Source organism: Saimiri boliviensis, chromosome 3 (genome assembly GCF_048565385.1).
Source record: "Saimiri boliviensis isolate mSaiBol1 chromosome 3, mSaiBol1.pri, whole genome shotgun sequence".
Lineage (NCBI taxonomy): Eukaryota > Metazoa > Chordata > Mammalia > Primates > Cebidae > Saimiri > Saimiri boliviensis.
The window spans coordinates 9,009,899-9,080,606 of NC_133451.1; the positions used below are offsets into that span (position 1 = coordinate 9,009,899).

General features: G+C 51.9%; 1 protein-coding gene across 2 annotated transcripts; it reads right to left on the reverse strand.

Moving 5' to 3' along the window:
* Nucleotides 1-4,353: 4,353 nt before the first annotated feature.
* On the reverse strand, nucleotides 4,354-47,328 carry WDR1 (WD repeat domain 1). 2 transcript variants are annotated; one of them, XM_074395892.1, is made up of 15 exons: nucleotides 47,109-47,328; nucleotides 46,559-46,680; nucleotides 34,406-34,496; nucleotides 28,953-29,100; nucleotides 27,696-27,876; nucleotides 18,336-18,413; nucleotides 17,997-18,077; nucleotides 17,408-17,641; nucleotides 14,233-14,325; nucleotides 12,836-12,987; nucleotides 11,216-11,303; nucleotides 8,070-8,180; nucleotides 6,936-7,109; nucleotides 6,492-6,636; nucleotides 4,354-4,689 (listed from the first exon to the last, which is right to left on the reverse strand). In XM_074395892.1, the coding sequence occupies exons 1-15, from the start codon at nucleotides 47,122-47,124 to the stop codon at nucleotides 4,583-4,585; spliced, it is 1,821 nt and encodes a 606-aa protein (XP_074251993.1). In that variant the 5' UTR covers nucleotides 47,125-47,328; the 3' UTR covers nucleotides 4,354-4,582. The 2 variants fall into 2 exon arrangements, with proteins under 2 accessions (XP_074251993.1, XP_074251992.1); XM_074395891.1 differs by having other exon boundaries at nucleotides 12,836-12,990; nucleotides 14,236-14,325; nucleotides 47,109-47,327.
* Between the last annotated feature and the right edge of the window lie 23,380 nt (nucleotides 47,329-70,708).

Consider the following 70,708-nt stretch of genomic DNA (forward strand, 5'->3'; position numbering starts at 1 on the left):
GCGCCAGAAACAAAGTGAAGGGAACTGCCAGAAGAGGCAGGTGACCCAGACATGGCACCGGGTGGCTCCCCAAAGTTGCTGAAAACACCTTTTATCTTTTATCCATTGCAATAATCACGTCCTTATTTTTAAGTAAGTTTAAATTACAGATCGGGACTGAAGCTTCATATCATGTTTATATCATGGACATTTGCAGTTTTATATCAGTCTCAGCAATTTCATGTCAATCTCAGTAATCAAACATTTCTCCACTTTGTTTTCGCTGCAGAGTAACTGTATTGAGAAAATCTTGGTTCAGGCACATGAACACTTAAAATTGATGAAGTATTTTTTAAAATTCACCTTGCAATCCAAGAATACTGTTAGTAGAGATGTCAGGAAAAATTATATTCCCAGATCTGCTCCAAAGCAACTCAGGCTTAGCAAGGCAAATTAATGTGCCAAGGACGTATTATATTAGAATTTGGCTCATGAACAGTGGGCTGGCTCTCTTCTGTCCCCTGGAGCAATGGAGACATGGCTGGGCCTGGGGCCCCCTAACCAGGAGCTGCTAGCCTCCTACCCCAGCCATCTGCCCCTCCAAGGTAGATGTGCTCACATGACTAAGAGTTCCTCATAAAATAGGAGTTGATATGGTGAGTGTGCGGCCCTCAAGACTGCACGTGTGCCTCTGCCATGCTTTCTGCCTCTTCCCAAACCAAAATGTAGATGCAACGTGGACTCACCCTGGCAAACAAGACAGATGTGGGAAAGCATAAGGACAGACACACCCAGGACCTGGAATGTTCATTTGGAACTGCAAGTTCTGTGAGCCCTATGGGTCCCCAACAGTTAAACAATGTTTCTGTCGACACTGGTGGTAACCTGGAGAAATATGGTTTTTGAAAATACTTCCTGAAACTTGTCCACATTTGAAAGATCAGCAAAACTCAATGAATCACCTTTTTTCAAATAATCAAAGAATTGTACAAAATTGTGCATAGATAAAAGATGTGTTCAAAGTGGATTTTGACAGAGGGCAAAAGATTCATTGATAGGGTTTCAGATTTCACATTGCATGAACCTTTAAGAACTTTTCACTTGTTGGATTTTGGTATAGTGCCAAGGATGAAAATCCAGTTCTCTGAAAATGCTACTCAAGTTCTTATCCCTTTTCCAACTGTGAATCTGTGGGAAACCAGATTTTCTTCATGTATTTCAACTAAAACAATGTAGTGCACACATGGAATGGAGAAGCCAGGCATGAGATTTTCCAAGCTGTAAAACAATGCTACTCTTCTACTATTGTTTTGAAGATTTTTCTTTAAAGTTTGCTATGGTAACATGTAATGGGTTTACAAGTCGTAGAGACATTAATAAATGTTTAAAATTGTTTTGAGTTTCCATTTTTTGGTACAGTACATCTCCACATAACCAAAAGTTCTTTGGGCATTCAATAATTTCCTAGTGTCAAGAGTACCACACTGTACTAGTTTACAGCACAAAGGGATTCCCAGCTCTGCGAGGTCCAGATATGATGCATTGTTCTCACAGGCCTGGGGTCAAACACTGGGCAAATTTTCCGTAAGGTTGAACCCAAGAGATTCTTTTGCCAACATAGTAATCATTAGAAGAAAAATTGTTATGCTAAACAATTTGTCAGTTTGGTGATCAATACATTTTTGTTAATGCAGTAATTAGCAGTAAATGTAAATTCCCCTTTGCAGCAGGGATTCAATTCCACCATATCCCGTCAGTTTGCACAGGTCAACACAAACATCACTTTTCAACAACTGATCAAATTGTTCAAATGCATGTTATCTACATGCTCATTTCACAAGGGCGTTGCCCTAATGGAAACAGACTTTGCTATATATCCTCAGGAGGCCCTTAGGAGCTAAGTCTTTAGTTGAGCTGCTTCTGACCAAGAGGTCAGCGTGTCAGAGCTGGAAACAGAATCCCCTAGTCTGGCTTTCTTCTCACTACACTGCTTCCTCGAGGGCGAGTGTCGGGTCTCCAAGGCCCTAAGCTGGCCGATGAGTATGGGAGATGCCTGCACCCTACCTTCCCTCTCCACCCACAAGTGTTGATCCTTGCTGATCATTGCTAATTGACCTCAGTTCTATGTCTAGTTCCAGTGCACTCTAGGGTCTTGGAATCCTGAAGTGCTCCAGGTAGCCAAAGCTGGTCTGCAGAATGCAGCTGGTATGCACGAAGGTATCACCCTGCCTTGAATGGAGCTGTGGAGGATTGGGTCCATCTGGGTCATGCCTGGGGTCCAGCTTCTCTCCTCTCCCAAAACTCCAATTGGTGCTCAGGCTTATGATCATGGATTGCCAATAAACAATTAGCTTGAAAATGATGCCTGCATTCTTTTCTCTCCAGGAATAAAAAAAGTGGCTTTTAATTTTTCTCTTCGAAAGATTACTTGTGAGTATACAGATCTTCCTCCTTGAAACTGCTGGAGATCCTGGGTAGAGATATTTTAAGCCTTTAATTTCACTACATGAAAGAACAGGTACTCTCCCCTCTGCAATGGACCTTATAAGGTCCTCAGGGCCTTCTTTGTTTGTACCTTGAGTCTGTGGCTTTGTTTTCACAAATGGAACCATTCTTTACCATTTTTGTCCTTCTTAGAAACACTCCTGCTTCAGTATTTTCTTGAATTCTTATGGTTTTATTGTCTAAAGTTAAAACTTTAAATCTTTTTAGTCTGCTATAAGGATAAGGTAAAGAAGACTCTTGTCACCCAGTTTTATCATCACCATTTACTGAATGATTCACCACTCCCATTGATGTGAAAAGCAGAGGTCGCAGTGAGCATAGATTGTGCCATTGCACCCCAGCCTGGGCAACAAGGGCGAAAAGCTCTCAAAAAAAAAAAAAAAAAAAAAAAAAGTTACCTTGCTCCTAACCCAAAATACACATAGGAACAAAGTACACTTGTAGACTTTAAGAGGCAGCCCCGGCTTCAGATGTTATAGACTAACATTTTATTCCCTGACTTTTCTAAGAAGCAGTATAATTAGATTCTTCAAAGCATTTTTTAAAACTGGGATTGCAAATTTAGACAACTTAACAATTGTTACAAAAGAAGTACAAAAGGCACTTTCAAAGAACAGTGCCTTTCACTTTGCAATTAATGTGGATGTTTGGGAACTTAGTTTTTAACATCTAAATGCATGCTATTCCTGATGTGAAAGCTATACAGGCTGCTAAGACTTTGGGAAGCAGATGGCATGCGGACATCATCTGGTCCAGTGCTGTCAGTTGACAAAGAAATTTAGGCCCAGAGAAGGAAAGGGATGTGACCTAGGTCACAGGGTGACCGGTGGTACTGCTGGGAACAGGAACCAAGGGTTCCAGCCCCTTCTCTGGGGATTCCCTTCCCCCACACAATGGGTCTGACAATCGTGGACTCTAAACATTTCCTGCCTGAGGCTGTGGGCTGGTGAGACCCCTAAAGCTATGAGAATCCCACAGAGGTTCCTCCCCACCCAGCCGCCCCAAGTACCCCCATCACACAAAGTCAGTGATCCACAATGAAGAGAAAAGATATTTAATTATTTCTCAGGCTAATCTCTTAAAGCGCTCAGTGTTTTCACAAGTGCAAGGGAGGGATTGTTCTCAGCCAATATTTACCAGTGATTCCGACACACGCAAAAACACTCCCAATCATGGTGCTTTATACTTACTTTTAATTTCTGCACTGAAAAAAAAAAAAAAGATAAAAACGATGACAGATTAGTTTTACAGTGACTTCATCTTTGCCCTTAAATTAACCTTTGCTCCTGGGAGCAGAAGAGGGAGACAGGAGAACATCAAAGCATGATGGTGAAACAGTGACCAGGACACCTCAGTCTGGCTAACAAGGGTTCTCAAAACCTGAACACGGTGCCGTCAACGCACTAGTTTGTAAACACTGACAGGCAACAGTTAAAATACATTTAGAAAAAAAAACAAAAAAAAAAAACAAAAAAAAACCCCAATTCCATTCTTAAAATCAAGCACAAAATCTGACAATGAAACATATCCAGGGCTCGTGTGTCCCCATCTGATCTGGAGGTGGCTCTCTGAAGGCAGCCACACGGTGCGAGTCACACGCTAGGAAGAGACAGACATCTGCTCAACACAGAATTCCGGCTTTGCTGAACTGCAACGCATATTCCCTCTTCTCACTAGTACAGAAATGTTCTGCAGGTAGGAACGTGAGAGCCCCAGCGCATTCACCTGTACAACCTCCCATGACCAACAGTGAGAGAGAGAGCCCACGCCGGGGCCGGGGGCTCTGTGTGCTTTGGAGGCTACTGCCTCTGGAATGTTCTGCATTCTCAAGGTTTGGTTGGGCTGTGGGTTTTAGTTATGCTCCACACATTGTTTAAGTGCTCGCTTTATTTTTCATGTGCAAACTGTTCCTGTCTAAAGCTTTCAGAAGAACGTGTACAGACACCCTGCAGAGACGAGGGTCATGACGGGGCCCTACTGCCTCTTGCGGTGGGGCAGGGGCAAGGGGGCACGTCACAGAAATAGAGAAATGACATGTTCCACTGCAGTTAAACTCTAGTCCCTGATTAGGTCCGTCCAGAGGCGGGGGTGGGGCTCCTCAGTAGGTGATTGTCCACTCCTTGACAGAGGCATCGTGGGAGGTGGTGACCAACGTGTGCTCATCCAGCCAGGCCAGGCTGCTGACGTGGTGCAGCCGGTGTGCATCTGAGAAGAAAGGGTGCAATTTAACAAAAAGCCAAACTTCTCCACATCTATGTACATCTTAGACTAGGAAGATGGAATGACCTGTGCCTAAATCATCACAGGGCCCCCAAGAAAATGGCCCTGAATCGTTATAACTCAAGAGTCTGGTAGGGTGGCAGTGGGGCCGAATTCTCTGCCTGGCACTCCTGATCCCCAAGGCCAGGCACCTCTTTTTGTGCTGCAGGGTAATTAGCAGCATCCCTGGCTCCACCTACAGATGCCAGTGGCTACACCTCTCCAGGTCTTGAGAACCAAGTTCCAAAAGAGTGAAATAACAATTTCTTCTTATGAATAAAAGCGATGGCATGCAGACAACACACAAAGCGCTAGGCTGTATCCGTATGGTATTAAAATGGGCTGGGCATGACAACCAAAAAAAGGCTGGAAAACAGAATTGGGGGCCACTGACTTTGCCCTCTGTGAGTCACACGTGAACGACCAGATTCCTGATTCCCCCATCATCTTGCCTCTTCCCACCGAGATGACAACAGTGAGATGGTGCCTGTGCCACAGCTCCTCTGTGGCTGGCTTTGCCCACAAAGCCCAGGGAGGCTCCCAGTTGCAGGCCAGGGGGTTCCCACCAGCTTTCTGCTCCCCTGGTCCAGGTGGTCCCCAGCCTCTAGGTCTGCAGCCCCGCCTAGACAGGATCAGATTCAGCATACCCCACCTGGCATGGCATGTGCCCTGATGCAGGAAGCCTTGGCCTGCAGGTGGTGGGTGGCACTGGTGCCTGGGAGCTCCTGCAACCACCAAGCATGACTTGACAGTGAGGCCAGGCTTTGGCGCTCTGTTCACATCACCAGGCTGGCTCTTTTCATGCACTATGTGCATGAGAGCCTGATGTCACTTATGTTTGGTGGCCTGTGACCACACAGTGAAGACACAGACCCTGACCTACTCTCTACCTGACTAGCTCTTGCTATATATTTTTTCTGGATCCATTTCATTCATGAACTTGTCTGATTCTCACTACTTGACTCTCAATGTCGACTGCCTTATAAACCAGGACGGACAGTGAAATCTGCTTTGCGTCTCTGACCGACTGGGCTGCCTTCCCCCTTTGCCTGCCCGCTACCTGCAGCCTGCAGCTGGGGAAGGAGCTCTGTGGGTGGGCTCACACATTTTTAAATAGGAAAAGGGCCCGTTAATGTTTAACGCAAAAGGATGTGTTCAAGGAAAATGGATGAGGGGACCTGACCGCCCCAGGACGACAGCAGGGAGGCACTGGGGAGGGGAGGGTTTGGACAGCACAGAGCTGTCTCCCAACACACGGCCACTTGAGGACATCACAACCCCCACAGGGAGAAATGATGACATGCTGGGCTAAGTAAAATCTACTGTTACAAATAATTTCATCTGTTTCCTTTTGAAATGTGGCTACCAGAAAATTTCAGCGTCTACATGAGGCTCACATTAGACACTGGACACGGCTCTCTTAGGGAGGGGGAGACCCTGGTGTCCCAGGTGGGATTTAAGGGGTGGGAGGGGGAAGGGAAGATGTCATGAGTGAGGCCTTCACTCAGCTGAGTACGTGTCCTGTGCATGAGGCCCACATGCTCCCACTGGGAACACGATGCAGCCTGTGGTCCCTCAGTATGGCCAGCAACATAGCTGGAGTTTGCTGGAGGGAAGGAGACCCACACCTCTTCTGGGCCACCTGCCTAGAAGCACAGAGGCTCCTTAGCCTTGGGAACGGCAGCCAGGGAGACAGCCTATGAAGTGGCCCACGGAGCTCCGGGCCATGACCTGGGGGAGGAAGTCACCTTGGATCTTGACTCTGGTTTCCGGGTCACTCAGGGTCCAGACGTACACCATCATGTCCATGCCACCGGAGGCAAAGTGTTCATTGTCTGGGGACCAGGCCAGGCAGACGATTTTTGCATGGTGTCCATAAAAAACATTGTTCTCCTAATTGCAGGTTGAAAACAAGAGAGGTGGCAGGTCAGGTTCAGGCCAGGGTTGCCCATATCACCTCGCTTACTCCTCACGTTGACAATGAGGACCCAGGTTTCTCAGGCACTAACTATGCTAGCGACCCCTACAAACCCACTAACTCCCCAGAAGCACGGTACGAGGCAACTGCTACTTGTAGAAGTGAGAAAGCTACAGCTCAGACAAGGTCAGCTCAAGGTCACCAAGTCACGACCGCCTTCCATTGCCACCTGCACCGCCCAGCACGGGGACAGAGGAGCCCGCTGCCCACTCACCGAGTAGCCGTCAGCAACGCTAAACACTGTGACCACCTTGCTGGCGTCGCACACGGCAAGGAAGGCGCCGTCGTGGGAGTAGGCCACGTCGGTTACAGGGCCCTTGGCCTCTAGGAGCTTGCCCTCATCCTTCAGCGTGGTACCCAGGATGGAGTACAGGCGGACGTTGCCATCCTAGGGCAGGAACAGAGAGGAAGTGAGCCACCACCAAACACACATGCACCACACCCACCCTTTGTGAAGGGAGGGGTTGAGGCCTTAAGAAAATGTGCCTTTCTGACTGCAATCTTGTGGGTGCATGTCAGGCGCTGGGCATGGCTCTTCCCATGGATAGGCCTGAAACCTACGCAGCTCTAAGAAAACGGCTGTTGGCACTTCAGGGCATCACTGGTCTCCTGAGGCCCTCAAGCTGGCTGGTGGAGGAAGCTACTCCATGCGCAGGTCACATCCAGCACCTGACCTAAAGGACCCAAGTAGCAAGTAGAGCTGCCCGGCCCCTAGCATAGAGGGCACTGCCACACCTGCTGCAGGCCTGGGTGATCAGAGGGCTGCCCTCCTGGGCTGGGGAAGGAAAACGAGCTCTTCTCTAAAGCACTCAGGACTTGGCCAGGCAAACTCTGACCGTGCCACAAACACAAGTTCAAGGGCATGAGAATTACACCAAGGTGGAACTCAAGGGAAACTAACATTCTTCATTAGTACTGCACCCTGAAGATGTCAGGAAATTCTTGTCACTCTTCATTCAATCTACGAGCTGAGCCCAGCCCCAGGGGACACCACTCTTGTTCCTTCATTCCCTGACCTGCTGCCCTCTTGTTCCCCCTGCCACTCACGGGGCTGGCTCTCAGGCCCAGCTGTCCCCTCCTCAGAACTCCCCCCACCTCACCGTCCACAGTCTTGTGGGTACCTGGGCAGAGAAGTGGGGGGAGTGCTGAAGAGGGCAGGGTAAGGTTCCAGCTCTGGGTGGCAGGAGGTGGCTGGGCCCCAGAGCAGGTTCCTCACCCCCTGCCCCACCCTTCCCCTGCCTGACCCCACCCTTCCCTGAGACAGCCCCAGTACTCACACAGCACATGCTGTCCCCAGATCACCCAGACACTAAGGACAAAGAGCACAGAGGAGAGGAAAGTGCCTTACCGCACCCCCAACCGCCACCGTGTCCCCGCCTGGGTGCACTGCCACAACTTCAGGCTCGTAGCCGGGGCTGTCAATGCTGAAGCACTTCCTCTGATCCTTCAGCAGGACGATCTGCGGCACACATGAGTAGCGGGTCAAGGCGGTCCAGCCTTTCGGGAGAAAGCCTGCAGCAGCAGGAGGGGTGTGCCCCTGTCGGGGCTCAGTGGAGCTGGGTTTGGTTCTGTCCCCAACTGCAGGGCCATCTGGGGTTCTGAGCCATACCACCTGGGCTCAGTCCCAGCCTTGTGACCCTCAGTCAAGTGGGGCAGGAAACACAATGAACTGTGACCATCACCATCATCACTACATTACCCCCACGGCTGTCACCACAGCACTGCCTCTTGGACAGTCACTTGGCCTCTGAACTTTAGTACCTCCAGTCAGTGAGGGAAATAAATGCACTCTGCTGAACAGCACGCCTAGGCGTCAGGAGGATAGGAGCATGGTGGGGCGGGGGCGCAATAAGGCCTCAAAGCAACAGTGCAAAAGAGTATGGCACTTGGGATTCTAGGTTCTGGCTTCTCAAGACAAAAGAGCGAGCCAGAGTTCCACAGCTAGTGGTTCTCCTACAGCCTAGGACAGTAGGAGAACCTCGTGGCACCCAGCTGTGGAGCATCCGCCTAACTCCAGCGACTGGAAGTGGAGCTGGGACACTCAAGTCCAGAGGCACTCTGCCCCTACACAAGCATGATTCCTGGGAGGATGGACAGCAGGGCAGCACAGTGGCTGAGAGGCCAGTGCCCACTTCCTGGGGCCTGGGTCGCTGCTCCTGATGGCCCAAGCTCACTGGGAAGTGTGCACCCCTCGTGGTGGCCACCACACCAGCCCTGTACTGCGTTTACTCCTGAACTGCTTGGTGAGAGGGTAGGAGACCGTCCTCAGCATGGACTGAGCCATGCTGCTTGGCCCTCAGAACTGCCAGGGTGCCAAGTACTTGGGTGTCCGGCTGCAGTGGGGACGCCCCCATGGCACACTGCTGCCCAGGCAGGGCTCTGAAGACAGATAGACCGAGGCTTGACCCCAGCACAGCTGCTTGCTGGATGAAGGGATGGCCCAGAATCGTCCTGGGCCTCATTAGCCAGTGGTGCCTGGCTATCGTGAAGATGAGTCAATGTTCAGGGTAAGGACAGAAACAAAAACAGCAGCAACAGCCCCTGGGCATGTGCCAGCACTCTGCTGCGAGTGTTCCAGCCCCAGAAGGCAGGGATCAGGTTCTCCATTTCACGGAGGAAAAAATGGGGTATACAATGCTTATGCGTTCAAGGCACCAGTTCCCACAGGCTGAGCCGGGACTCCCCGAGATTCCAAGCCTCAGCCCCCACACTGGACCTCTGCCTCTGGTACGTGCAGCAGAGGCTCTGCAGTGGGGGCCCTCCTTTTTCTGTCTCCCCTCCTTGTCTATTCTTCCGATTCTAACTTACTCGTCTGTTCCCAGACAGAGTGGCCATCATCTGTGAGTTTCGCCTTTATCCCAATGAGCCCCTACCCAAGCCATCAGCTGTCATGAAGACAGGCAGACCCCGCCCTTACCCTGTGGGCTTGTTTTTGTGTGGATTGTGGGGTGTACAAGGATGAATAGTAGCAGCGCCCATTCATAGTACTACTGCTACTGAAGGTGCACCTGTGTCATCTGCTTGGCTCTGGGGTGGCCTTATCTACCCACAGGTGAAGAATGAAGGCCTAAGCATTGGCTTGAAGCTTTGTCTGACATGAGACTTGAACCTGGTTGTTTCCTGATCTAAAACCCCAGGCCCCTCCCAGCACCCTCCTGACCCTTTGACTGGTGACAGGGAGCTCTGCAGAAGATTCTGACCCGGAGTGGGGGTTCTAGATGCCCTGGGAGGAACGGATGAGTAACAGCACCCCCCCTGCCCCCGCAATGCTACAACCCTACCAGGGTACTTTGTAACCCCCTGGGGGCAGACGCCCACTGGGCTCCTATCTGAACGTCCTCCTGAGACCTTTACTCTCAGCCTCAGGGGAAGGGGTGGCCTATCATGACCACAGCTTTACAGACGAGGAAACCTGGGCCTGGAGACAAAGGGTGCTCTGCCCTAGGCCTTACCCGCTCACCCACAAAAGCCCCATGTGCAGACCCCTTGGCTGGCAAGAGCCCTGCTGTACACAGAAGCTGCTTTGCAGCGTTTCCCCCAGGCCCTGAGGTGCTCCGTGTTCGGATTCTCCCCCAGCCCCACTGGCTGTCCAGGCCGCCTGCAATAATTACTTGGCAGAGAGTTTGTGTTATCTAGGACACAGAGAAATCCATTCTCCCTAAAGCAATTAAGTTCACAGGGCGAAGGAGGGGTGGAGGGTCCTGAATGCAGCTTTCCTTAGCAGGGCTTGCACTTGTGCCAATGGTTGCCCCTTGCCTTCCCCAGTCTACATGCCAGCAAGCCTAGGCCCGCCAACAGATAGTATCTTGTGCAGAGCAGAATTCTGTATAAAGTGGGTTAGGCCTGGATCTCCAGAAAGGGTGCTTTGCTCCAGAAACTCCGAAGGCAAAGGTGCACAGGTGACCCCACTGTCTGGAGTGAGAAGCCAGGCTGGGGAGTCAGATGCCACCTTCTGCATGAGGGAAAGCCCCAGGCTGCTCTGGGCCTCACCCTCCTCATCTGTAAGAGGAAACAAGATAGTGTGAGGAGCCTTACGTGTACTTCCTCATAATCACCTGGATCTGTGAGTACTGGGGATGGAAAACTAAAGCTCAGAGAGGGTGAGGTAACTGCAAGAAGTCACACAGCTCCAACGCAGCAGGGCTGGGATCTAAACAGGAGCAAAGGCAGGCCCACTCCACGGAGTTTCTCATAGACCTCACAGGCCGAAGGGCACGCAGCATGGTCTGAGGCTTACAGACAAACCCCAGCTCTGCCCTCTGACGAGCTGTGACTTTGGGCAACCAACTTACCCATTCTGTGCCTCCATTTCTTCATCTGTACAAGAGGCAAGATGGTGGTGAGGATTAAGTATGTGAGCTCTCTTATTGCAGAGCAAATGAGCGCTCAAGAAAAACACTGGCTAGAGCAACTGTCAAATGGGACGTGAGTAGAATTCAGCAAGCAGGTACCACACAGCTGCAAGCTCCGACCCGAACAGAGGCAGGTCCCTACCTGCCCGATGCACACGACCACAGCGTATCCGCCGGGGCCCACAGAGACACACTTTGGCTGAACGTCCAGTTTCACGACTCCTTGTCCACTGGTAGAGAGAAAGGAAGCACGTTACTTCGACGATGCAGCCGCTCAGTGGAGGCATTCACATACATTCACTCTTAAACCACGGCAATGCTGCTACTTAGGAGAAGGCAATTCTACTACCATCTATACTGAAGGAAAGACTTGCTCAAATATGGGATGGGGGCAAAAAAAAGACCTGCGACTCTGGTGCAAAGAGATGATGAATCATGATGGGGGCCTGGGAGTGGGGAAGGAGTGGAGGAGCCAGCCAGGGCACTGCTTATGCTTATGTTTATCTGTGGTCAGCCCTCACTCCGCCCAGTTTGGCTTTTGTCGCCATGTCTGCCGACTAAAGACTCTGGAGTTCACTGGGCACAAACAGAATTGAGTTCTGCTCCCCAAAATGGAAGGGTAACTTTTAAGAATCCATTACCTTTAATGGGTGAAAATCATATTATCTTTAGCCTCGGCCAAGGCTATCAAAACTTGTCCTGGAAACACACACACACAAATTTCTTGAAAACTGAGATCACCAAGGAAAATTCTGCGTCACTGGGCCAAGTGTGGCATCCCCAAAGGCTCTGCAGCAAGGTCCTCAGGCCAAGGCTGGCTCTGTAAGGGCCTTGCCTTGAGTTATCTGGCCCAGGAAGACCTTTAGGTTACCACAGGGCAGTAGAAAGAGGACCAGGGCCCAAATGCCTGGGCTCTAGGGCCGCTTCTGCCACTTATCAGGAGGCCCAATTTACCTACAGATGCCCAGGCAGGCAGGGCCTGTGTGTCAAGGAGGGCACACCTGCTCAGAGCCGTGTGCTGGACCTGGCGCCAGCCATCCATCAACAGGCCCCAGAAGTCCCTGCTTCTCAGGCAACACCACCTAGGCAGGATTACCAGGTAACAACAGGGTCTACACAAGAAGTGTAGGGGCAGAGGAGGGGTCAGTCCTAGGCATGGGGACACTGGACGTGCAGAGGACTTGTCAGGGCCTGAAACAATTCCCTTTCAAGCCTTTTCAACTGCATTTAGGACTTTAGATCACTTGCAAACAGCTACTCTCCTAGTTCTACTGACCGCCAATCAAAAGCACCAGAGCAAACACAGTTAAGACATTCTTTTAACCAGATCACCGTGTACCCGTCTCACCCTTGAGCAGAAGGGGGATGCTGTTTGTACTCAGCACGTGCCCTGTGCCAGGCTCACCTAACCCACAATGGTCTGAGGCAGGCTCCACTGTACCTGCCTTTACTGATGAGGAAGGGGAGACAGAAAGAGACTGCGGCAGGTTCCTGAAGAACAGGGCTGTGATCTGCTGCCCCTGCTTCCAGGGCAGAGTCCACACCTGGTCATCATCCGTGGGCAAGAACATTACCCAGACCACCTGGGTCTATAACACCGTGCTGGGCTCAGGGCTCAACAACCGGAGAACAATGCTGGGACGGGGTGGGAGAGATGACAGGAGCAAGTGAGGCGCCCTCAAAAACAGGAACTGCTGGTGGCAAAAGCCCTCCATGGTAGCTGAGGCTCATCCGGGAGCCCTGCAGAGCTGAGCGCTCTCACCTGTAGTCCCGCAGCGTGAGGTTGGTGTACCGCACGGTGTCGTCCATGCTGCAGCTGATGAGCTGCCCCGACTCGTCCACGGTCATCCTGGACACCTGGTTCGTGTGGCCCTTCCCAGCGAATGAGTCGTTCTCCCCTGTCTCTGAATCCCAGTAATGTAGGGCGGGGTTAAGGAAAAGCCCGGCTTCCAGGACTGTTGGGTGTTCTCAGGTGTGGCTTCAGTAATAAGACTCCACATTTACGTCAACAAATGAGAACTCATCGCGAATGGAGAAAACCGTTTCCCCTGGGAAGCTGGCGGTGTCCACAGCTGACCCATTCCTGTGACGCGGTATCTGAGGTATGGGTGCACCACCCAGAGGCTGGATGAAGCAGAAAGGGAGCCGTGCTGTAGGCCCCAGGGGACCAGCAAGCTGGGGACGCTCCAGGGCCTCCTCTGCCACTAGCTATGACGGGGCCTTGGGCAGGAGCACCCCTCTACCCCTACATTTCCTTACATTTGGGGAGTGGAGGGTGGCATGTCGGCCCTCCTCTCCCAGCACTGTTGGGACCTCCCTGGGTCCTGGACAGTCCCTCTGGGAGGTACAGCACATGCAGACCAGAGCTGTCCACACAAAAGGCAGTTTCCAACAAAGCATGGTGGTTAGGGAGGGCAGCAGAACAACGCACAGCACATGCCTTCGCCAGCAACGTGTCAGTGCCCCTGCCCAGGCACTCTGCAGATGGCAGCTCCAAGGTTCAAGACAGCCCCAAGAGCAGCATGTGACCAGCCCCAGGCCATGCAGGAAAAGTTCAACGGAAGCCCCCATCACCAGGGAGAAACCAGGACTGATTTACAGAAACCTGGATAAGGACTTATAAGGGGGACACGAACACCTCCAGGGAACGTGACTGAAGGGCCACAAAGCACCTCACAGGAGCACTAGCACCGGCTCTGCAGAGCACAGGCTGCGTGACTCTGGGGAGGGCACTTCAGCTCGCTAAGCTCCAGTTTTCTCATTTTTAAAAAAAGGGGACCCAACTTAAGGGTCTCCAGGTGCTTGTGAATTCTAAGAATCAAGAATCCCACCGTGTGGAGTAGCGACAAGGCTGGCGCCAGCTGGCATCTACAGGGAGATTAGCAGCCCAAGTTCAGAGACATCGAGCCACACACTCAGGGCTGCACAGCAAGAAGGGACTGACCAGGTCAGAGCTGCCCGTGGCTTTCCTCAGCGTTAGTCCTGGAGGTGCCAGGGCCCCATGTACAGACATGCCACCCCTAGGGGCCACACTGGTCAGAAGAGCATGTGGCTGTGGCTGTAGCTGGAGCCACCTGGCTGGCCTGGCCTCTGGCACCATGGGAACAGGAAATTCCCCTCCACAGCCAGTGGCTCCAGAGCCAGCTCTGTGAGTCAAAGGATATTAATGTGTCCATCGTGGCTCCCGGAGTAGATGTAGGACTTGCCGCCGTTTTTATGCACCGTCAGACACTGGATCGATTTACTGTGACCCTGTGGAGGAGACGTGCCGGTTGGGTAAGCTGAGGACACGCCGACCTGCCCTCCGCCACCCGCTTTCCACCAACTAAGCCTCTGGGTATAACAGAGGGGGTGGACGCCCCTCCACCCATGGCAGTGCAGGTGTGCCGAGGCCCCAGAGCCCCAGCTGTCTGAATGCATGGCCCACGAGCCCTAAGTAACCTTTCTGGAGCTATCCAGTCACCTACAGACCCTGTCGTTTATTCCCCTCCCTCCAAGGTAACGAACCCAGACCTGGGCCCAGATGTGGTCTGACGAAAGCCCAGCACCTGAGCATCTCACATGGCAGACATGTGGCCTGCAGCCAGCTGACCAGCACCTATCAGGGTGGAGACCACAAGGATGTCGATCCAGGAGGCCTTGGCTTCAGGCCCTGGCTTCTCTCTCCCTCCCCAGGAACGCCAGTCCTGCTGAGGGCAGGGTTGTCTCTGACCACCGTAAAAGCCCAAGGCTGTCTGCGAGCACTGCCGCTCCCGCCCTAACTTCCCGACTGCTGCAGTGGAGGGCCCACAAGGCTGGCCTACAACCAGACAGCTGCTTCCAGAGGGAGGCATTTCGCCCCCTCTGTATCTGATCCTGGGACGGAAATAATGGCTGGGGCTGTTAGAATCTCCTCACACCTCTCCCCTGCAGAGGGATGCTGGCTCCCGGTGGGCCCCTCTCCTCTTCCCTGAGTTAAGGGCTTTTCCGCAGGAATTCTTTAACTCTGTGGTATGCTACATGTTGCCACAATATGGCATGGATATTTGGAGACAGGTACAGAGTTACCAGTGTGACTGAAGAATGGGCAACGGATGCAGCTACTTCCATCTTTTCCATATAAACGGGAAAAAATTATCACATGGTCCAGTAAGGGGCGCTGAGCTAGGCTGCCACCTTCCAACATGGTGTCCCATCAGTCCTGCTCCTTACAGTGAGGACCTCAGACCAACACTGCCCTCACCAGTGGGGCTCAGGCCCACCTTCCTGCTGAATCAATTCTGCGCTCTGCAAGAAGCCAAGGAGACTTGTGTGCACACTCACTAACCGGAATTCACCAGAAACACTCCCAGCCCCGCCCAGGTGCACACAGGTGTTCCTTCTGGAGGCCTGCAAGCTCCTGTTACCCTGAGACCTCCCTGGAGACTCTGAGTGCCTCTGGGGCTGCCAGCCACTAGCGCTCTCTAGTTCCCGGCTGAGTGTAACATGCAGCCTGAGCTGACTTGCTCCTCAATCCTACTGCAGTCCAGATCAGCACCTCAAACACCGTCATCACGAGTGTGACTCACACAGGTGTGGCGTGAGAGTGGGGATGTGGGGATTTTGACAACGGTAAAAGCCCACAAGATTCCTTGTGGCACCAGCCCCAGAAAGTTGGCAGTAGTGGTATGAGCAAGAGTGCTCTTGAGGCAGCCCCACCAGCACACCTGGAGGCTGACACCTGGAGCCCAGTGTTAGGGGTGGCCCATAGGAAACTGCTTTCCTGGACAGGGGAAGTTGGCTGGTAGCGAAGCCTCACTCGCCTGTGTACCATTTCTCACCAGCCCACTTGGAGGCCTACTGGAACACGGTCTTGACAAGAGCCCTCAGCTTCCCCAGGCAGCCATCTCCTCGGCCCCATGCTGGCACACCTTCCCTTTATACTCATCACCCTGGGCTGTGAGCCCAGCGAGGAGGTGCTCCCGATTCCCCTCTGTTCTCAGGCCCTCATCAAGGAAACCTTTACAGTTCAGCCTTTCCCTGCTCAGCAATGCTGCTGCCCCCGCTGCCCTGGCACAGATGAACCGTGACTCTATGCATAATGAGCGCCAAGGTGACCTGGTCCTTAGAAGTCACACACAAGGTTAAGGAGATCTCTTTCTCATGGACAAACGCCCCTGTAAAAGGGGATGGTGATTCTAGCAGCCCTTCCGAGAAGCCATGGTGTAAAGGAGCCAGCGACTGCACAGCACACTGCCGGGTGCATGAGCCTGGGGGCTGCCCCAGGCTGGCCTACGTTAGCCCTGCGGGGTTCAGAGCCTCTGAGAGGCTGGTCCCCAGAGCCCTACAGCAGCAAGCTGCAGTGGGTCAGGGAAGTGCTGGCGTTTGTCTCTGCAACTGGCTTAAAGAAGGAGCCCAAGGCGGCTTGGCTGTGGGGATGAAGTGCGTCGTCTACCTCCCCTGAAACTGCAGTGTCAACTGAGCTGGTGTGGATAGCAGGAGAAGGCAGGACCCCCTGGGGAAGGGTTCAGAAGCAGGCGCTGCTCCTCCCCAGGCTGGCATTCAGGGCCTTCACACCTGGGCCCATGGACGATTCTGTTTCCTCCTGATCCCATCGCTCCCACGTGAACCTCTACAGCAGGCGTCCCCAAACTTCTTACACAGGGGGCCAGTTCACTGTCCCTCAGACCGTTGGAGGGCCGCCATATACTGTGCTCCTCTCACTGACCACCAATGAAAGAGGTGCCCCTTCCTGAAGTGCGGTGGGGGGCGGATAAATGGCCTCAGGGGGCCGCATGCGGCCCGCAGGCCGTAGTTTGGGGACGCCTGCTCTACAGCATCTCCCTCACAGCCCTGCCCAGTCAAACTGCAGCCAGCGCCCAGGCCCAGGCCCAGGCCCAGGCCCAAGGCTACCTGCTCTTCCTCCTCCTCCTCCTCGAGGCTCTCTACTGGTGTCCCTGCACATGACAGCCCCTGGACCTCAGCGATGCCCCCTCACCTGCCCTGGTGCTCAGTGAGCTCCTGCTCTTGCCTGCAGTCAGGTGGGCACACGCTGTGTACTCCCAATTCAGGGAGGCTGAGCCCTGCAGAAAGTAACAGCTCTCAACAGCTGGGGCGATGGCCACTGCCCCCGACTCTCCGACTCTCACAGTAGCTTAAGGGGAACTTGGCGCCTGGCCTCCCACTGTGGCTAAACTCATGTCCCAAAAAACCAATCAGCATCCCTCCCTTCCACCAAAACCCCAAGGGCCAAGGAGGCCTGAGGACACCTCTCTAGCTTCTGCCTGGCCTCTCCTTAGTTCTCCTTCCTTACTGGCCACAGTGTCCTCTCCCCTGCCCACCCTGGGGTCAGTGGCTTCCCCAGAGCAGGCCTTACCTTGATGACGCGCAGGGGCTTGCTGGGGTTGTTTCTGTCCAGATAGTTGATGTACCCGGACAGGGAGACACTGAGCAGGTGGTCCTTCTGCCACAGGCAGCCCAGCTGCTGGTCCAGAACCGTGGAGCCCATGGGAAAGACGCTGACCACGGAGTTCACGTTAACGTCCCAGATTTTGGAAGTTTTGTCCCCAGAAGCAGAAAGCAAATGGGTGCTGTCAGGACTCCAACTAATCTACTCAAAACAAAAGCAGCGTGTCACGTGCCAGAGGACTTTAGACTGGAAAGAGAACCCACAGGACAGCTTGTCCACTGCCCCTGTTTCTGAATAGGACAGAAGGAGCCCAGAGAGCGGGTGGGACGTGAGTGGACCAAGGACAAAACCTGCCTCCAGGTCTCCTGTTCCAGCCACCAGCCTCTCCCACCACCTTGCTGCGATCCTAAAGCTTTTCTGGGCAGAGGCACAAAACTGCCCCAACTTGTAACCCCTCATTTCCAGTTTCTGTCTAACTCCAGAGTAGTGTGAATGGAGTTACACATGGACTCAGCCAAATTCCCACCACTGGACCAGGAAACGTGTTCATACTCACGGCGTAAATCCCGCCGTCATGGGCCTTGCTTCCGCCGAGCGCGCACACCTTCTCCCCTGTCTTCCCGTCATAGATGTATATCTTCCAAGAAACAAAAACATATGAGGGTCACGTGTGTGTGAACACCCTCTGGAGTAAGCAGTTTCTCCATGGACTGTGGATCTAGAAAACCAGGGCTAATAGACAGAGCTCCCAGTGTGGTTTAAAAGCAGAAATGCATTTACTGGGCTCTGACTACCCAACCGCAGGGATGGCTTTCAGCAGCCTGTGGCTCTGAGCAGTCACGGGAGCAGGCAGACAAGCCATTCCCCACCCCGGCAAACCCATCGCAGCTCTTACCTGGCCGTCAGCACTGGCTGTGGCAAATCTGTTCCCATCAGGAGAGAATCGCACGCAGTTGACAAAGCGGCTGTGGTCCTGCAGGAAGACAATGACCTGCTTGGTGAGGGGCCGCGGGCCTGACTCTAGGTTCAGGAATGCGCTCTACAAAATACAATCTGCTTGCAGCTTCAGTGTGTGAACTGTTTGTCTACAGGAAAAGACAATTTCAGAGCTTAAAAAAGGTCCCAGGCAGTCCCTCAGTGGAGGGGCAGGGGTTTGTTCCAGCCTCCCTGCCGTGCTGACCGCTCTACCTGCTGGGAAGGCTGATCCCAAGGCAGGCTGCCTCCAGCTATGCACTCCCCAATGAGGTACCCCCAGGAGCCACCCTCTGCAAAGAGCTGGAGCCCTGATCCTTAAGCTTCATGATGGCTGAGACCAGACGGCCTCTTCCTGGAGGCTTCAGCCCAGCCCAAGTGCTTGGTAGAATAATTGACTTTTAAACAAAGGTAAACAATGATTTCTTTCGTGGAGAACAAGAGTCTAAGCAAACAAGGGGAATGACATGACTTCCAGGGGCAACTCTGTTACCAGAATAAGGAAATAAATGCATTCCTTCCTCAGCCAACAAGTGTCTGTATCAGAGAATGAGTCTCTAAGCAGTGACAAAGCTGCCAACGCCTGCCCCGCCCTCTCGCTGCCCACCTGCAGGTGGTGCTAACCCAGCAAGCGCACATCCAGTGCTACCAACTCTCTCGGCACAGGAAGGGCTCACCGCTCAGTGGATACACATACCAACCTTCAGGAAAAGCAATTCAACCCAAGGAGGATCACCTGCGCCCCGTGCCCCCAGGTACATCACAGACTGAATTTTAAAGCAGGAGCTACTTGTGTGGGGGAACTGCATGTGTTTGATCATGTAATGTTTTGAGTTGAATTGTGCCCCTCCAAAAGACATGCTGAAGTCCCAACCCTGGGACCCCGCGAGATCTTATTCAGAAATAGGGTCTTTGCAGATGCAGTCAAGATGAGGTCTTTAGGATGGGCTGTAAGTCCAACAAGACTTGGTGTCCTTGTAAGAGGGAAATCTGGACACAGATACAGAGTTGGAGTGAAGATGAAGACAGAGATGGGAGTTATGCTCACAAAAGTAACCCCTAGGGCTGTCAGTTATCTGGGAAGGACAAGGACTCGGAGGAAGTGAGTCCCTGCCCACACCATTACTACAGACTTCTGATTTCCAGAGAATAAATTTCCATTACTTAAGGCGCCCAAACTGCGGCTTAATGAACTGTTACGGCAGCTGCAGCAGAGTAACACACGTAACCAATGCTGCCTCTGTGCCTATTTCACTGATGATGAAACTTAGGCCCAGAAAGAGCAATCAGGTGCCTGGGGATTACCAGGGCCACACTCAAGGAAACTGACATCCCCATAATGCCTGTCAGAGTCAGCAGAGGATACACATGTGGCTGAATCTGGCAATGTCCCCACAGCAGGATGCTCGTGGTGCACAGAACCACACTCTTCAGTTCTTGGCTCTGGGAGGCCCACTCCCAGCCCCAGAAAGCAACCTGGGCTTCCTGCACTTGAAGATTAAAGCATTTCTTCCAGCCAACAACCCAAACTTGCTTCCCTCTGGTGACCCTCCTCAGTGCTGCCAAGAACTGCTCACGGCTGGGGTCAGGCTGGACACAGGCACAGCAGGCCCTGGTCCTGCACCTGAACCAGGACCTCCCACCTCAATTAAGATGAAAGCCCAAGAAATCACACATTTTGACAAAGGGAGTCCCAGTAATTAACTCCCCGGGAGCTACTGAGGGGGATGGCAGTCCTGTTTCCACCCCAGTGGATGAACATGCAACCAGGTTTTTGGGGTGCTGGTGAGGCACAACTCCCCTGAGAGAATGTTGTAGGTTTTTGGTTTTCGCCCTCTTAAGAATGAGAGAGGGGACCACAGCAAGTGCACAGTAAGCTTGTAAAGTAAACACCGAACCCAAGAGTGTTGCAGAAAGGTGATTTTATTTAGGTAGAGAAAAGAGGGGGAAAAAAAAAGAGGAAAGAGAGAAAAATTTCCATGAAGAGTGTGGAAGGGGACTCCACAGGGGAAATCCAGGAGGGGAGAGAGCTTCCACTATGTGGAAGGGGATTTCAGAGAGCTAGAAATCCAGTGTGGGTGAAGGAGCAGGGGAATTTATCCTGAGAGAAATTCCCATCTTCCCAAGTTCCTCTGGCCAATGAAAGGAGTTTCTTTAAACTTCCACTGGGGTGACTGACTCTTAGTTTTTTCCCTTGCCCGAGAAATTTAAACATAAACTGTTAAATCTTCTGGATGGAGAGAGATGGGAGGGGGGCATGATGCTGGGAAATTTTTGCCCTTAAAACTACACCCCCTCATGGACCCAGAAAGAGAACACATTCCCTCAAGCAGACCATCCTCCCGGCCTCATTTCAGGAGTGCTGTTGCGGGACTTGCAATCCGCTCTATGACTGAAGAGCTCATTCTATGTGGGTTGTGGTCACCGCCCACAAGAAACAGGGATGCAAGCACCAGGCTGGCTCAGTCTGAACTTGAGCTTGGGTTTGTGATCAGCTCATGAACAATGGGGCTGCCGAGCCCTTTGCCTGCCCCCAGCTCTTGGGTGCTGCAAGGCTTGGCCAGGCAAGGCAGTGCAGAGCTACAAGGCATGCAGTGCTCAGGCGGGCCCAGGGCTCACCCAGGAAGTGGAACGGGGGACATGGGACTGCACGGTCATCTCTGGCTCTGGTGCTAGAGGTCCCTCCTCCTTGTGTGTAAGCCCAGTTCTATGGCTTGCTTTAATTCCTTTAGTACCTTCTCCATAGTTCTATAGCCAGCCTTCTCTGCTTTAACGGTCTGTGTTGAATGCTTTCTAGCATTTCTAGGTATGTGAATTTGGAGAAAGCAGTTTCCCCAGGAGGCCTGGAGGCCTGCTCCACTCAGCTGCTGAGAGTGAAAACCAACTTTCCGGATGGGGCTTCAGGGCCCTCCCGAGATGCTTTTTCCCTAGAGGGGCCGTGGAGGCCCGTGGGCAAATTCTTCACAGGAGAGAACACCAGGCCCAGAGCGGTAGCTAACTCGGGCCGCTTCACCTGCTCGAATCTGGTCTCCAGTTTCCTGTCCAGAGCACTCATCTCAGCTGTGCTGGCTCCTGGGCCTTGGGCAGGTGCTCGGCAAGCCTGGGGATGCTCCGGCCAGAGCCATCCCAGAGGTCAGATCCCTAATGCCGCAGGCATATTTGCACCTCTTCTGCTGTTACCTGTCATCAGGGAGCCGTCACACGCTGAGGGCCTGTTCCCGTTGGGGTTAGCCAATGGAGCCCACTTCCTGCCTGTGTCAATACGGCCCACGGTCCCCTGCCCATGTTAGCCCATAGGGTTCACGATCCCTGTATCAAAGGGCCTCACAGGGCGGTTCCCAAGAGGGCTGCAGGAACGAGCCAGCTGGGGTGCAGGCAATGGTGTGAGGACCTGAGAGGCAAAGCCTTTCCAGACCCTGTCCCCCAGACCCCTGGTCGGAGGGGACAGGGGTGTGTGCACCACCACTCCTTCCAGATGAGGTCAAACAATCGGGCATAACCATGACATAACCACAGCTCGAATCCTAGACCTCTGACCAGCACACCGAGTTCTCTCTATCCAACTCCACTTCCTTGGCCAGCACAGTCCTGTCCTCATGCTGACTTCCCACTGGCCCTCCACCCCAGCCTGAGCTTCCCTCAAGGTGCCGTGGGCCAGGGAGATAGCTGGGCCTGGCTGACCCCTGGGTCCTTCTGACTGAACAAGTTAACAACTGAGAAAAGAGCTCACTCCAAATGCCCAAATCACCCCAATACAGACGAGTGGATGGGACAGTGGACGCTGATTGCTCTTGCTACAAACTGGAGAAAAACGTTCAGCCATTTTTCAATTCCAACTTGTAACAAGCGCCAATTTCAGTGGATCCCCGAGGTCAAAACATGGACATTCCTCCTCCAGTTCCAGGTCCCGGAAGTGAGGACACTCCTGGTCACCCAAAACCCCAGGATCCCAAATCCGGTGCCTCCTGCAGGCCCTGGCAGGGCGATGCCATGCGTCCCTCCCCAGCCTCAGAACCCAGGAGGGGCAAGGGAGGGGCACAGCACAGGCCAGGGACACGAATGCCCCTCAAGCAGCTCATCCCTGTCACCTTTTCCTGCACCTCAAGCCAAGTAGTCCAAATGCAGAGACTGAGGTCTGCTCCTAAAATAGCCCCTTCAAAGGGAGAAGCCGCAAAAAGCCCATTAACCAAAAAAAGCGAGGGCTAAAAATAGCCCTTTCCACAGGGAGGCCAGGCCAGCAGACAAAGAGGGAGAGGGCTTGGCGGAACCTCCCGGGGAGTTCAGGCACAGCAGCTTCCTGGGGCTGCCCTCCCGGGCCCCTGCCAACCAGCGGGGCTGCAGTATAATCACCCCTGGTGTGGATGGCCCAGTGTCTGCTCCACATTGCTGCCTGTCCTCCCTTGTCAGCCAAGGCTGACCTGCATTATTGAGGCCTCCTCCCCACAGTCCTCACTCCTTCCTGCCAACACGCCCCTTCTCACCACCAAGGAAACCGCGGCTTGAAGCACTTAGGTAATCATTAAGTACGGCATCCGTGTCCACATCACAGAGGGACAGAGCGCTACAGGCCCCAGCTGGCCTGACTCCAGCACACACATGCTCATACCTACCTGGCCAGCTCAGGAACCCTCTGGGAGCCCACCCCATTCCCACCAGCCTCAGCTGACCCTGTATACACGAGGACCACAAGCCCCCCTTTACCATGGAAATAACCTGTGTCCAGCCATGCTGTCCACACGCCTATGAGCTGGTGGAAGGGGACAGGCTCTCAGTCCCCTGTGCCCAGCCTCACCCTGCACAAGCCCAGCACAGGGCCTCCTGGGCCCTTGGTCACTAGGTGTTCCCAAAACACCTTTATCCTGTTACCTGAGAGGATGGTTCTGGCTTCCCATCCTTCAGCCCACCCACCCCTCCCTCATTTCCCAGCAGACTTCCCTGCAAAGTGCCCTGAGGCAGCCCTGTGGCCCCGACCCACTTAGCTCGGCTGAGGGGCACCAAGGAGCTCTGTACCTGCCTCCCTCTCCCATTACCTGGGAAGGGTCAGCTCAGTCACCACGCTCCATGGAGAACAAGGACCACATAAAGGAACAACAGGCTCATCCTAACTAACCGTCCTTGGGCCACGTCACCCTCCCTGCTGTCAGCCCCTGGTCCTCAGGAGTCAGCCATCAGCCCAGTGAAGAGCAAGGCCAGCTGACAGGAGGGGTGGCATGTGCTGAGGACCAGGGAGGGGTCCTACGCCTGTTGCAGGGGCGTGGCCTGGCAGCCACCATACAGGCTGAAAGGGCTGAAACATCTGCCTTGTGCTCTGTCTTGAGTAAGGAAATATGAAAAAGAAAAACCACCAGAAACCTTGCCTGTTTCTGTCACCTGTTACCGAGAGTTACCTACTCGGAAGGCAGCACTGCTGACAGCAGCCACAGCGGAGGTTTCCAGCCATGCTTGGCTCCAGCCTCAAGCGGGAGAGCCTATGTGAGGTGTGAGGTCCCCACGGGGTGGAGGTAACAGGGCAGAGGGAGCAGTGCCACCCCCCGAGGGAACCCAGGAGCCCCCCATGCTAAACGTTTTTCTACCTAGAATCTCAGCTGGTTAGATTTGGCAGTGAGTCCCCAGGTCCGCATTGTAAGGCTGGGTCTCCAGGAAGACATGCTGCTCTAAGTAACCATTAAACACAAACTATCCGGTGCAACTCCTAGGACCTGGAACGTGCACACAGCTCTGAACCACACTCCAGAGGGGGCATGTGGTCATCCTAGACTGCCAACCGCTCACCCGACCGGAGGAAGCTGATGGCCAGAGGCAAAGAACCTGGCGCAAGTAATGTGCATGGCGAAGGCAGACAACAGAGAGAAACTCAGCGGGGCCTTTAAACCCATCTGAGAGTACCTATCCCAGGGGCCTGCTTGGCGTGAAGAAATTCCCATGGGTGAGATGGGGGGAGGGAGGGAGATGGTCTTGCCACCCTCCCTTTTTCAGGCTATAGACCCTCCCAAGGGAACCTAACCCTGGGTTCGCAGAAGGCCAGCACTGGAGACCAAGACCAATGTGCCTAGGGTCTCCTTTCAGGACTGTTCTCCTGTGATCCTGGGAGTTCCCACTGCAGCTCACCCACCATGTCTTCAGTGTCACTGGGGAGGGATGAGCCAGCACCCAGGCTTATTCCTGGCCAAATCTTCCTCCACCCCCATCTTCCTGGAGCCCCATTCAGGTTCTGGCAAATGAAGACCAAAGCTGGGCCATGATCCCTCAGGCTGAGGGGCACACAGGGGAACCTGGCTCATGCTGAGCCGGGAGTCCACACTCGCCCTACACACAATGGGCTGTTCAACAAAAAAGGGAAAGCCATGTGACCCCCAAACATGGGCCAGTGAGATGGAAGGTGGCCCACCAGACTCCAACAGGCAAGGCCCCTCTTGTTTTCCTCTGAAATGCAGATTGCATTTCGGTTTAGGCACAGCATCATGGGAGTTCTGCTTCAGCTTGTACTGACGCCTTCAGAACATGCCATGTTCCTTTTTAAGGAAGCAGCTCCAACTCGACCCAGCTGGTCCCTCTCCAGTCACCTGCCAGTCCCTCTGCCACTCAGGTGACGAGGGAAGCACCTGCCACCCCACCTCTGCACCCCAAGCTCCAGGCAGTCTCCTGGTCCCGGCCACATGGGGCCTCTGCAGGGAGTGGGTGGGGAAAGCCAGATGAGGACAGGCCTGAGCTGCCGCCACAGCCACTCATCCTCTGGAGCAGGGTGCCTGGCCAGCTAAGGTCACCGCAGCCTGAGCGTTGGGGCGGAGGCAAAGGCAGCCCCGACGCAGCAGTCATGGGCTGTGGAAGGACAGGTGTGGGGAAAAAAGACCACTGCAGTGTGGATTTCACAGTAAGTGGAATTTCATTTCCTCTAAAATACAAAATTCCCACATACACTTCAATTTTAAAAATCTTTTACTATAAAAGGCTCAACTAATTCCCAAGAACTTCCACATCCCAGGCTTTCTGACTGCATCAGAGGAGCCCACATATGGGAGGAAGCCCAGCCATGCTCAGCCCACGGTGTCCTCAACGCCGGCTGTGGCTGGGCTTCAAGTGAGCACTCACGCCTCCTCTCAGTTTCCGCAGCCTGCACGCGCTCCCCGTAGTCGCGGGGTTGGTCCTGCGGTGCGTGGCCACAGCTTTCCTCTGGGGTTTGGAGGGGTTAAGTGCAGACACACCCCAAAGTGCATCAGCACCTCGGAAGGCATTTTTGGGCAGGTGTGGGTCCCTGAGCACCCTTCCTGTCCTTCCTGTGCATGGGCAGTTGAGGCCACACATGTTCCCTGAGCATGTGGATGGCCACTGCTGTCTCTCACACCCTCCCTGCAGCTGTGGGTGCAGCATGGGATGGTCACTGTCCCCCTGTTTCCGGGAGGGCCCGGAGGCACGACTCACCCGAGGGTGGCAGAGCCAGCTAGCTTTGTGCCAGGCCACAGTCCTTTTCATCTCTCCCAGGCAGGGCCCATGGTTGTGGGTTCTACAGAGACACACGGTGGTGCCCACCATGGAGCTGGGATAGCTGGGCAGACATTTCTACCCAACACTCCTGGGCCGGGCTGTGGGCGAAGTCCTTTCTGAAGTTAGAAAGGACAACGAAAGAGAAAGAACGTTCTGGCCAAGCCCCCAAGCGAGCACACAGTGGCACAGCGGCCTGGTGGAAGAACGCAGGCTCCAGCCTACCCGTGGCACAAACCCTGGCTCCCCTTGCCCCTCTGAGCAAGCTGTGCTGGGTTTAATGCACATCTGCAGAGTGGAAATGACCATCCCAGGGCAGGCAAAGGAGGCCCCACCCATAACAGGCTTCTGGCTACAGGCTACCATAGAAGCCTCTGAGCTAACTCCTCCTGCTGTGGGCTGAGAAGAGGTGCACAGCTGACTCAGCATTACTCAGCCTGCTCCACTGTCCCTCCACCCCACCAAAGAAACACAGCCTTCAATACAGCTCCCAAAATAGCTAGGTCTCCACTACCTACCCATCAAGTGGTGGCCACAGGAGCAGGGTCTGAAAGCTACCTCGTGTTCAGCTGCACACAGGGGCTTCGCTATGCTTTCACCTGCCTGGCCAGGCTTAGCTCAGCCTGTGGCTTCACAACAAAATGAAGCCTGTTTCACCACAAATGGGCATCCTTGGGAAGCCCTCCTGTACCCTAAGCCAAGAACGGTCTCTGGAAGTTCTGTCCACTTTGTGGGTCCTGTCCTCGCCCTTTCCAGCTGCACTGTGTGGATATTTATGATTCATGGCATGACTTCACTAAAATGGACAGTGCTCCTCAGTGAGCCACTTTAAGGACACGATCTCATAAATCCTCCATGAGGCAGACAGTAAAACCACTGATGGCCCCGAGACAGAAGCCCCGACACCTTGGTCCAATCTGCAAAAACAACCTCCTCCAGGGACATCATTAGTCCCTAAAATGAGCGTTTCTGGATGTGTTGTTCTCGTCCACCCACAGTGCAAGCACAAGCAGGACTGGGAAAGCTAGGGCAGAGCGCAGGGCCGTGCTGAGATAGGCTGCTGGGCTTGCCTAGACTCCTGCACTGCCAGGGCAGGGAGATGGCCAACATAGATGCCCCGGACCTGCCAGGTGGCTGCTCCTACTTCAAATTTATAGTCAACACCCTCAGATGCTGCTGGCCCCTGCACACCCCCATCCTGCAGATGGGAGAAGTGAGGAGGCTAGATGAGGCCTGAGTACTTGTCTAAGGCAGGGCGCAGGCGGGCCATGGGTCTCTGAGATGCTGCCATCTACACCCCAATCCTGCGGCACTAGACTGCCGCATTTGTGGCACATTTCCTCCACAGACAAAATATCTGTCATTCTAGCTGTCTGTCACGTCTCTGCCCTGTCTCTAGGGGAGGCCTGCGACCAATATGGACATCCTGCAAGCTCATTTCCTCTGCCACTTTGGTGGCTCAGCTAATAGCAGGCCCTGCAGGCTCCCCTCCAGTCCCAGATGTTCGCCTGGTTACACAGCCTCAGGGAAGTCCCTGCCCCAACCCCTGACATGTGCACATCGTGCTAGGGCAAGGCCCTTCCTTGTGACAACCCCTCATGCCCAGCCGAGGGCCTGGGGAAGACAAGGGCTGGGTGGGGAGTCCTCCCTCTCTGCATACCCCTGGGAGCCCACTTCTGTCTGTGTATCATGGCATATGTGGCATAAGCCGTGGTCTCTCTGCCATCAGCATCTAAACAGTCTCAGCCTCTGCTAGCCTCATATATAAACCACAAATTTCATCCAAAAAGAAAAGTTCACTTACACCAATTGTGAACTTGAACTTGAATGGGGGTCCCTCAAAGAATGCAGCGCAGTTATCGTCGCTTCCTGTGGCCAACCGGTATGGTCGGCTTTGCTTGATGTCCACACTGTTGATGACTTTGTTGTGGCCCGTGATCTCGCCCACAGAAGAGCCACTATCCCACAGGAAGACTGCTCCGAACCTTGACAAGACGAAAAGGGTGGAAGACAAAAAAAAAAAAAATCAATCCCAGAAGGTCGGAGAGCAATCTGATAGCTGAGCTGCCAGTGCACAGAGGATGGACTGACTGACTGTCAGCAGGCAGCTCAGGCCGCCACAGGGACAAGTGAGGGAAGCACTGGGGTTCTGGCTCCACGAGGCATATGTCCACAGGACCCAAGAACCAGATGAAGCAGCGCCTGTGGGAAGGGACGGCACGTGTGTCTGTGGGGCCCCATGCCACAAGACCTGCGGCTACTTTATGGCTTCACCACTCTCCTTACCATTCTGTCGGGAGGAAAACAGTTACCATCCCCTACAGGTTGGCTGACATTCAACAAAAGCATTGTTTTAGCTACAATTTGCTACTGAATAAAGCACAAATGAAGGCCAATAGGAATGACTTGAAAAACCATGGAAAAATACCTATTAGCACATGTACGAAAAAGTGCCTTTCAGTGAGGGACACGGACATGCCACTCTCAAGTTCAAGTGCTTATGGCCACCCACAGTGCTGTAGAGGGAACCCTGACTGTTCTTGAATTTAAAAAACCTGGACTCTAGCACTGACCTCACTCACCAGTCACTAGGCCCCTGAGGGATGGAGCCACGGAGTGCCACCCAGCAAGCATCACTGCCCTCACTCCTCCATCACAGACCCTTAGGGGAGGTGTCCCGCTGGAAGAAAGTTTCACCCTCCCTGGCAGCTTCGTGGGGCAGCTGCTGTGGGGGACCCCGATGGAAGCAGTGTCGCTCTTTCACTGTCCCCTTCCTGCTGCCTGCAGATGGGCATGAGAGCTGGAGTTCTAGGAGGCAAGGGACTCAGGACATCAGAGGAGAGATGAGTGCTGGGCCCTGGCGACAAACCCACTGTGATGTGGCGTTCTGCCTTACGTGTGGCCAGAGCCAGCCCTAGCAGGGGCTGGCGCCTACAGGGAGCTCAACCCTCACGAGTACAAGTTAGTACAGACACCACTGCATCCCCATCCCACCAGGGTCATGGCACATGGATGTGAGCCGCGGGAACAAGGCAAGGAGGGGTTGAGAAGAGTGACTCACTTCTCCCTTCCTTCCCCGACCACGGCGATCCTCTTACTGTCTTCAGTCCAAGCAATGTCTTTGATCTTCCCGGCAAAAGGCTGGTACTCATACTTCAACAGGTGCTCCTTCTGCGTGGTATCCCAGATCCTCAGTTTCCCAGACACATCTGTGGGACACAGCAGGGGGAGAGCCACAGGTCACTGCCAGGCCAGGGCGATGGCCACAGGCCCACTCGACACCGTGTCTGGTTGCTTAGGCACTCTGGAGGGAAAGGCCTAGTGAAGAGAACGTGTCTTAGGGAAAAACTATATTCAACCACTCTTAAGGCAGGGCCCGTGATTCCACAGGCCTGCCATTGGGGGCCTCTGCATTTTGCCAGAAATCATCTGGATAAAAAACCTTGCTTAGGCATCGGAAGCAGCCCAGGGACACATGATGGCAAAACTCCAATATGTCAAGAAGAAGTTTAGTTTCCTTACTGCATTTCTTTTCTTGTAAGGGCATCGGAACAACATGTGGGCCTCAGGCCACCTTTGTGCAATGAGACAACACTGGCTACACATGGCTTTCCTGCGCAGCTGCTGCAGTGACTTCTGGAAATGAGGCGTGTGGCTGTGAGCGTGCAGGGGGTTGCCCGGTGCGATGCCTGAGCGTGGCCTGGCGGCCTCCACCTGGTCCTGCAGACCTGGCTCCCTGACAGTGTGCCGCTGCCTGGCACATCAGCAGCCTCACTCACACACCGAGTGGCTCCGAGACTTACAGGAATCCAAGCGTAAGATTCTTTTGTGAGAGTAGGAGGTGGGTGTTGCGGGGGAAGGAGAACTGTACGCAGAACTTGAGGCTGATTCTCTTCTCACTGGAGCGTGGGCAGCCAATTGTAACAGAATCAACACTGGGGGCCACGTACCCCCAAACCCCCACCATGATCCTGTCACCAAGTACCAAGTCCCAATCCTGACACACCCTCTCCAAATGAGCACTGTGTTGGCGTGAAGAAATGGGAACATTCTAGAGTAACTCTCAAGGTTTCACAGCTTAAAACTTCAGCCCCATCCTCTAAGCAGGTTAAGGGCGCCTGCTTTTCCACAGGAACCTCAGGCCATGTTAACACCCGACACAACTCTACAGCTGCTTCCAGTGAAAAGAGCTTTTGTTTTCTTGGTTGGGTTGGGCTGCTCAAGGGAGGGCAGCAGCTAAGAGCCAGGCCTTGGGAACAGGGGCCCTGGGTTCAAATCCAGCCTCTGCCACATAGAGGTTTTGTGGGGCTCAGCAAACAATGTGGCCTGTGTCCCTATCCAGAGTGGGGAAATAACAGAGGTACCTCATGGGGCAGCTATAGGGTTCCATGAGTTAACACGTGCCAAGTCTCCAACTAGTCCTCAGTGCACAGCAAGAGCTCGTTATGAGTCAGGTGAGACTAGTCCACGAAATAACTGAGGCTCTGCACAGGCCACTGACGATGCCTCGCTTCTGGGAAGACACACAGCCTGGGCCTAGACTGAGCCAGGCCCTGAGATTCGGGAGATGCACATAAGGACCATCCTGCTCTCAGGCCAGCTGCGGGGACAGGTAAGAGGAGATGCCAAATCCAGCCAACAGCACTAACTAAGGGGAGTTCCAGAAGGGCCCAGGCCTCTGGGCCAGGTCCAGGAAGACCACCCACTGTGCTGCCCGAGGTGAGTTCCAAAGGAGATCTGCTTAGTTAAGTCCTTTCACTGATAAAACGGGCCAGGCAGAGGGGAAGAAGAGGTCAGGAGAGGAAGTCACTGGAGGATGCAGCATTTGAGGGGAGCAGCGTGTGCAGGAAAGACAGGCACCTATACTCAGGAGCATACATAACCACACATGTACATGTGGCCATACATGCACACATATGCAGACACACATTCACGTATGTACATGTGACCACATGGTCTGCTGTGCTCAGGCCCACCCAGGGCCCGTGCTGCCCCATGGAGAAGACAATACTCTCCAGAACAAGGCAGAGGGTGTCCCACCCTCTCACACAGGCCAGCCCAGCGGTCCCACTGCTTTGGGCTCAGCAAGCCGATGCCTGTTCCGCCCATCAGCTCAGGCTCCATTCCAGATCTGGCTTCCCAGTTGTCTTTCTACTGCCTCTCTTACCAGACCATCAGCCCCCTCCCACTGGACCCTGCTTATTTATGTAATTATTCTTTGAAGCAGCTGGGGTAGGAAAGACAGTGGGACCTAGGGAGCAGGCACTCAGACCCCAGTCTAATGACGACAACCCTGATGAAGTTGCCAAACACTGACCAAGGGGCTGGGTGTCAAATCCCGTGCTGGAGGCAGAGCAGTGAACCCAACAGGCTAAGCGCCTGCCCTGCTAAGAGTCCAGAGGGGAGGGAGACAGTAACCGCACACCTTCAGTTATTCACACCTTCAGTTATTTGTTAACCACCAGCCGTGCAGGGGACAGAATAAGGATGGGAAGGGCTCCCTCTCTCCACAAACTCACCGAGACAAGGGGCTGCACCAAGAAGAGCCACTGTGCTCAGCGCATCTGCATCATCCCTGTACCCCAGAGCCAAGCCATCTCTCGTGAGCTACTTCTAATGGCCCCTTCCTCCAGGAAGCCTGCCCTGGGCCTATGGGGAAACCATACGCCTGTCACATGGCCCTTGCTGACTCCCAAGGCCAGCCTGGAATGATGGCCCCAGTGCCAAGGGGATGGAGCAAGGCAGATCACAAGCATGGAAATAACCTCAGGAAAAGAGAGACCTGGGTCTGCCCCAGAAATGACCCCTGTACTCTGAGGACCGCCCCCTGGGAATGTGGGCTCCCAGAGGGCAGACCTACCACTGCATTCAGTGCTGGCGTCTTCCCAAGGTCCAACCCAGCAGTCATGAACCAGTTAGAATGACAGGGTCTAAAGATCCCACAGAGGGCTGGAGCCAGCTGCTGGGTAGCCCACTTAGTGGGCCAGCACAGCTCTTTCTCAGCCCCCTCCCTCTGTACCACTCCCCCCACCACACTATTTTTAGCCCAACTTCATCTCTGCAGCAAACGTCCCAGTGTAAGCTTTAACAATCGCTTCGCTCTATTCAAAGAAATGTATCAGACACATAAAATGTGATCTCGTCCAAGAACACCTGGATCTGGGGATGGCCCAAAACTCCCCTGGCTCCTCCACAAAATCAGGGCACTTTTCAGGGAGGACAGCGTCCCACGATGGCCACTTATTGATGTGGTTTGTCCTTTGCAACAGTCTCTGCAACAGCCTTCCATTGATTTGTCTCATCGGACACCCTTCTGGGGACCAGGGAGAGGGCAGGCCTGGGCCTGCAGGCTCTCAGCTTGCAGCTGACAGGGCAGGGACACTGTGCCAGGCAGGGGCGGAGGCCTTGCCAACTGCATTCCTCTCCTGAGAAGAAACTTCTCAAAGCACTTGACTCTATGTTAAACATGTAGAAGACATTTGGGCCATATCTTGGGGCTTTAAATGAAGAGGCTTTTTCTGGCAAGCAGGGCTTGGGGAAAAAATAAATCACAGAGCTAAATGAATCATGGGACGTAAATGAGAGCATGTTTTACAGAAGGAGTTGGAGAAGATCTAAACACAAAAACCATTACATGCCTACTATGAGCCAGACTCGAGGCCCAACCCTTCATCGTGACCATGGCCAACTGCCAGCAGCAGTCAGCCAGCTCACCCGGCGGCCTGGCTTCATCAGAACATAGCCCCAGTTTTGTGACAGGTAATGGGTCACCCAGGGGGTAAGTACCCATTAGTGCAAAAGCCATGCTGGGCATATTCATGCCTCACCAGCTCCTTCACCACACCCTACAAGGCAGACACCAGCAACCCCAGTTTGCAGAAGAAAATTCAGGCCCAGGAAGGTAAGTCACTCAACTAAGCTTATACCATTAGTAAGAGGCTGCCATGGTCTCAATTATGACCCCCAAAAGCATGTGCTGGAAACTTCATCCCCAATGCAGCAGCATTTGGAGACAGGGCCTAAGGAGAGGTGATGGGGCCATGAGAGCGCTGCCTTTGGGAATGGAAATTATGGCAGGAGTGGGTTCCTGATAAAAGGACAAACCTCGTTCCTCTTCTCTCACTTTCTCTCTGCTCTTCCGCCACAGAATGACACAGCAAAAGGCCCTTGAGAGATGCCCAGCCCTTGATGTCCAACTGCCCAGCCACAAGAACCATAAGCCAATACATTTCTGTTAGCTGTAAATTAACCAGTCTGTGGCATTCTGTTATAACAGCACAAAACAAAGAGCCAAACCCAGGTGTTCCCCAACCCCAAGTCCCACCATCTCCCACAAACCCTTCAGGATAGGCTGCTGTGCACACGTAGGGTGGTACAGGCGGAGGGCCATGGCAAGTGTGAATCCCGCCCTCTCTTTCTGCTGCTTCGCTCTCTTAGTGTGGTCACAGCCGTCCCTCTCTAAATAGGCTGACGAGGCCCACATCAGCTTCCTCACTTGGCCTCCCTGGGCTGCAGGTGGCTAGGGGAGACGGGAGGTAAATATCTGTTGAGCTTATGAATGAATGAGTGAGTGAATGAATGAATGGGCCACCACTCTAGAGGGAGTACCACTCTCTCTCCTGTGCCTTTTGTTCCCATCTGTAAATAGGAAAAGCTCTATCTCAAAGAACTAAGTGAATAAACAACACCCTTCAAGAGGAAAGATCTCTCCACCTCCGCCTTTGCCTAGCCTCCCACTGAGCCACACAAAAGCCCAGGCTGCAGAGAGCAAAGGCCCAGTCCGGAAATAAAACAAGAGCACTTTCCTGGAGGCCAGCACTGTGCTAGGTACTGGAAAAGGAGCAGTGGGTAAGGATGACGCCAAACAAAACAACAAATCTCTATCTCTCTCTCTCTCTCTCTCTCTCTCTCTCTCACACACACACACACACACACACGCACACGGGCCACACAGGCTCCAGCGCATCATGCCATGGCTTCCCAGGAAAGGTCCCTAGCCAACCTCCCGGTGGCCTTTCTGCTGACTTGCAAGCTGGGACTAACTGAAATACTACAAACTAGAAAGTGTACTTTCTATTCTAGAACTAAGGCCAGTTTTGAAATGGGGCATTTTGGTAGCTTATACGTGGATACAAGGGATATCCAATCTTTTGACTTCCCTGGGCCACAGATAAAATACACTAATACTAATGATAGCTGATGAGTTTTAAAAAAAACGCAAAAAAAACCCATCAGGTATTAAAAAGTTTATGAATTTGTGTTGGGCTGCATTCAAATCCATCCTGGGCCACATGCAGCCTGTGGCCACCCGCTGGACAAGCCTGCTTTCTACGTTGTTAGCCTCAGCTGAAACTACACTTGCTCCCTAATCTAACCCGCCACCCCCACCCTGCTCCTCTATCCCCACCCTCCCTCCTCCCACTCTCCCAAGGCCAGAAACCCAGCTTCGCCCTGGGCCCTGAGCTCTACCCAGGCCCCTACAGGTGTCCACGAGCCTTGCCCCCCATACGGTACCTCCGGAGGCGATGTAGAATCCGCTGGGCGAATACTTGGCCACCACCACCTGATGGGCGTGCTCCGTGTAGATGTCGGCAAGGGCTGGGTTCTGCAGGAGGAGACCCAGAATGAACAGAAGGAATGGAGAAGCAGCCACGATTCCAGCTCTCCACATCAACAGATTTGGGGTGAAAGGGTATACCAAGAAACACTGACGCTAAAACCTTCATGAAGAAAATCGCAGAAGCTTATCTACTTGCCTGCATAACTACTGCCTGCCTACCCATCTCTGGGTGAGAGAAGTTTACATTACTTTAATTCAGTTTCTTTAGTCGATGATTGTAGAACAAGGTTTTTCCATATCTGCTTTTCTGTACTTTTCATAATACAGAACAAATATATCCGTTAAACACATACACAAAACGAAAGTGTCATCAGAGAAAGAGGCCATGGTTCTAATTCCTCCCATTTGCGGGAAGCTGCATTCATTCCAGTGCTCTGTTCTCTTTCCAAGCTGAGCCTGCCCTGTTCAGGACCAGCTCGCCTGGCTGCCAATTAGTGGCCGACCCTGAACACAGCGCCTGGCTGTGCTGGGCAGGAGCAGAGCGGGACAAGCTGTGGGAGCCCTCTCTGTCAAAACCCTGGGTTTGGAAAGAAAAGTCAATTCCCCACTCCCTTTCACAGACAGATAGATAGAAGGCTGGGTGGACTTTGTGGCAAAAACAGGGCCAACATTTGAGACTAGAAGCATCTTCAGCAATAAGGTTTTAAAATGCTAAAAGTAGATCCCTGCACCTCCCTCCCCACACCCGCACACGCGCGCGCGCACACACACGCAGGAGGCCTCAGTGAAATAGAAACAGACATACACTGGGCTGCTCTCAATTTGTCTCCACAGTGAAGCTTTCTTTTAGGAGGGAATAAAGACATGGCTATCTAATCTCTGATACCTGCTGTCAGCTTTTTACAAACCAAGTGCTCTTTGAAAGAGTCAGCTTCCCGCTGGCTTGAAGCTTAGGACAAATCGGATTCCAGTGAGGCTGCCTGGGTACGCCTAGCATGCCCCCACCTGCTGCCACCCAACCCTCATCTCCCTTAGACCCCGCCACAAGACCGGAGGGGCCTCCAGATCACAAGAACCCCACACTGCCCCTATCTCACGAGACTGAGACCAGAGAAGCACAGACCTCAGTTCCAGCCCACCTTCAGCCATCCTGTTAAGTGCAGGCTGTGCCCTTGCCCAGCACCTCTCCCTGCCTGTGGACACCTACTCACCCATCAGGCCTAACAGGAGTGTCCCCTCCTCCATGAATCCTCTGAGTACAGCCCAAGCTAACCATATCACTCTTCTGTGCTTCCAGATCATTTAACTATTCCCCAGGGATGGCACAACACACATCGTAGTCCCTAGCATTCCTGTCCATCTCCTCCAACTGTGCTGTGACCTGCTTAACATGATGTTTATGTCACTAGCCATCTCAATAAGTGGTTTTGGGGAGAAAAAAAGAAGTTTACGCAGACCTTATCTTTCATCCCTAAAACTAAATACAGCATTAAGTGATACAATAGACACCTGTCATAAATTAATGCATTTTGGGATAATCAGTTGCCAGTGAAATTAGAATGGTATCAAGGTGTCTATCCAAAGATACTATGAATAACAATTAAGCACATGAAACCAAGTGCTCAGTGTCTTTAGTCTTGGGAAATGCAACTCAAAACTAGAATAGAATACCACTCCGTACTCATTAGAATCAATAAAAGATTGACCTCACCAAGTACTGGCAAGGATGGAGGGGTGGGGACACTGGAATGTTCACACACTGCTGGTGGAAATGCAAAATGGTACAGTTGGAAAAGAGTTGGGCAGGTTATTTACAAACCTAAACATATACTACTCACACAAAACACTAGCAATCCCACTCTTAGGTTATCTACTCTGGAGAAATGCAAGCGCGTGTTCACCAAAAGACACATGAGCAAAGTTCACAGAAGCTTTCTTTGCAGTGGCTGAAAACTGGAAACACCCAAATATCCATGAACAGGTGAACAGAGAAACATGCAACTTACATGCACTCCACACCACACTACTTAGTGATACAGAGGAGCAAAGTGCAAATGCACTCAAAGCAGCATCCATCTCCAACACATTACGAGAAGTGAAAAAGCCAGACAGAAAATACTACGCACTGCCTCTCTCCTCACATGGAAGATGATCTTAGAAAAGGCAGCCCCATGACAGAAAGCAGATAAGCAGCTGCTGGGGGTGAGGGTGGAAGGGGTCGGAGGGCACCTTCCAGAGTGGCGGGAATGTTGTCATGACTGGGGTGGTGGTTGCAGGTCTGTATCGATATCTGTCAAGATCCAAGCCATACGCTGAATACTGACAAATTCAACTCTATCTAAATTACACCTCAATAAAACTAAGATGCCTGCTATCTATCAAATGTCTGCCCAATCCAACCCTCTCCCACTTCAATTAGTCCTTTATATTCTGACATTGACAAATCCCAACCCAAAGCACCTGGCAAAAAACCATCCAGTTAACAGGTAGCCCCACCAAGACAATGTTTGGTGTCTACTCACAGCTGACTGGGGCAGGGGGTCTCATGCTTACATACCGGGGCACACCACCTATCCCACCTGACACATGTCAAGGCCGAAGCCTCATGGGCTCTCCCAGCCTGGTGACCTCCTCCCCAGACCGTGCTGCCTTAGAAAGGGTGGGGTTCCCACAGGCCCTTGGTTGGGGAGGGTATCCAGAGATGGAAGATGACTAGGAAGGGGCACGAGAGGAAGTTCTCCTAAAAATTCCTTCCCCTAAATGGTCAGGGCTATGTGTAAAAACCCCAAAGGGCACCAGAATCCTGCCAGCTGATGAATCACTCACTCTCGTTTGTATTCTAAATACAACTGGGTCAGCGGTGGGGGCTGAGATACTCCAAACTGCAGATAATGACTTACGTCTGAGTCAGAGCAGCCTCCTCCCCAGCTCCTCAGCTCACAGAGGGAGGCTGCTTACTACAGCCAGAAAGACACCTCCCACCCCCATGTGTCACTCGGCCTGTGAGGCTCCCTCCCGATCAGCTGGGTCGAGATGGCACTCTGACACCCTCCGTGTGCCCCTCTCCCCAGCCTCCTCCCTCTCCTGCCATCTTGGGAAAGAATGAGATTGGGGGTTGACAAGTTTATGTAGGAAAAAAACTCTGGAATAGGTAATACGAGACAGGGAGGGCAGGAAGCCAATTCCAAGAGCTGCAGTGCTGCTGTGGGCAGAAGTTCCATCTTGCCATCTCCCTGGGGGCCTGGGGGCGACCACTGTGATCACTCTTGGAGTTGCCACCCAGGACACTCCTCCTCCCAGGCTTTCTTCTTGTGCTGTTGCAGGCGGGGCCAGCTTCGGCAGTGGGAGGTTGTCGTTTGATCCTTACCCCAGGCCTACCCGGTTTTCCTTGCCAACTCCTAACCCACCTTCTCTATACCTTTGCCATTTTCAATGCAGTCTTCCTGTTCCTCCTGGGGCAGCGATAAGGCTTTGGAATTCATCTCCGCCCTCCATCAAGGGCCTTCAAATCCAACCCTGACTACCTCATGGCCCAGCCTGCAACCCACCCTTCCTGAGCTCCCCTCAGTTGCCCCCAGGCTTCAGCCCATTCACCACTGCCCTGCTGCCTCCCTGATGTTGCCAGCCACTCCTCGGGCCAACTACCCCAACACCCATGGCCCTCACCCACAGCTGCACCCTCAAGGATGGAACCAATGCAGCCCCTCTACCTTGCTGCCCCAGACCCCTTCCCTGGGGGCCTCCCCACTTGGGGACCAGGGTCTGTGATGAGCTTGGGCTGGGATGAGACATCGGGACAAGCCTCAAAATTCTGCCACCACCCCTGGAGGAGGCCAGGCGGCCTCCAAGGACATGATGGACACCAGCCAGCAATCAAGGAGTCACACACGAAATGTACACCCAGGACCCGCGGACGCTGGCAAATGACAGCACGTGGGGGCACCAGGCCGTGCCACCACAGGGCTGGTTCAAGGCCCAGCGGTGCCCATTTGAAGCAGAAGCTTTGGACTTGACCCTGGGAAATCATTCTGCTCTGTCACACCCTCCTCAGGTCCCACCAGCCCCACCTTCCACCTGTGCTCTGAGGCATCCTGCCCAGGAATAGCAAGTCTATTTCTGAGAATCCTGTTGAATGGAAAACCTAAATAAACTGCCCCCAGCACCTGTACAATTTCTGTCCTACCTGAGACTCACTATAATATACAGGCCATGCAAACAAGTGCACAGAAGGTACAGTTATTTAACTGTGCTATGCCCCAGGCAGCATCGATTACAATTACCAAGCCCTGAGCCTCCCAAAGCTCTCTCACATTTCTATGCCCTCCCAGTCTCAGGAGGTGGTAGAGGGATCAGAGGTCACTACTCCAATTTACAGGTAGGCTGTGATGAACCTGGGTCCTGGGGCTTGGGTCTCAAGGCTTGGCACTGGTATCTCAGCTCCTGGTCCACAGTGAACCCGATGGAACATACTAGAAGGTTGGAGATACCTGCTCAAGCAAAAAACATTTCAGCAGTTGATGACACAACACTGCTGAAGGGGCCTCCTGTGCTCTCCTTTAGCTGCCGACTGTCCCCGGGAACCCCAGAGAAAGCCTCAGGTGTCCTCCATGGTCCACCCACGCCAAGTGACCACGAGCTTCCAGGGAGGACACTGGCTTTCTAAATACTTCAAGGTCCTGCAAGCAACAGAGGCTGAAAGCCATTACTGCCGTAGCTGACCTGCGTAAGCACAACTGGCCAGGGTCCTTCTGTCCACTGGTGACCACAGCTAAGGCCAAGGCTGAATAACAACACACAAGCTCCAAAGCAGGAATGTAAAGTAAACCTCTGCAACACAACTCCTCCTCCTAAATAGCTTCTGAGACGTAGGCAAAGGCCCTCTCGTCCAAGAAGCCTTCCCTGCTGCTCCAAGCTAGAAATGGTCTCTCCCACCCTGAGCCCCCACCTTCCCTGACTCCCACCCCACTGCCCTCACTAGTTTCTCCCTTGGACTACACATCATTTTTGCCCCACCTGCCTTCTGCAGCATGTGGACCCCACGGTTGGTAGGGTTCACACTTGATTCACCACTGCAACTGTCAAATACCTGCAAAGACCAGAACTTGGCTGGAGCCTGGTAGCTGTTTATGAAGAAACAAATCCCCACTGGCCACTATTCACTCTCAGCCAGGCCCTGGGTGGACCCGTCAGTGGATTCTCTCGGAACACTGTAAGGAAGGTAACTGCATAATCCCACATGACAAAGAAACCAAGGCAGACACTGGGCGATGTGCCCCAGGCCACCTAGCTGGTAAGTTGCAGGGCCAGGACCTGAACTCAGGGCCAGCTGCTCCTGACTCGCCATGGGATTTGAGCAGGTAACTAACACCACTGTGAGTCAAGGGATGTACTGAATGCTCACTACCTTCATGCCATCCTAGGTCAAGCCACTGAAAATCAGGGACCGTCTGTGGCAGCCTTTACTCCTCCCTGTGGTTTTGTTCTGTTCCTTATGGTTGGTCCCGATGTTAGATTCTTTAACACAGGGTAAAGTCTGCACTGGCCAACCAACTGCGTGCTTCCGGACTGTGTGCAGGCAGCTCCTTGAGCTGGCAGAGGGCAGGGGTCCTCACCCACAGGCCGCCACACCCTGAACGACTTTCCCTTCCTGCCTCCCAGCTTGGCCTCAGCTGCCTTGAAACAGGCCTGGGGGGACTCACCGTGTGGTCCCACACAGCAGTACCCCTCACTGGACTACGTGTGGACAGGACACTGCCACCTCCCTTTTAAGTCTTCCCTTTTCTACACCCCACCCAGGGCCCATCAGGGCCTCACCAATGAGTAGACCTGGGGGTGGCTGCCAGAGTTCAAATCCCAGCACCTTCCAGAGCTTCAGCATCCTCACCTCTCAAGAGAGAGGACATCCACCCAACAGGGCAGTCAGGAAGACAAATGCAGAGGTACCTGTCAGAGCCCAGACAACCTTTTGAAGACGCTTTGCCAATTAGCCTGGTTAAATCATACACGGACCACATAACATTCCGTCCTCTCAGACATGGAAACAGAAGAGGCACGCACACCAAGTGTCAGCCACAGACCAGCACAAAATGCACTCAGCAAAGACCAGCGAGGTGTTAGGGGTATGCGGTGGACTGGACAGTGGGGCGAGGTAGGGGTGGGATGCTGGCCTTTCTCTGGGTGAGACCCTGGAGAGCAGGCAAGACCCATGTGTTGAAGTGACAAGCAAGTGCCCAAAGTTGAGGACCTGCAGGTCTAAGGACAGAACATCACCAGGGCAGGGAGTGTCTGCCAGCCACTGTGATGGTGAAGAGGTATATAGGGGGTCTTTCCTGTGTCCACAGCTGTCCCTAAGAAGGGCCTTGCAGAAGGTGGAGGTCACACTCCAACGAAGCATCTCCAATCTCTCTTGGGCAGGGCCATCTCTCCACTAGTCCCAAGTATGAGGCTAAACCTTTTCTTTGACCTCAAAGATGGCTTCAGTATCCCACCCCTTACCTCTAATAGGGCAAGAAATGTACCAAAAGCAACCCACAGGAGGCCACAGCGGAGCTGAGGGGACCTAGGTACACATGCTACTTCCTGTCGGGTCTCCCTCCACCTCTGCTGTGTGTCTTCTGGAGAACTCTTACCATCTTTCAAGACCCAGCTCAAATGTGCTGCTTCTCCAGCAGCTGTCTCCACTACTCTGTGGCACAGCTGGCTCCTCCCTCACATTCCCCGAGCACCCAGGGCATTGTTCTTTTTAAGCACTTAACCTGGTGCCTTTGAAGGTTCGGTTTTCAATGTTGGCACCCCTGGCATTTGGGGCCGGATAGTTCTTTGTGGAAGGACAGCCATGTACCTCGTAGGATGTTTGGCATCATCCCTGACTTCAGATACTAGGGAACAAAGATGCCTGCAAACACTGCCAGATATCCCTCAGGGAAATGAGGTGGGGAAAACCACCCCTCCTTGAGAATCACCGATTTTAACCCTGGTACTCTGTGGCTTTGGTATGGCTTGGCAAGACAGGGGTTTAGTGAACCTGTGCTAGAGACCTGAGAGCCAGAGATGGCTGCATCCAAAAAGGACCTGCAAGTGACACCTTCTTCATCTCTGAGCAGCTTCCAAGTGGCCTCCCTGCCTCAGATCTTACAGAACTTCTCCCTACTGTAGACTTGATCTGATTACTTGTCTGCAAGACTTTTTAATGGTTCCAGTGGCCTTCAGAGCAGGGCTGGGCTATGGTAAGGCTGCGTGAGATGCCTGCCACCACTGCACACCAGGACCTCCCCAGCCTGGGTCCCGTCCACTCCCCTCACACTCAGTGCCACAGTCACAGTCCCTAAGCACCTGGCCCTTCCGGCCTCCCAGATGTGGTCTGCTCTGCAGGAAGGAGCCCCGCGTCCTGCTGATGGGCACCCGCAGCCACTCAGATTCTTCTGAGATGAAGGCTGCCCAGCGCCCTCTGCTTCCTCTGCCGTCGGGTAGTCAGACTGAAGGCCTGGAGCTTCCCGGCTCTGCACCTGGCAGGTGCTGCTGTCTGCTCATTTCTGCCCAGGTGATAATCCAACGCACCACTTCTTTCTGCCACCTAGAGTTCATTTCACTCCCACCCAGGACAGTGAGCTGCACGTGGGCAGGGCCTGCATCCTGCACCCCTACAGGCCGATTGGCCATCTGGACACACTGCAGGGACTCGGCAGGCATGCAATTCCAGAGAAGAAGCCAGGTCAGTCCACAAGTCCTCGGTCCCACCACCATTACTCGCAGCCTGCAGGCAACACAGCAGAGTCCTCTGCATGTGAACGGTGGCAGATGGCACCAAGGGAAATAAGAGTGAGCCCGATATCCCCCGACTTGGTTTGCACCATGTTCAAGGAGAAAAGTGCACTGACACTGCGCCTGGGCTCACAGTAGCGTCAAATTGCTAGAAACCCTGCACTCCCAGAGACTCAACTCTACAGACGTCACTTTTCCAAATGTGTATTTTAGTTCTGGAATCTAGGAACCGGATACTTTAAAAAGCAGGCCCCAAACCTGCCTGCATGGCAAATCTGCTGGCTGCCTAGCAGCACACAAGAGGGCCTCTGTTGTAAGGCAAAAGCTGTTTTTTTTCCTAAGCAGGGTCTACTGGCACTACACAGGCTGGATAATTATTGTAGGATGGCCCTGTGCCTTGTTTAGAATCACAAGCAGGCTCCTTCACAGCCACTGGGGGTGACCCTTCCCAGTCTTTGCACAGAGGTCCTAAGAGGCAGAGGTAATACAGGCAGGGTAAGGTAATCTGGAAGGAACCACCCCAGACTCAGGTACCAGCACATGCAGGAAGGCTTCCTTAGACCCTAAAGCATAGACCACCCATCCCTTCACCGTGGGGAAGTAACGTCTGAACAGTGTACACGTGGTTCACTGGAATCCTATTCTTGGAACTCTCTCCTGGAATGTTAGTTTCTAAATGGTCCCATCATAGTCTTTCACTCTGCAGAGGAGAGTGGCCTCTCCAGGTGAGGCAATGGGATGGATGTGTTCAAAGAAATAGATAAGAAACACCCTTTTACTAAAAGCTTAAGAAGTACCATTATGCTGGGTTTATAAAACAGTTTTTAAGTCAACAAAATAAACGACAGAGGGAACTCCAAGTGGAAAGCTGGCAAGGGTGCTCGCTTGTTAAGTTTGAAAGGTGGATTCCACAGGACTTAGGTCTGGCAATCCACAGAGCTGAGCTTTCCCTATTCTCCTGCAGTAAGCCCTCAGTGGCTGCCTATTATTTTCACAAGACAACCTGGTCTTCCAGGTTTCTTAATCAACGAGTAACTCACTAAGCACCTACTGTGTGCCAGACACTCTTCTAGGTGAGGACACAGCAGTGACTGAAACAGAGAGGGGAAAGCCCTGCTTGCTTGGAGCTGATGTCAGTTAGGGGGACAGGCAGATACTTACGTACGCTTGTAGGTAGCACTGGCCTGCTTTTTGGCTTGCTTTCTACTGATTGTCAGCACTGACAGAGAAGGCTGGAGATGAAAAATTCTATCCAGGGGAAGCCCCTCTACTAAGGTGACGACATCTAAGTAGACACCAAAGGGAAAGGTCCAGGGTGGTGGCTCATGCCTGTATCCCAGTACTTTGGGAGGCTAAGGCAAGTGGATCACTTGAGGTTGGGAGTTTGAGACCAGCCTGGGCAATGTGGTGAAACCCCGTTTCTACTAAAATACAAAAAAATTAGCCAGGCGTGGCGGTGTGTGCCTTTAGTCCCAGCTACTTGGGAGGCTGAGGTAGGAGAATTGCTTGAATCTGGGAGGTGGAGATTGCAGTGACCCAAGATCATGCCACTGCACTTGTACTCCAGCTTGGGTGACAGTGAGACTCTGCCTCAAATTAAAAAATAAAAAGAAACCAAACAGAACACTTGCGGCTATCTGAGCAAAGAAAGTCCAGGCAAAGGCAATAACCAGCAGGTCCCAAGACCGACGTGTGGCACGTTCCAGAAGCAGCAAGGAGGCAAGTGTGCCAGAGCTGAGAGAAGAGGAGCTGTGAGGCGAGGCCGCGTTACGGACCCCCGAGGTGGGAGGCCACTCAAGACCTGTCTTGTGTTTCAACCACTCCAGCTGCAGTGCTGCAAACAGACCCCAGGGCAGCAAGGGTGAAAGCAGGGAGACCTGTTTGGTTTTGGGGAGTTTGGGGGGCAATAATTCCGGTGGGGGAAGATAGCTTAGTTGGGGATGGGGGCAGAGGAAGCAGGGAAAATCTGTTAAGATTCTGAAGATACTCTGAATATGGAGTCAGAAGGATTTGCTAAAATTAAATGTGGCACAGAAGCAAAGTGGGGAGTGAAACAGTAGTCCAGGGTTTGGGGCCTGAACAGCTGGAGGAGTGGAGTTCCCTTCTGGGTAAGAGGACATGGGAAACTCCAGGTTGGCTTGGGGTATGTATGTTGAGTCTGAGATGTCAATCACACCTGTTAGATCCTCCGTGATCTGGTCGTAATCTTCTTTTCTCCCCTCTTCCCTCTCCGAGCCTACGTTCTGACCTGACCATCTTCCTTCCTATACCCTGAATGGTCATGCCAACTCGTATCGTTTTCTCCCCAAAAGTACTTTGCCCTAAAAAGAAAATCTTACCCACTTTTACTTGAGTCCCCAGTCCAACCATCTAACTAACAAGAGCCTCAGTGTCTGATCTACATCCAGCCCAGGGAGGGCTCTATTAGTAGCATCTCGTGCTAACCTGGCATTGCGGAAACTTAAAAATAGATGAGAAGGGAAAGAGGGTACCCCCCTCAGGAGAAAATGGCAAACCATGGGGAAGGAATAAGAACACAGATCTTGGAAACAGGCAGGATGGGTTTCACAAGCCAGAAAATGCACCCTGCAAAGGGGTGCCTGTCCCTGAATGGCCTCTCCATTGGAATCAGTTCCAGTTACTGGCCTACCTCATCTTGCTAACTCCGACTCCTCTTTAGAGTAACGGGCCCATGTGGGGTGGAACGAGATGCTGCAGTTTAAGAAGCTGGCACAGGGCCAGATGCACAGCAGGTACTTCATGTGAGGTCCCCTACCTGGAAATTAATGAGGACTGCAATGACAGGGAAGGCTTTGCTAGGGGCAAAACCAAATATCCTACTTCTCTGTATCCCTGAGGATGCTTTAGTGCGTTTTATTTGCCAAACTACCACATATCCCTTTAGGGCTGTCTCAATTTTTATTTTCTCAAAAATCTCAGGACCTTCCTCCAGAGACTCTAGGTCATTACCATTAGATCCCAGTGATGTTTCTCCAGTTCTAAGCAAGGAAGTTTGGCTTTCTAGGAATCCGTGTGACTAGCAAGTTGTTAGCACCTTTAAAGTACATTCACACCCACCCACCCCCTCATTTGAGGTGCCCAGCAATTCTAGGCAGGTAGAGCTCTGTCTTCCAGGAGAGAACAGCAGCAACTGGCTGGCTTAACCGGACAGATGGGGGCAGAGCCTGCAGCTCTTCAGACCAAGATGCTTCTCCTTTAACAGAGAAGGAAACTGAGGACTAGACACTCTTCATTCCCTCAGCCAGTTGCAGGCATCCTGGAGGTCAAGTGTGTCTGATCGACAAGGGAAATCAGGCTCACTTTAACTTAACCACCCTGTATGGCTATGGAATCAATCAAATCATACACTTTTTTGCCAGCTGCCCCCACTAAGCACAGCATAGGAGAAATCCCCCAGCGCCCATGCTGGCACCTCTAACTCCCACCCCCAGTTCCATCACTGAGGCTGAGGAAGGGAGAAGCAACATCTACGTGTGTAACCCAGGAAGGGAGGGAGGCTGACAGGCAGACTGGGTCATTCCAATAATTACAGGGGAATAACATGAACTTGCAAGGATTTCCCAAGGAGCTGGCTCTAGAAGCCTTTTCAGCCTGGGTACCGGAGGCCTGCAGAGAATGATTCATAGGAACACACTGCTTCCTGTTTTTGCTTTGGGGCTCAGATCTATGGTGGCAGATCAGACTGGCTCAGAGGCCTGGGTGTTTGTCCGGGCTCTGCCACACTGGAAGACCGGGGTATTAACAGTGAGTTAGCTGAGTGCCATTCAGTTACTGCTCAACGTGCACCAGGCACCGCTGGACTTGAGGGACGCCAGCAGCTCATTCCATCCGCCCAGGCAGCAGGGGAAGTGGGGGTGGTCATCATCTCATCATCTGTTTTACAGACGAGGAAATTGGGGCTCAGAGAGGCCCAACTCGCCAATCTTCTCAAGGTCATGCAGCGGCCGAATGGGTCAGTCTGATCCCTCAAATCCGGGGCCCTTGCTTTTAAGGAACGAATTAATCTGATCTCCCATCCACGTACTAACCAGGCCTGACCCTGCTTAGCTCCCGAAATCAGAGACGATCCGGCGCATTCAGGGTGCTATGGCCACAGACAGAAGCGAACTAAGCCTCAGTTTCCTCATCAAGAAGGGGCAGAAAGGGGCCTGGGTGAATCTGAAGCCGGCTTCCGGGGCTCCGAGGTGTGGCTCCCGGTGGAGGGGGCGTGGCGCCCTCACCCTCCTCCGGCCACTGCACAGGAGGTGGGGGTGGAGGGGAAGGCGAATTCCCCCATCCCAAGGCGGCTCTGGAGCGGAACCGCGCCCAGGGGAGGGGGTACTCACGTCGATGTTCCTCAGGATGACGCACTTTCCATTGGTGTACAGAAAATTGTTGCCCTTAGGGTCGCCGCCGATTATTTTGGAGACGCCCCTCTCCACCTGGGGGAGGCTGGCGAACACCTTCTCTGCAGAGACACAAACGCGGCGGGGCACGTCAGGGCAACCCTAGGCGAGCGGGGACGACGAGGACTGGAGGGAGGAGAAGGGGCCCCGGACTGGTCTCAGCCGGTCACCTGTTGCCTGCGCCTGGAGGGCAGCCTCCGCTTTCCACCAGCGCCGCGGACCGCGCGACTTCCTGGTCCGCGTCCCGGGCCAGGCCCTCCGGGGGCGTCGGGGCTCCTCCGGCGTGGCCCGCGGCGCCAAACTGGGGGCGCCCCCCGGCGGGGGGTCCCGTCTCGCACCCCCGAGTGCGATCCCGGCACGCCTCCGGCCCGCGCCCGCACCCCTCCCTAGCTCCAGGGACCCCCCCTCCTCCCAGCACCGAGCGGAGGGCCGGGGGACCCGGCCAGGGCATCGCGGCGGCCGCTTGGGAGCCCCGAACCGCGGCACTTACTGATCTCGTACGGCATCCTCGCCCACTTGTTACCGCGTCGCGCTCGCCGAGAGCCTCCCGGGCCGGCCCGCACTGGGAATCACACCTCACCGAGGCAGAGCCGGGGGACTGGGGCCGGAAGGCGGCGCCGGGCGTGTCGGGCGTGGAGGGGGCGGTCCGAGGCCGGGGCTCGGAGGCCAGCTCGCGCCTGCCCTGCGCGCTGCCGCTGCGGACGCCCCGAACCCGGAAGCGCGGCCCCGCGCGCGGCTCGCCCCCAGCTTTGACCATATATAGTCAAGCACTCGGTTCGGCGGCTGAGGCCCCGGCGAGCCTGCGCGGACCTGGCGCGCCCCTCCCCCGCCTGCCTCGCCCCGCCCGCCGGGACCGCCCCGGAAGTGACGTTTCCACGCCCCGCGGACCCTTGAAAAGGCGGCGCAAGCGGTTGGCAGCGTCAGAACCGGCTGGGGAAGCAGAAAGCGAATGCTGTGCTGCTCGTGGTTTTTGTAGCGGCTGGGCTGCTGGGAACCTCTCTCTCTGGGGCTTAGCGGCGCTGGAAGCACGGGCGGGCTTCGGGGGGGTCCTGGAAGGCGCTTTCTGTCCGCGTGGCGGGCGTTCCCCCGCCTTTGCTTACGGACTGGCTCCGGGCCTCCACGAGCCGTCAGTCTTCCTGCTACTCAAGTTTTGTAAACGGAGAAGCTTTTCGTTTTGTTTTGTTTTTTTTTTTAAAGCACAGTTAAATGCTCTTTCTTGAAGTAGTTGCTGGTACCAGGAACTTGGGGGTTGCTCTCTGCCAGGCCCGAATTCGTGCTATTTCTCTCTCAACTTCTTGAAAAGCTTTGAAGTTAAAAAAGGGGGTGGGGGGAGCGCTTGTCGCTTTTAAAGACGCCAGGGTTTATTTTCTAAGCAAAGCAGAGCTCCATTCCTAAAACGGGTGGTGCCTCCGTTGTCGGGGAGAGCAGGGGCTGTGAAGTGTTGGAGCTTTTCAGTCTCGCCTTTCAGTAGGGTGGGTGCAAGCTTTTTCTCGGGGCTGCCAGGGGTGCTAGGAGGGTTGTAAAAATGGGAAGAAGCAAAGCACCTGGGGGTAGCTAAACGTGAAACTCGGGCTCTGGTGATTCCTGCTTGCTTTAATCTGGAAGGTCTGTTCTGCTTAGGAACGTAACCGGGTTAATCTCTCGCTGCCTACTCCAGAACAGCCCTCTCTCGTAACTCATCATTGTTAGTGCCCATGTTTCTTATCTCCCATCTTCCCCCACCTTGTTGTGTCCTCCAGGTAGGAGAGCCATCCTTTCAAAGCGGGAAATCTAACCACTTCAGCTTACGTCTCTAGGGGCTCCAAGTTTCATGAAGTAGAAGCTAAAATCATGAAAACGGCCTACTAGGCCCTTAGGTGATAGCCTGTTGGTCACTTAGGAGTCCCTACTGTTCTCTCCCCTCATCTGACTTTTACTTTTCCTTGGGTACTGGCCTCGGAGGCTGTTTTCCTGCAACTGTCTTCCCAGAGATCTATCTGGCTGACTGCTGTGTCCTTCAAGAGTATTTCATTGCTCAGATGTCACTCGAGCATCACCTGTCTCGACTGCTTCATTCTAAGTTGCAACTTCAACCCCCTGGAAACACTATGCTGCTCCCTCCCCCTTTCCCTCTGACTTGTCTCAAGAATATCCCTGACACCTGGAAGTTGCTCCCAGGGATAACTCCCCTCCCCACCCACAATCATTAATCCGGGAATAAGATGTGAAGGTGGCTTTACTGAGGGGCAGTGGAGAATGTTGTGTTTGTATAAAATGGATTTCCGAAGCAGACACGGGCCTACAAGCTGGGACTTGCGTATCTGCACTGATAAACTAGACCTTGACCAGCCACGTTAGAGACCTTTAGAGCAAGTGATAGAACTGCATTTACCGCTGGTGCATTCGTGTAATAAGGCTGACAGGAAAACTAAGGACCAATTTCAAGCTCTTACAAGCTGGTGACCTTTACACCTGTGCACAAAGCCTTGTTGGCGTTGATATAAAATGACTGTCCCACTTGAGTAAAACATTCCCAGCTCCCCAGCTCCTGGGCTCTACAGCTTATTTTTAGCTTGAAGCTACATGTTGGAGCAGCAGAGGTTTTGGAGTGGGGGTGGGGGAGCTGTTTGTCACTCGTGTCTAAAGATAACGTAACATGGCAGGAAATTTTGAAGGGTTTGAAAGGAAGCGGGACACCAGGGTGTGTTCCAGACTCTTCCTCGTGGGGCGAGCTCAGTATGGTGTTCAGCTGTAGGAGCTCGGACACCTGAACCGTGTTTCCTCTGGGTCCAAGCTTATTAGGCACCTTTAGTCCCCACTCATGCCTTTGTACCCTTTGTGCTGGACCCCCACTGAACTCAGCAGGGATAGCACCGTGTTTGAGGCCAAAGAGACCCAGAGCCAACAAACACGTAGGGTTTATGGAGGGGACTTGTGTGCATGGTGGTCCAGTATAGCCCGCTGGACGAAAGAACTACTCTTCAAAAAGCATGCAGTTGATATAGATCAGGTGCACCTGCATTCCCAAGGTGGGGCTAAGCTGCTATCAGGTGTCTAGCATAAGGGTCATTACCAGGGTATGCTTAGGTTGCTTTCAGATGTCTGACTTAACCCCCTAATATGGGGACCCTGAGAGGTCTGCATGTACCAGTGGTTCACATCTTTGGGAGCTCAGCTGCTTTTCTGCCCCCTTCTGGAACTCTCTCCCTGGCATCTCCATAGGAATATCTGAAAGGTACGTGGTTGCACCCAAACCACAGGCAGAGTAAGACCAAACACTTTGCCTTCCCCTCCCCTGCTGACTTTTGAGGTACCCCTTTCAACAGTGGCAGCATCCTTGCATCTCCAGCGGCACTGACCAGAAATCTCAACCCTCTTACGTTAAAATCTTCCCCAAATCCACTTTGGAACCTCTGCATCTCTCGAATCTTAACACAGCCCTGCTCAGAGCTTTCCCTCACCTGGGTTACCCTAACCACTACCTGCTCAATTTATCTGCCTCTCCTTGAAGCTCCTCGCAGCAGCCAGAATAACCTTAAAAGCCTGCTCTGCCTTGGTAGCCTAGGTCTCAAGATAGATACTGACCTTCCTCCCTTGGTCTCTGAGGCTCTGGCATGCCGAGACCCTGCCTGGCTCAAGGAACAAGTTTCCTGGGTCATTCTAGTCTTCCCGTCACCCGTTTCTGGGTCTTCCCCAGTGCCTCAGTTTAAGGCCAGTTCACCCTCAATCTATGCTCAGTTACATACTGGTGACTACTGAGTTCATCAGTGCTCTACTCTCCCCACTCCTGCCAAATAAGAGTAGGGACCCTGTCTTGTTTCTCAAGCACTTAATGCAGGGGCCCATCTAATTTGAAACTGAGAATGCTGATGTGCCTGATGTATGAACTGCATGCTTGGTAGACAGTAGCACTTCTTGTGTAGGCAAGCAATATGAGCATCACCTGAACTTCAGTCCCAGAGTAGCGATGATATGTTACTGAAACGTTGCTGCTCCAGGCAGTAAAATACTTGAGAACTTGACTAGCTGTGGGTAAACTTGCTCCAAGTGAATTGGGTAACTTGAGCAAACCACTAATTGGTCTCAGGTGCTAAGGAGCTGTTTTAACAGCTTCCCCTCACGAGGGAAAGCAAGTTCCGAGTGAGTTCTGAATGCTTTACCGTGCAACGAAAGCACTGGGGCCGGGTATGTGTGTGACTTCATGGAATGCACCTTGTCCTCTGAGCACGCTCTCCCGGAGTCATGGCTTCTAGTTCCATAAACTACAAATATGCCAGAGATGTGTGAGGCCTATACTGTTGGAAGCTTTGGGGAGGAAAAAAGCCACAGGATGGCTCTCGACTTCCTCCAAAGCCTGTCAAGATACTTCCTCACTTAAAACCCTTGTGTTATTTCCAGGCTCAGAGGAAAGGGGCTTCCTCTTTCCTGTCCCTTGGACTATATCAACCCCCTAGGAAGGGCCCTATGCAAGGTGCTGCTGCTCCCTCTAGCTCACCCTGTGGACTGAACCCCGCCCTGCAAAGGACTGTTAGGTACAGTGGGGGAGCCTGTCATTGCAGCCCTGCCCCCTCTAGGAATTTTAGTCCCTTTCCCGAGTCTCCCTCTTTTCTGTAAATAAGCTTTGGTAAGTCATACTCAAAGCTTCATCTCTGGAGTAAGTCACTTTTCTCTAGCGCCTTAAGCCAGTCTTACCGCCTCTACCTATCTGTACCAGGAGTGGAGTGGTTGCCAGTGAGGTCTCTAGGGTTTTGACCCAAGGTGGCAAGTGGCCCAGTGCCTGAGTTAATATGTAACTTACACCTTTGGTTATAGACTCAGGCTTTCAGACATTTAATTCTCAGATGTATCCCTGGTTGGATCACGAGTCCATAGTCTGTTATTCACTGACTAGTTTAAGGGTTATTGCCGAGTTTAAAATGAGGAAACAGACCAGCATAAGAAGATAAAATGCCAATTTAACTCCCGGGCGAGGTTCCATGTTCCCGGGGGAAGGGGCCAGGGAAGCCTCTCCAACTTCCTGGGACCTAGGGGTTTTATAGGTAGGAGGAACGAGCAACAGCTGGGTGCTCTGGCTCCAGGGGAGCAGGATTGAGATGGGGCGGGTTTTCCGGTGGGAGAAGTGGCCAGGAGCCTTGCATCAGCTGGAGCCTTCCAGGAGAGCCATGCGGCAGAGCTAGGTGCTGAGTGCAGAGCCTGGTGCCAGGTGCAGAGGTGGGCGTGTCTGGCCTCCCGGAGAGGCAACCGGCCTTACAACTAGGAAGGGTGGTGAAATCATGCAGGGTGAAAGTAGCTACCGGCTCCCCCCTTTGACCTGGAAACCCAGGGTGGGGCCTGGGCTGTCCCTCTAGAGTGAACCAGCAACCTGGCTATCTTGCCAGAAGTGCCTGGATGCCTTTGTCAGGGCTGACAAAGCCCTTAACCTGCCAGCGTAAACCTATACAAAAGTGTTAACCTGTTAATTCTGCCAAGGCAAGAGATGAATTCTTCCAACCCTGAGTGTGAACTTGTTACTGGATCCCTTCTTGGAGCCCATCTGTATAAAATACCTTTGTTCCCGGTTGAGTAGCCCATTGGAAAGTGGGGTTTGCAGATACGCAAATACTGAACACCTTTATACTACAGCTTTCAAATCCCTGCAAGTTGTGGAAGCTTGGGCATAACTTCAGTTTGAGGTTGTTAGTGTACTTCTAAACATGTAATCGATGGCATAGCTTCTGTAGCCTAGTACAGGGAATATATCCTAGTTGGGTTAGCTACCCTCATGTCTTAACCATAGCTTCAGGCAATGAAACCTGTCTGATGCTTTCAAGATACAGGTGGAGCAGTAACTAGCTGGAGTTCAGGCTTGTTGGAGAGACTAGAGGACTTAAGGCTGTGTCCTGCACTGCTTCGGAGCTCTCCTGTATCTGCCAGGGACTCTGGGCCAGCTATGAAATCCCCTTGTCCCTTTCTTTCCTCCTGAACCTCCCATGAGTGACAGAACAGTCATTGCTGTCTCCCAACTGCCTGAGACTCCGTGTGGTGCTGAGGCCTGGCGATGGGAGCCCCAGCCCCTTCTGTGGCCTGTATTCTCCCGGAACCCTTCTTGGATGTTTCCTTACCCTCATACTTGGGAGTGCTCCCTATAAGCTAGACGCTGGGTTTGTGGGCCTTCGGCCTTCATCTTATATTAGGGAAGGGGACTTGGGTTGTAACTTCTAAGTTGAAAAGCAAGTTGTGCAATTAGGAGTTAAACTTTGAGTCTTAGCTCTTCAGAGCCTGAGCTGTCCCTCACCCAAAAGGGCTGAAATGGGTAGATCAGACATGCAAGTTTTAATTGCTCCTATATAACCAACTTTATTCAGTGAAAGGGTAGAATCAGTGGCGCACTCTCAAGTTAAATGATAGTGTAATCCTCTGGTTGAAAGTTTTCTCTTGCAACTACGACTCCTAGTGTTTCTGCCTTTTCCTTTTGACTCAGGCCAGAGTGACTGGGTCTTCACTGGCCTCCAGTTGGTCAGAGCTGATGTGCTCATCAGTGAGCACTGGTGTCTGGCCTTGTGTCCATGGTGCAGAGGCTTGGCTACATGGTCACTGTGCATTCTGTAGTGCCCTAGGGGTCTGGTCCCAGGGTTGTGCCATTGCCTGCTGATGTGGAGCTTCCCTTCACGGGGCTCTGGTTTCTGGAGCGAGTCTCCTTGTGCAGAACCCCCTGGCCTCCTTGCCCATTGGTCTGAGCCCTTGGGTGTTTCCTCGGCTCCATGGGCGTAGAAACTCTAGACCCCTCCACACCGTGTGTTCAAGCCTGTTCTGCAGAACTGGATCCCAGCCCCCTTTCCAGGGAGTGCTGAGGATCTTTGAGCATAGACATAGCCACACATTCATCCCAGCTGCCAGCACCTTCCAGTGCTGCCCCTGATCCCTTGGCGGTGGCCTCTGGCTGTTTTCCAAACACTTTTCTGCTCTTAGCTGCATTTCCTAGTCTGCTTCCCTCAACGTGGGGACAAAGGCTCAGCTCCTTTGCAAAACACAGGACGTATTAGTGGAGAGGGCTTTTGCGTTTGTTGCCATGGAGAGGGACACTGACCAGCTGAACACCCTGCCTCTCCATTCTCGTGCCTCCCAGTAGGGGAGGAGGGATCTGATGGCAGATGGACCTAGGGAACTGGATGTCCGCCGTTCAGCCCTCTTCTCTGGATTCGGGCTCTGCCTGTGGAGAACAAGTGCTCTGATCTGCCTCCAAGTGGTGGTTTGGGGTAGACATTGCCCATCCTAGCAGTGTGGTCGTCCAGGTCTACGTGTGGCTAGGAAGCTGTACTGCTCTGCTAGGGCTGGCAAAACAAAGTGCTATCAACTCGATGGCTTAAACGGAATTTTTGTTCTAGAAGCCAGGAAATCTGAAGTCAAGATGCGAGTGGGATTGGCTCCTTCCCAGGCTCTGAGGGAGAATCTTTTTCAGGCCCTCCAGCTTCTGGTGCTCTGCTGGCATCTGTTCCTTGGCCTGTGGGAACACCATGCCATCTCTGCCTTCATCCTCACATGCCTTCTCCCTGTGTGCCTGTCTCCACTTCCCTTTGACAGGACCAGTGTCCTTTATGAGTATGGTCCACTGTTTGAGTTTTGCTTAATCTTCACTAATTGCATCAGCAGCCACCCTGTTCCCCTGCTCCTTAAAGGATCACACAGTAAGAATAGAGGAGAGGACTTCAATATAAATAGATGAAACTCAGCCCCTACAGTGAAGGCATGGCTTCCCTTGTCATCCTCCTACCTCTAGACTAAAGCCCCAACCCCTGGCTTCAGCGCCTTGGGAGAAGGCAGAGGCAGTTGACTTGGCGTGATCCACCTTGTTGAAAGTGGCAGTGATGGTCACACTGTAAAGTGTTGCCACCAGCCCTTGGTGAAACTGTAGACTAGGACACAACCTGAATTAGGCAAGTGTCTGCGCTACATCTGCCTGCCCAAAGAATCGCTGAGGATGTGACAAACGGCTCTTCCCCACCCTGCCCCAGGTTCTGGCTTTCATCCTAAAATGCTCTAATGCAGGGACCTAAAACACATGGTTGCCTTAAAAATAGCCACGAGAGCATTTCTTCAGGAGTTGCTCAGCGTCTCCCCTGCCTTTAGGGACTGTGAGGCCAGTTCCCTTAGCTCGGCTGCTGCGGCCATGAAATTACTTCTGCTTCTAAGCATGACTGGAGTACAGCGGTAGCCACAAACCAACCAGGAGAGGGTGCTGTCTCAATGTCCCTGGCTTGGGCCTAGGTATAAACAAGGGCCTGGGCCCCCTTTGTTCTGTTTGGGCTCCAGTCGTACCTGATGGCATTGCTGGAATTGGAAAGAAAGGCCTCCTGTACACAGGCCACTCAGGTTCATGTGGGGTGAGGCTCATCAATAAAAGGGAAGACATCAATGAGTACAGACTCGGGTGTTGAAGCTAATAGGCCAAATAGCACACTATGCATATCTTGGAACATCTGACGGGCATGGACTCCATAAGAGGATTTTAATCCATTTTTCTAGATAACTTTGGGCACAGCTGTTAAATTGATATCAGTTCTGTCCTGTTGGGAAAGATGCTGCAATTGTGGCCATGGTGAAGGCTGCCAGACATGAGACGGGAAAGGAGGTAGGCCCTGAGAGGCCTGGCCCTGCAGGTTAATGGTGACCATGGCAGGGTATTGTAAGGTCAACCACACACCTCGTGCTTGCCTGGCACACTGGATGTTACAAATGATTCTCAATACCAGTTTAGGTGGTATAGGAAAGAGGTCTCTAACCACCCCCATATGATCTGTAGGAATGGTCTTTCAATGCTGAGTGGTTAAAATGAATGCAGTGTTCTTGTAACATCTGAAACCTGGAGAGTGCAAGTGCTCAGTCAAAACTGATGCTGTCAGCCACTCAGCGTCTATTTTTGGTTCACAAAGTTGACTTCAGCCCTCCCAAGTGTTCTCCCACTCCACCTCACTACCCAGAATCAAAAGGAGCCCCTAGGCAGTTTATCACCCTTGACCATGGATTTGTGAAGCCAACATGGTGAGACACCTTGATCCTGTAGACTATTACAGCCTGTGGGATTGTAAACACTTGAAGTCATGTATGCACCTCACAGATAACACTGAAGGGTCAGACACAAATTTGGTATTCTGGAGCTTGAATGCTACTGATTTATCCACTCTGTAAAATTGTTGGTGCATTACAAGGAAAAAGCACCAGCAGTTAAGGCCTGGTTGTATTGGAAGTGCTTGAATGTCATGTATGTGCCAGGTGGCTGTAGACACTATGGAAACTGGGAACATGTTGACCCTCCTGTGAAGGTCAGGGAGTCTCTTGTAGAATGACTCTAAAGTAGTTGATGCCTGAAGGATGTGAAGAGCAGGGTATGTGATGTGCTTGGCAAAGGATTGGAGGCTCTTTGAAAGAATACCTGTGTAGAATGGAGGTAGGGCTGGAAATAAAAGTCAGGGAGAGTGGCTGGGGTTGCCTCATAGAGGGTCTCCAGTACGCTAATGATCGGATGCCATCAGGATGTGTCAAGCATGATGCAGACCAGCTTGACTTGTTGGGGTCGCTGTGTCACTGGAGGGTGGGGTTAAATGGACCAGCTGGGACACTGGAGTGGGCCAGTATTGAGTGGTGACCTACAGAGCATGGAGGGTAGCAGGACTGTTGTGCAGACAGGGTGTGCTTGTGCTTGATGTCGGAGGAAAGGAGCCCAGGGACAAAGAACCTATGGTTTGGACAACTGGGTGGTAGATGATGCCAGTCACTTGAAAGCTAAGTCACCAAGCAGCAAGGGATCTGACTGCCTCCTTTATGTGTATCATAAGAGTTGGTCTGTATCAGTAGCAATCCTGTACTCCCAGAAACTCTCCCCAACTTATGTGAAACATCTGGGTGTAGCTTGGTGGTTTCAGGTAGTACTTGTAACTTTTCCCAAAAAAACACTTTGCATGTTAAACAATGATGTGCTCATGCACAAGTTGGACCATTTGAGTATAGAAAGTGCAGTTGAGGTTTTCTTAAACAGATCCATTGCAATTCAAGTTCCTGTGCAGAGTCGCAAGTACTGTGGATGTGTGGGTTCATGGTCATCATGCCGTTAGCTGCAGATACTGAGGTGATGGCACGATTGGGTATACTACTCTGGGATCTGTCATTCTAACAAGTCTCAGCAGCTAGACCAATCCAACCTAAGGTGTCACAAAGTGGGCCCTGATGTGTCTCCTTGGAACAATGTCCTGTGTCCCTTCTGCTTTGTCCCTACTCGGCACAAACATCTGAATTTAGGATACACAACTTCTAGCCATCTTTAACTCCACTTTAACGAGGACCTCATTAAAGTTGCGGCATTAGTCCCAAAGTTCCTATAGTGCTGTATCTAACTAGGTAGCAGATTCCCTCAGGCTTAAGGATAATGAGCTAAGTTATGCTTTGTGTAAAGGGAATTGGCTGAACTCTAAGGATTAGGATAGTGCGTAAGAAACTTCAGTGTTGGTAAACTAGATCGAGGCTTTAAGGGGGGGGTATCATGACCAAGATGCAAATATTTCCATTCTAACAGTCGCTAACATGACCAATACTGGTTTGACAGAATACCAAGTAAAACACGAGGTAGCGATTCTTGATAATCAGCTGCTGCTTGAAGTCACTTGTGTGTACAGACTGTAATTTAGACTTGACCTTTTCATTCTGTCCTTTTGAGCTGATCTGGAACAAGCTTCTAGTCTGGCAGATAGGAAGCTCTTCACCCAGATGCACACTGGGTATAAACAAGGTCCAGGATGTGTCCAGTCAAAGACGGGCATCTACAGCTCTAGCTGTGCCCTATACCTAAGTTTACCTCTTAGAAAAATAATTGTCAGGGCTGGCTTTTGAGACTTGGAGACAGGTCAAAGTTTTCAAACGGAATGTTCCCCAGGTGTGGGACAAATCACCATTGTCTATTAAGTGCTTACTATCTTCAGGTATTAAAGTACCCAAGTTGGCTCAGCTTAAAGGCCAAGGTGGACTAGGAACCAGGTGACCAAGTCCATGCTCACAACTCTTCTGTGTAGAGAATCATAGGGCCTACTGAAAGATTTTAACTTCAGTATCATAAATATGGCACTACTTTTGGGAAGAAGAAAGGGTGGTAATCTTGAACCAATTAGTGTGGGTAAGCTCAGATGCAAGAGGGCTTCTCCCTACCCCCTTATGACCTGGAAGGACTTAGTGAAAGTGGCATTTTGGAGCTCCATCTTGCATTGAGGGAAGAGATGCAAAAACCTTTCCCCAGTAGGGTAAGCGTGCAGGCCACAGGTGGAACAGACCACTGCTCTGCAGGTACAAGGTGTGTTCAAACCCAGTGTATTAGGGTTCTCTAGAGGGACAAAATACACAACATGAGTTGAAAGCATTAACTTGATCACAAGGTCCCACGATAGGCTGTCAGCAAGCTGAGGAGCAAGGAGAAGCCAGTCTGATGGCTCTTGAAGCCTTGGAGAAAATTGAACTTGGAGTCCCAGTGTTTGAGGGCAGGAAGATCCAGCATGGGACAAAGATGTCTGGGAGGCTAGGCCAGTCTCCTGTCACATTTTTCTGCCTGCTTTTATATTTGCTGGCAGGTGATGAGTGTGCCCACTAGATCAAGGGTGGATTTGCCTTCCCCAGCCTACTGACCCAAATGTTAATCTTTTTTGGCAGCACCCTCAAACACCCAGGATCAATACTTCGTATCCTTCAGTCCAATCAAGTTGACACTCGGTACCATCACACCCAGTGAGTCAGAGTGCCAGGGACTGTCAGGACTTACTAGAGATGGCTAGTTGTCAAAGCATACCCCCATAGGGTGGTGGTGGGGGGCAAGAGGGGCCTTTAAGGCCAGGCAAAGCATTGCAGCTCTTCCTGACGGTGTCCTTGGAAAGCCTTTTGAGACCTCTTGGCAGGGAAAAAAGCTCACCAGAGACCATTGCTTAAAGGTCTGGTTTGTATCTGTCATCCAGTCCTACAGAGGCTGGCAAAGAGCTTGGGGGAATGCTCGTTGTCTAGGACAAACAGCTGACAGCTGTGCTTTGTGGGCTAAGCAGATAGAGGAGCAGGGATGGGCGTGGGGATTGCTAGTGAATTGCATCTGCAGGAAAACTAGTCAGCCTTGAGTCCAAAAGGGATGGTTCTGGTCTGTCATGGTGACTGTTAAGCTTAAGTCAGCAGACCCAGGGACTTCTCCAGAGAACAGTAGTCATAACTTCTCATGCTTTTCAGACTCACTAATTCTAAATACTTGGGTTGAAGGAGTGACTGTGCTGGGTAGTTAGCATTTTATCCTTTTAACCGATGTGATTCCAGTGTAGAGATGAGGAAACCAGCCAAATGGTGTCAGACCAGTCTGGGTGTTATAAGACTTGACTGTAGCTGAGTGCTTCACGTCTATAACACGGTAGATCCTAAATGGAAAAGATGACTGAATTGCTGCATTTAAAACCACAAGTCCGGAGTATTTGTTATGAACTTGAACCCCTCAAAGTCTCATTACTAGATTTTCTAGTTTATTGAACCATAGCTCTCTACTTGGTGTCAAGGTGGTGTACTGACCCAAGCGTAGAAAGTCAACACCAAGACAAAAGTATGCCAAATTGCAGGGTCTTTATTGCCAGCGGCCATGGAGGACTTGCGTCTCCAACCCGTGGCCCTGAAAGGAGGGTGTCAAGACCTTTTATAGCCGTAAAACCTCGAGGGTGAGGGGCTTCAGACATTCTGAGGGCTAGTGGATTCTGTAAATCACCTGGGCAGAGATGAGGGTGAGGGGCTCTGGACATTCCAAGGGCCAGGGGACTTTTGACACTGATTGTTACTTAAGTGGTTCACAAAAGTCAAGATTAGCATTTGTTTACACATTGGGTAGGGTGGAAATTACAGTCCTTAATTATTACAAGTTGCAGGGGCCAGTGGGTTTGGGCCGCTTGCCTGTCACATTTGGGTTAGAGAGCAGTTTCAATAGAAAGCTGAGGTATGGTTGAGGTGTGCAGTTCTATGGATCTTTTAACCTCTGCCAAACTTGACAATCGCTGTTCATTTTTAGAAAGGCTAGCTGTATCTGGCATTCTCTGAATGCTGACGTTTTTCAGCACAACTATGCTGGCTTTAAGAATTAAGCTTATTCTATTTGGCCAATAAGACAAACTGTTTCTGGGCTTGTTTTGGAAATCTGGTGCCAGAGTTCAGTGGTGTGTTCTAAGCCCTAGGAAAAGCTGCTCCATTTCTATTACGGGGAAACTTAGGAATGTTAGGGTGAAGGGATAAGAACTCCCCATCTCTTCTGTGGTAGTGGACTGTTTACCCACCCTTCTGGATGGGGAGCTGTGTTGACGTTGGACTTTGGCCTCTTAATCCTCATTGTTCTTATCGGGAATTAAACACTAGTCTGGGTAGTAAAGCCACAGTTCCTACCTGCCCTAGCTTCTGTCTTGGTATTGGGTCTGTGTGGCTGCTCTTCAATGGTACTCTCCCCTGAGTGGAGCTTCCCATGCTTGGGTTGGAGGGCTGGTGCCTCCTCTCACCTCCCTTGAGGTCTTGTTGGGGAAAACCCGGCTGAAATTCCAGGCTGACGGGCTTCCTACTTGCCCGCCACAGGCATGATCATAATCTTGCAGCAGGAGACCAATATGTTGGAGAGGAAGCTGCCTGGGCTGGCTAGAGTAGTGCTGCTCTGTTCTGGCAGATACGGGTTGCACAAACTCCTGTGGCTGAGTTGGCTGAAGCTGTCATCTGTTATGGCCGTGACGGGCTCTCCCAACAGCTGGAGTCTGGGTAACATAGCTCTGGATGGGAGGCCTTAGGTCCAAGGTTGCAGCTGGACTTAAAGGGGTTCCTTATGTGTTAAAGCAGACTTCAGGATTTGGGCTAAGAGTTGCTTTCCTGGGTCCCAAGAGGCTTAATTGGAGGCAGGGAAGCCAGGACATGCACCCAGAGTTGGCAGTCAAGAGAGGAGCCACACTGCCATTAGGCTGGGGTTGTGCTTGGGAGGAGCAGTTCAGACTTGGTAAGAGGGCACAGGTGGGCACAGGAGCTCATTGTGGCTATGTGGTGACCTCTAGGAAAGTGCTCAGGAGGCTGATCCTAGTGACATGTCCTCTAATCCGAGGACAGTACTCTACCCAGAGAACCTGCTCCAGTGTGAGGCTGGCTAACTTCTGCATGCTGTGCTCTAAGCAGATTGAGCCTGGAAACCTCATCCTTGACCCTTGGCCTTGTGAATCAAGGACCTTCTGGGTATTCTATCCAGAACAGTGAGGGAGCTGACTTGGTTGTCCCAGGACCCTGCTTTTCATCCTGAACAGCTGCTGAGTCCCTTCTATGCCCGAGCATCTTGACCGCACCCACCTGTCACCAAGATCCCATCACGCAGGGCTGCTGGGCAGCTGATTAGCTGGTTACAGGAATCAATAGGTTGTTGGAGGCAGTGGCTGTGGAATTCAAAGAACAGGACTTTGCTGGGTCTTTTTCCATGTGATCCATACAGACGTTTGAGCCTCTAGAATGGAGTCTTAGTGGTGGCTCAATGAGGCAGACCAGGAAAGACTCTTAGTGACAAACTCGAGTGGTTTTTTGTCCCATCAACAGTCTCACTGCTATTGGGAGAAATCCTTGAACATCTTCGGTGTTGAAATAGCCTTCAGTGAGCACTCAAGACATCCCAGGGGATGCAGATGGAGAAAAGAGGAACATAGGGGAATGTAGGATGGGGCTCCCATGGGGAACAAACTCAAGGCTAGGATTGCAGGACCACCTGGAATGGTCACATCCCTTTAGAGATGTAGTTATCCAGTGTGAAGAAATCCTTATGGAAAAGCCTTTTGCTGTTCTGAGGGAAAACATGAGCTCCCACTGAAAAACCCCTCCCCATGCAACACATGGTAAACATGAGTGAGCTCTCACCAGAACCCTCGCTGGAAGGCAACGCGGAAAGCAAGCCACATGGGATGAGCTCTACCTTTCAGCTTAGACTGAGTAGATCCTACTGGGGTTTAACATGTTCACCTCTTGTTTGCTAATAAGTTGGATCGTATTTAGTTCTTGCAAGAGGGCCATGAGGATCCCATTAGATCTTGATTGTCCCCGAAAGCTATGCCCCACAGGAAGGCAGTCTTCATCCTTTATGGCCCCTTAGATGGGCTAAGAATCCTCACATTCTCTACGGGTGGTGTTGGCCAGTTGTTTGGGGTGGGGAGTTGGAGGCATCATGGCAATTCTTGGGGGTAGCCTTCCAATTGACGTGGAATTTTTCCCACTTATGCGTGCCTGCCTGCCTGCCTTTAAAATGAAATGTCCTGGAGCCTGAGGTAGGTGTGTGGCAGCTGCAGCATGAGTTGGGTGTCTGCTGAACCAGAGGATGTCCTAATCCAGAAGTCTTGTCCTGGGCATGCAAATGCCTGGATCCCCAAGACTTGACAGTTCATGATCCAGGGTTGCATTGGCCCCTTCTCATGAAGGAGATATGGTCAGCTCATGATTCTGGGAAGACTACCTTTTAGGCAGATTCAGGTGAGACTCTTCCTAAGGCAGACGGGCTAGGTAGTAACACCAGGAGGCCACCTGCCTAGCTCGGGAGAGGAACCTGGTAGGAGCCCAGGCCTGTCACCGCAGGAACCACAACAATCTCCATTCTGCCCTGAGCCTAAGGATAACTGAGGAGACTTGGGTACCTGTCAAGTTTCCAACCCAGCAACCTTGAAGTCTGCTACATTACATTAGTCACTTCCAGTGCTGCTTCCTGGTTTGTTGTGGTCCTTAACTTACATCAAAACTTCAGGCTTCTGAAAGAGTTGCCTTTATTTCTAGCCACGTTTCCAGACTGTAGACTAGGAAGTATTCTCAAGGTGGTCCTGGGGTGTTGAGGGGAGAGGGGCTCACAACACAGGATGCAGCAGTAATCCTGTCAAAACATCTTTCCTGAAACTTCACCCCACCCCCTACTGTGTGGGAATGCCATGTGAGTGACCTTGTTCCCCGCTTTCTGGTTTTCCTCACCTGGCGAATGTCAAAGTTGTACTTTGTTAAATGTAGTTGCTGCCCTGACTGGGAGCTCAGAGGAGGGAGGGTGTATTGATGAAGATAGACTTGTTTTGTCTTGGTGGTTAAAATCTAAAAACATCCCACAACGACTTCCGGGAAGTGTTGAGGGTTGGAGTTCAGTCTCAAGTACTACTAGATCCCAGGATTCAAAGTACACCAGGATGGCGATTCAAATGACCAGGGCCACATGGGAGGAACCATGTTCTTTCATAGTGGACAGAGTGCTCAATGGGAAAGGTCCTTCAAGAGCTAAGGTGCATCCACCTTGAGTGGGACAAGGCTGTTAGCTCCTGGGTGACCACCTGCCTATGTCTGGGATGTTTCTGGATTCAAATCCCTGCTGCTCCTTTTCTCAGCGTGTGCTCCATCTTAACACACCAGGAGAAATGAGATGGAAAGGGAGAGGAAGGGGGGATGAGTCAGATTTGGCCCTCAAAAGGAGAGGGCAAATGGCTCACAGCTTCTGATACCCAAGCTCCAGACTTCTAATTACCTTGATCCTTGAAATTCTTGAACATCCTCAGTGTTTATACCACTGAAGTGGTTATAAACTCGCCAGCCGTCTCTGCCCTCTGGCTGAACTGATAGCATGATCTTATTTAGGATGGGGGACTTCATCTCTTCCATAGGGGATCTATACTACTCAAATGGTTTTCAGTGGCTTTTCATTGACTTGAAAAATCCCATGTAGATTTCTAAACACACTTTGTTCATGCCAGCTCCAACCATTAGCCTTCACTAGGCTTGGCTCTAATTCTGTATCTTTAGCCCGACCTATGCTTACATCAGCCTGATATTCAAGCCATGTTCATTGAGATACCTAATTCTCTACTAGCAACAATCATATGGGTGAGGGTGGGTGGTTACTGTTCATGGGCTTTCTTCACATGCTAGACCATAGGGCTACTGGAGGCCTGAAGGCAGGCTGTCCACAGATGTCTGAGCTAGTAGATGGGGCTCCTTTACCAAGGGTTGTTCCAGGATGTTGCCAAGGAGAATAGAAGGCACACCTGCTGGGAGAGTATCTTTGCACAGGATGGGGTTACTATAGTCTAAATTCAATAGATCTGTCACCCAATAGGATTAATCTTAGCCTTGTTTGCTGTCCTCACTTGAGAGCCCACTGCAATGACTGAAAGGAAGTGAGGTTTTCTTCAGCCCTTTCCTTCCTTGCCAATCTCTGGAGCCTGGCCTGAGATGTATCCAGGGCAAGAGTCCCTGTGCAGCCCTTCTAGGGTTGGAGAGGATGCTTGTCTTGCTGTCAGTCCCTGGCCTGGTGGACCCAGCCAGGGCTGTCTCACCACCCTGTGTGCCTGGTATGCCTGCTTCCTGTCTTGGGAGTGCCCTTATCCTCAGAGCAGTTGGGCTTTCTGTGTAATGCACTCGAGTTCTGCCAGACGAATTTCCAACAGACCATATCTCACCTTGCCTTGAGCATGAGGGACACGTGCTTCAGGGACTGTGTGCCAGGATCTTGAGGTGCTCCTCCCTAAGCTTTCAGATGTTGGGGTGCTCTTGCAGTTGCTGTTGCCACTGCCTTTGAAGGTAGAAGGATGATGCCTGAGAACAGGATGTGTTAAGTGTGTGCAGGCCTGAGGTGTGGGGAGGTGGCTCTTGGAATTATGCCAACCTGTCTCCAGAAGGAGCCTGCTGGATATCTGGGCGCTCATCCATGGTTGTGGCCTCAAAGTGCACAGCATGTGGGGAGTCCCTGCTGGATCCTAGGGAATGTAGGCTCCATAGCTCCTCTGCCCCTGGGCTACGTCCTGCCATATCACTCAGGTTTTGCAGTTCTTACGTTCAGGTGTAGATGTCTTGTTCATGCTACTTGGATCTGAGCTTCCTGGATGTGGTTTGGCATCTGTCACTAATCTTGGAAGACTCCTGGTTAGCATTACCTCAAATGCTTGTCAGGTGAAGCAGGAAGGATCAAGAGCAGGAGCTTGGGTGTCCCCATCCCCAGGTTGGCTGCGCCTGAGTAGCCCACAATCCTTGTTGGGGAGAGGCCTGGGTGTATTTCAGGTTTCCCCTGCCAGAAGCATGAGATTCTTCCATTCTTAGACTAGGTGGGGATCCTGGAAATAGCCCACATCACTAGGGTCCCTAGAGATGAGGCCACCTGGAGTCTGAACTCACCTAGACTACATTGAGCCTACATTAACTTACCAGATAGTAGAAACTGCTCCTGCAGGTACTTCTCTCTGCTGGCTGTGGCTGGGTCCTCTTGTCTGGCCCAGTACTTGCTGGGCAGTGGCTTGCCCTGTTCATCTTTGGCTCTGAGGAATTGCTTACTTCTGAGTTGGTTCCTCTTTTTTGTCAAGAGGTATGAATTCTAAGCTCTTTAAATATCGGACAGTAAACCCTGTCTGAAAAATCTCCTGCCATTCACATCTGGGTGGGTTTCCTCCTGCCATTCACATCTGGGTGGGTTTCCTCCTGCCATTCACATCTGGGTGGGTTTCCTCCTGCCATTCACATCTGGGTGGGTTTCCTCTTCAGTTGCCTCATCACCAAGTAGGTGAGCTGCTTTTTCCAAAATGCTCAAATGAGCCTAAACACTTCTATTTCAACCATCTTTAACAATTGGTGACATTAATCACATTTACAATGTTCACCTGTCACTGACTTACAAGTAGTTCTTCACCCTAAGAAGCTGCAACCATCAAGCAGTAACATTTTCCTCTTCCTTTCTCCCCCGTCACCTCCAATCTACTTGCTCTCTAAACCTGCCTATCGTGAATATTTCGTAAGTAGATAATTCTCTGCCTTATTTCATGACACAACTTCCATCCATATTGCTGCATAATTTTTTTGATGACTGACAACTCATTGTATCTACACTCCACGTGGCGGTTCCATGCTGCAATTAAAGGGAAGGTAGTATCTGCTTCACAAGCATCTAAATCATAAAGCCTCCACTCGCATTGTTCAGGTCTGTTCTGACATCTGGGGAAAACTCTAAACCCCATCTCTACTAAAAATGCAAAAATTAGTTGGGCATGGTGGTGTGTACCTGTAGTCCCAGCTAATCGGGAGGCTGAGGCAGGAGAATTGCTTGAACCCAGGAGGCGGGGTTCAAACGCTGTCTCAAAAAAAAATGAATACCTCTAAAGGATCCATCGATACTCGGGCCTGATGCCTCAGGGATCAAACATGGGAATCAGTTCCCAACTTGGACATAAATTCTCAAAGATGTGCCATACTACTTGGTGACTTGATATTTTGAAGAAAATAATCTCTGGCAAACAAAACAGGCTGAGTCTCAGTATCTCATTACTTATGACCCTCTTCCGTATTTTGCACTGAACAGGTGCTGCCCAGCTTCTCTAGACTTGGAGTTTCTGGGCAATGTGCAGTTTCCATAGGCAGCTGCTCCTAAGCCTGGAATGGTTCTGATGTGTGCCCTTGTGATTCTTGGATCTTTCTCAGCTTTGTCCTTGATCCTGGCTGTGACGTGGGTGGGGTGGGGGGGGGTCTGTTATCATCCTACCCCTGAAGGCTTTGAGTGCCCTTAGATGTTACTAGTGACCAGTGGTTACAGGCTTTTGTGGAAAAGGGCATGGTTATAAAATCCCTGTAGATGGAGGCATTTCTTGACACCCTAACTTCCCTAGACTGATAATGTGGGGGTCCCAGGAGCATCCTGAGTGGTCACCTTCAGCCTGATCCCTTTCTTTCCTGATAAGAGGACCCAGCAAGGGCTGTGAAAGCCACTGAGGTGTTTGACCAAGATAACTTGATGCAGTCATCTCGGGTGGTTGCTACTAGAGGCAGAATGCCCTAAACACGGGAGCCTCCAAAAAACAGGCTCCCTTCTCCAGGGGCCGCCCTGGGTAAGAAGGTTCATATGCTCATCTGAAGGCACACAGTGGGCCCATAAGGATTGGCCATGTGAAACGAGGGAAGGTTCCTTTGGTTTGACTTACCCCTTCCATACTAGGACTGACCATGGGGTACCCTTATTCCTAGGCGTGTTCCTCTGTAGACCAGAGCATCTCCAAAGAGTTCACCTCTAGTGATCTTCCTAGGATACTGAAGACTTGCAAATAGCTCCTAAATAGGAATCTGCTCCTATAGAACTCTCATAAGACTGTCTTGGACTGCAGGGAAGGGCCTGCCAGACCTTGTGCTGTGATGCCCCAGGAAGATAGACTGTGTTAGCAGGGAGGGTGAAGAGGATTCAGCCTGTTGCCCTCACAGAGGGAGAGGGGGCAGTTGGCCCACAAATGGTAAATTGCCTGCAGCACCTCTGCTCATCTCCAGCCTGGTTACCAAAATTGTGCAGTCAAGGGCCAGATGTGCTTGGGGGCTGGACTCTGGTTCTGCTTGTTGGGATTGTTGACTAGGCAGGGCTGTGAAAGCAACTTGCAAGCAAACCAGGGTTTTCATCAGGATCATCCGATAAATCAGGCCTGCTTTTCTGAACTTCCAGTAGTGTGAATTGTGACTGAAGAGAACTCTGAAGCATGAGTTCTTCCAATTGAGCATGGCTTATTTTATCAGACTCTGAAATTTCTCATCTAAGCCTCCAGCAGCAGTGGCTTGGACAACTGTTCTCTGAACTCTTATTCTGTTTATCTGTTCCTATGACTCTTAGTGCTATAAAGGTGAAGCCATTCTTGGATACTGAACTGTCATAATTCTGAAAGTGGTATAGGCTTTCAAACTGGTCCATCTCTACTTGCTAACACAACTTAAGGGAAAGAATGGAATACTTCTGTGCCTCCATATATCTACATTAATTTGTAACCTTTAAGGAAGAGGAACGAGTTATGGAAACCACTCTATTCTGCTTCATGACAAGGAGAGTTCTAAAGGTTCTCTTGGAAACACTTAGACTTACACATAGGCAGTGAGCTTCTTAAAAGCAAGCCTTTAATTTGGTCTACATACCGCATTGCCAACTTAAGTTTGGAAATTGTTTTAGCTTGAGGCTCCAGGAAGACTGACCCAGCAGGTGTGCTGGATGAATATCAATGGGGGAGACCAGGAGAAACAAACTCTGAAAGATGGAAGAATGGGTTAAACTCAGTGTCCAGTTGCTGGCAGTTAGCATTTGCACTGCTCTTGAAATGGCTCAGGAATCTGATTGCACTTGCAGGCAAATGAGCCACCAGCTTCCCAGAAAATGTGGACAGAAGTCCTGGGTTGCCTGGAGGTGGGCTCTGGGACATTAGGATAAAAGGATATGATGGGAATGCTGTACCAGGGACAGGGGAACCATCCTAGAAAGTGTCCCTGGTAGGGCTCTTCAGTGTACTTTATTCAATGACTGTCCTTCACTGATCTTTGTGCTGTTTCTTGCCACACCAGTATAACCATATGTAATTCTTGTTCCTTAAATCACCATTTAACAAAGCATTACATCAGAAAGCCATCAATTCGGTGCATAGTGAACCTAGAGACAACCAGGGAAGCCATACACCCCTCCTGACCTCTTGATGGTAAAGGGGAGACTCTTCCCCAGGCTGAGTCCCTGGCGATCTGTCCTGGAGGCTCTGCCCTCAGTGGCCTGGGGCTGTCACTGTGCCCCTTCTGAGCCAGTCTGCTGCCTATACTGATTGTGTGGCCCTGCTATTCCTGACTCTAAATTCAAGCTTTGCTCACTTCTAACAGGTTAACATTAGTTCCCCCTTAGGAGAAGGGTTGACTTGTAAAGATTCGCATATTTGTCATGGGGGCACAGGACCTTCCTATTGCGGAGTTGTCAGACTGTCAAGCTCCCAAGCAGGTATCTTTGTGCTGCCTCATGGCCACCAGGTGGCGTCAAAGCACTCCTTAGCCCCAGGGTCCAGGATGGAAAGGGAACCCACTGGCCTTCTAGGGACTTGAAGGATGGATTGAGGATGGCATCTCACTGTCCTTTAGAGGGATCTGTATCCTGAGACGCAGGCAGTGACTTCCCATCTGGGAATGACATCACCGAGCAGGAGAGGCTGGCATCAGCTGATGTAAGCCAGAGCTCCACACTCCATGTCTCTGCCTCCAGGGTCATGGGCTGTGTTTTGAGTAGAAAAATGCTTTTCCTTTGCCTTGAGTGCACATCTCAATGTCAACTCAAGTGACCTTTGGCACAAGTGTTTCTTTTAAATTTCATTCAACATGTTAATTCAGAAACATAGCCACAGTAGTAAAATCTCATTGGCAAAGGCAGAAGTAAATGTGCAGTAAAGGGATGACTAAAAGTCGATTAGATTCCAGAGTCTAAGTGTGGCATGATCCATAAGGCAGTTGCCACACTATTTGGTTCTGAATCTTTTCGTGTCTATAGGGCTAGATCACAAAATCCTGACTCCAAGACTATGTCCACACCACTAGCTTTCAGTAGTGATCTGAAGCAAGTTCACTGACACCTCAAATATAAAATATAAAGCATGCCCAGTGGCCCACACCTAGGCTTCACTTCCCAGGCTCTTGTGAGGGATCTGGAAGTTTTGCTATCCAGTGTTTCCCTACTGTTAGACTACAGTCTTCAGAGATTTAGACTAACCTGCTAGGCTGGTCTTGCTTGGAAGATGATCTGTTGACATCAGATCCAAGCATGGAAGGGTGGCCTTGGAAATCCAAGATTCCATGCATGACCTCTCCTTAGAAGCCTGAGGGGCAAGGAGTTGAGAATCCTTTCCAGGAACTTGGCAAACAACTGTAAGCTGATGTCTCACTGTGACAGCCTGAGGGTACCATAAACACATCCTCAGAGATGTGGGCAAGTGAGTAGTTGACAAAATCAAGGGAAACAGTCCAGATAGTCTCTACTCAATGTTTGGGAATGCCGCTGGCCACTTACCATTCTATCTAAACCTACTAGCTTTCTCCCCTCTTGCTTTAACTGAAAATCCAAAGTGTTGGTGACCGCTTGCATGATGGTGGCTGTATTAGGGTTCCCTAGAGGGACAGAACTAATAGGATGGACACGCATGTATATAAAGGGGGAATTTAGTATTACACAATCACAAGGTCCCACAACAGGCTGTCTGCAAGCTTAAGGAGAGTAGTGTGAGTCTCAAAATTGAAGAACTTGAAGTCTGATGTTTGAAGGCAGGAAGCAATCCGGCATGGAAGAAAGATGTAGGCTGGGGAGGCTGGGCCAGTCGCGCCTTCTCATTTTTCTGCCTGGTTTATTTGCTGGCAGCTGATTAGATTGTGCCCAAGAGATTAAGGGTTGGATATGCCTTTCACAGCCCACTGACTGAAATGTTAATCTCCTTCGCCAGCATTCCACACAATAAGGAACAAGTTTCCATCCTGCAAGTTGACACTCAGTATTAATGGCTAATATTGCAGCAAAGTGACAATATATATACCAAAAATTATCCCACCCATTAACAAATTCTGCAGAGCAGCTTCTCTGGAGGCTTTTTTTTTCCCCTCTGCAGAAGGTTTGTTAAAGCTTTGAGAGAACTTTTAATGAACAAATTTCCACCATAAGAGCAGCCTGCACCATTTCAGTGTGTTGTCTTTTAACACTTACTGCTTTTCATAACCTGGCAGTTTCCTGTGCTCAGGATTTGGCAGGCATATCCCCTTCACATCAGGACCATCTCCACGCTTACACCTAGTCTTTGGCTAGACCAGTTTCTGGCTATGAGCTTCTAGCTCAGGCCCTTGAGTTGCAGATGCTTCCTCATCCTTTCTCTCCTGAGCAGGTGCAGGATCCTGACCGAGTTGGTGGTTCCACTCCAGGTGGTTTGTGACAACCGCTTGGGAAGAATAGGCCCAATAACCTCAGGAGGTTGTAAAAATTGTACTGATAAGCTTGATCTTCCTCACCAACTCATATTTCACACGGATGAGTCTCGGTAGAGGAAAAGAGTCCAGACGACAGGAACACGATGGCACATCCTCACAGCTCTCGGGAATAGTCTTTTTCTTGGTGGCTGATTCTGCCTCTCAAACTTCCTAATATCCAAACTTTGAAAAGGAAGCCTACTGATACTGATGGAGAGGGACAGGCATGTGGCGTGGAGGGGACTCATAGCTCAGCATCAGGTGTGAGGCTGCCTTGTCAGTGTGGTCCCCATCTTTGTGCCAGTAGCTGCTTCCTGGCAAGAGCCAATTCCTTCCAGGTTGGTAGGG

Excerpts from the sequence above, each read along its gene's own strand:
- WDR1 (XM_074395892.1), bottom strand. Across the intron at positions 18,414-27,695 it reads AGTTCAAGTTCACAATTGGT|GACCACAGCCGCTTTGTCAA; the intron begins GTAAGTGAACTT and ends GTCTTCCTGCAG. Across the intron at positions 8,181-11,215 it reads TGGTCGTGTGCATCGGGCAG|ATCGTCCTGCTGAAGGATCA; the intron begins GTAGGGACCTGC and ends TGTGTGCCGCAG.